We start from the raw sequence: 72,089 nt of genomic DNA on the forward strand, positions 1-72,089 counted from the left end.
TACACCTTTAAAAAAAATAAAAACTCTGCCCTCACGCACGCTGGTTTGGTGCTTGTTCATTGGGCAACAAAGTTACCAAAAATAATACAGCAATTACAATATACAATATACTATTTTAACAATGTACCTGATAGAAACAGCACAAAATTGCACGGCTCACCATCCAACTCTGCACTCCTGGTTTGGTGCTTGTTCACTGGATGGGTGTGGATGATTGATTGTCCACAACGCAAGAAGAGTACTGTTACACTCACACTCCAGTACAGTAGGAGGCGGTGTAAGCATCCCACGATTGCGATACGCCAATACAAATTTGAGGAAGAAGAAGAAGAACGAATCGTTCATGAACTTCACGTCACTAAAGCTCGCAGGATCAGGGTGCTTTGCGAGACTAGCGCCCCACAGAGCAGCGGAAGAATTTAGTGTGAGAGTCGTCAGTCTAGCAGTTGGCAGCTGATAGCCAGCTTCCATTTACACAAAAGCAACTCCAGCGATTGTCCTGCAAGCTACGACCGGCGTAAGTGTTGAGTTATTACTTGCTAGCTAGATAGCTACTACAATTTAACTTGAGTTGTTATGCAAATAGATACATATCAGACAACCAGTCAGCAACGAGTGCTCTTGTTACCGTTAGCTAGCCAGCTAACGTTAGCTGCATTGGTTTGTTAAAACCTCATTACCGTTCTCTTGGCAGCAGGATATTGTTCTGGCAGGATGATCGCGGATATTTATTCAAAATAAGAGTCCCCATACAAAGACATGCTAAACTTTGGCAATATCGTTTTTCACCACTCTAGTGCAATACAACTGTTTTCACAGCGTTGCAACAAAAGCGGCAATCAGAAGTTGAAACAATAACAAAGCCTAGTCCCCACATTTTTTTTTTTTTTTTACTGAAACAGTGAAGGGATGGGTCTGGAGAAGTGTTCCACATTCAACTTAATTGACCGAGCTATGGATGCAAGGACTGACCATCCATGTTATCAACATTATAGTTTTAAGCATGTTTTTAAGCTAAATTATTGGAACATATGGGTAACTTTTATTTTTTATATTGTATTATTTATACCAGCATTTCTGTAGAAAGTGTACACCAGTACTACTATGTTGAAAGCTATTATGTAAGGCTATATGTTGCCTAGTTAAATAAAAGTCATATGTAAATAAATACACTTTTAATAAAATACAAATATATATGTAATTGGAACTACTCTAGTCTACAAAACTTTAATTGGTCTATTGTGTTGGGCAAAGGGTTTAATAGAGTGTGCTGGTGACTCCTTGTTCCCCCTCACTCCATTCACTGCAATGCAATACGCTGCATATGAATTACATATCGGTTTATAGAGAAAAAAACGACTGCCGATGTAAAAGTAGGGTTGGGATTACTCGGTAGGGTCTGTAGATATGGTGTTATTTCTTGGGGGACTGAGGTTTACATACCCAGCAGCACTTTCAAATCCACCCATTCCAGTGGTCCAATGAATTAACTGTAGGCCTATAAATTACATATTGGCCTACATAAAAAAAATAACTGCTGTGTAAAAGTGGGGTTGGGAGTACTCTAGGATCTGTAGAATCTATATATAGTGTTATTTCATGGGGCACTGAATAATATGTAGTTCTGCTGACCTTGTATGCCACCCATTACATTGGCCACAATGCAAGTCACTGTATATGCATTACATATTGGGTTAAAGATATATATTTTTTTTTTACAAATTATTTGTGCCAATGTAAAAGTGGAGATGGAAGTGTTTTAGTTGTCGCTTGTGGGCCATCAGGTGAGGTTTTAGGCTGGGGTCCCTGGAGATCTGTCTGACCTTGTCCCCACCACCATTATTAACCTTTCTGGCGCAGGCGTTCCGCTAGCGACCCACCTCGACAACATCCTGTGAAATTGCAGAGCGCCAAATTCAAAATACAGAAATAGTCATAATAAACATTCATAAAAAATGCAAGTGTTATACATTGGCTTAAAGATTAATTTCTTGTTAATCCAGCCACTTTGTTAGATTTTTAAAAAGGCTTTACGGTGAAAGCATACCATGCGATTATCTGAGGACAGCGCCCCGCATACAAAAGCATGAAATACATTTTCCAACCAAACAGTCAGAAATGGCGATAAAATAAATCGCTTACCTTTGAAGATCTTCATCTTTTTGCAATCCCAAAGGTCTGTTACACAATGAATGGGCATTTTGTTTGATAAACTTCTTCTTTATATCCCAAAAATGTCTGTTTATTTGGCGCGTTTGATTCTGAAATACACCGGTTCCAACTCGCCCAACATGCCTACAAAGGATCTAATAATATACCTGTAAACTTGGTCCAAACATTTCAAACAACGTTTCTTATCCAACCGCAGGTACCCTAAAATGTAAATAATCGATACAATTTAAGACGGAATAAACTGTTTCCAATACCGGAGAAAAACAACACGGCGCGCGCTCTCATTCACGCTCACCAAAAGACTAGAGTCCACCTGAGTGACACTTAGAAAGAATACGACTACTTCTTCATTTTTCAAAAATAAAAACATTGAACAATTTCTAAAGAATGTTGACATCTAGTGGAAGCCATAGGAACTGCAATCTGGGACCTAATAATTCAGCTTCCCCATAGAAAAGCATTGGAAAATCCAATGACCATAATTATTATATATTTTTTTCCTGGATGGATTGTCCTTGGGGTTTTGCCTGCCAAATCAGTTCTGTTATACTCACAGACATTAGTTTAACAGTTTTAGAAACTTTAGTGTTTTATATCCAATACAACCATGCATATCCAAACTTCCGAATACATCACAAAACAAACAACATTTATGGTCTGGACGGTGCAGAGAAAATCTTACACTTAAGAGTCCAGCATAAGTATGCGCAGGTGGGCCCATCAGGTGAGGCTTGAGGCGAGGGTACTAATGGGGTCCACTAGAATTGGTAGTCCTGGAGATCTGGCCAGCATTCCTTCCACTCCCAGAAGTCAAAGTTGCACCCATACACCGCAGTTCCTCGAACAAAGTGTCAAAATTGGCATAATCATCACTCAGGTGTTCTTTATCGTGGCACGGTGAGCCCTTCTGTGAGTCACACCCAGCTCCCATGTTTGACATTCATACTCCAATGCTAGCTGCTCCTGGTACTTTAGATCTTTTTGGGAAGTCAAGGACACCGACCTATAATTACAAGTGGCATTGCAGGGTTTTAGTCATTTGCAAGACATTGTCTTGGAAATTGTTTGTCATGTTTTGACGCAACTAGTAATGGTAATTAAGGATTTACCCGAGTCCACTTCAACAGAGCAGCACAGAGAAGTTCTCTAAATGCCTTTCCTGCGTTATAAGGTTGTTGCCAGGAGCTAATAGACAGACAATGTCCGGGATAAGGCTTTGTGGGGTACAGCATTGAAGCTCTAGCACCAGGAGTGGAAGCCAAAAGCCAGGCCAGCATGACTTGTGCGACCCTTGCGATTTGGCATCGGCATAATGCCATCCACTAAGGCACCAAGGTGGGAACCACCAGCACAAACTGAAAGAAAAGGACGCACATTATATTTAGAGATGAATGCTAAGTTTTTGTGACACTAATTATTTTATGCAAATTAAACCACTTCTCACCTCATTAATCGAGATCTGTCTCTGCAAGACCGTCTTGTAATGCTTGCTGGGGTTGATTGTTGATTTTCCCCCCCATCCCCTGGTGCATGTTTTGGTTTTTGCCCTAGCACTATACAGCTGATTCAAATAATCAATGCTCGATGATGTTGGTTATTTGAATCATAAATTCCTTCTTGCATTCTTCAACACTGATTAAATTGTAATATATTTTCAATGAGTTGGCCATCTTGCAATATTTTATTTTAAAGTTTTCCTCATTACCATAGGAAAGTGACATCTTCGTTAGTTTTGCTAGCAAAAAAATTGTTAAGACCTCCTAGCTAGCCAAATACAGTATTTATGGGTGTGATGAACCTGTGGTGGGGTTTAAAAACACAAAAAAACTATTATAATAAATATTTCCTTTTTTTATCTCCTTCATGAGTTCATTTGAATTATCTTGGTGTGTTAGCTACTAATTAGTTATACTACTAGCCATGTTATGTTTATTAACATTAATGGGTTATTTATTTTGCAAAATCAAACATTTGTTGTTATGCTACCGTTCGCTAACTGCACATAAACTAGCTAGCTACCGCATTCTTCAACTTCTGCTCTCTCTGCTTTCAAGATGACGAGGTGATTGCAGCTAATTGGTCACTGCAACTGGTCATCAACTTGGACTGGATGCTGTGTAGGCATATGCGTTATTGTTGTAACGTGCTCAGCAGTAGGAGGTGGAGAGGGTTTGCAGTCTCGTGCCACAGTCAGGTATGGACACCTGGACACCGAATCCTCGAGCAAAACCGTTCATCCCTCGCCAGCAACGGAGCCTCTATCTCACCTGGAAGTACAAATTAACTAACAAGCGAGCTCTCCGCCGAGGCTGCCAGGTGAACCCAGATACATGTTGTTTTGCCAGTTCAGCTACCATTCACTGTCACTTTTGGTTACCCTACATTTGAGGTATTTTTGAGAAATCAACTTGACTTTTTTTCCTCTGTGCAGGCTGGAGCGGTTCTATTTCTGCTGGTCACAGTCATTGTAAATATCAAATTAATCTTAGACACAAGAAGAGTAGCCAATGAGGAAGAGGCAGTGCAGGAGTATGGTGAGTTCTTGTCAATTCTTCCATTTGTTTCACACTTTTCCATTTTCGATGTCAAAAGCTGTTTCTCACTTACTATAGCCAAACAAAGTTGTTGATCTATGGAATTCGTACTGCTGAGCAATGTTACGTCAACTTATGAAGCAACTTTCCACAATTCAAAATGGCTGAACTTTCCCATGCTCGTTTTAAAGACGACGCCCTGCCCAACATGGAGACCCCGCGGAAGACGGCGAGCGGTAGGAAGGTCCTGGACATTGAGGTGTACTCCAGCCGCTCCAAAGTCTATGTGGCAGTGGACGGCACCACTGTGAGTACTTGTAGGCATTTCACTATAAGCCTACCCTTTTCACACTACTGAGCCAAACTCAGCTGAACTCCACTGGCCAAGGTACGTATCCTCCGTAGTTTCTGGAAAAGACAATGAATTTGAATGAAGAAAGGTCTGAGCCAGTGCAATCTGGCTCTAGTGTGAATCTGGCTTATTGTTGATGTGTGTCCTATAAACTGGGTTTCATAGTGTGATTTTTGATGTAACTATTGATATTGAAAGGTGCTTGTCGTCTGTGTGTCCCTCTCCAGGTGTTGGAGGATGAAATGCGGGAGCAGGGCCGAGGCATTCACGTGATAGTCCTCAACCAGGCTACAGTGAGTAAGCGTTTCTGACTCTTCATCTAGAGACACACTGAAACTGTTTTTTTCCCTCTGCACTTTTGAGCAGTGTTTCAATTTAGCCTTTTGTTTTTCAAGCATTCATGAACCGCAACATGTCGACGACATAGTGAGATGAAACTACTAGTCTTGGTAGTAGGCAATTCCATGGTAAGAGTGATCCTGAGACTCAGGTTTTTCACTTTAAAATGTCAAACAAAAAACAATTATTGCAAAGTTAAACAAACCACACAACTGTATGCACAAGGTCTACTTTGAACAATTCCCACGTTTTGCTGAAACACGTTTACTTGAGGAACAGTTAAGATACAAAGTTTGTTACGAGAATGGTTTTGGCTGTTTGTGCCGTCATTCAGTTACCAAACTTTTCATTTGCACTGTTCTCCAAGTAAATGTGTTTTTGTCAAATGTTCAGTGGAAATGGTTAAAAGTAGTGCTTGTGCATAGAGTTGTATGGTTTAACTTTGCAGTCATTGTTTTATAGTTTAACATTTTAAAGTGAAAAATCTTGTCTCAGTTTGTTACTGTGGAATCGCCCTATTGCTAAACCAACCTCTCCTCTCTAGACAACGTCTATTTGTTGGTCTGCAGCATAAATGTCACTTTGTTGTGTGTGTGTGCAGGGCCATGTGATGGCCAAGAGGATATTTGACACCTACTCTCCCCATGAGGACGAGGCCATGATCCTCTTCCTCAACATGGTGACGCGTGGCAGGGTCCTCATTTTCACCATCAAGGTGAGTCACTCACTAACTCCCTTCCGGTTTTGCGTATGTATATACTATAGTATAAGCTAGTTCTTGATGCACTAGTAGTGACTTGCATCAAAGCTATTGTATTTGCATGCAATACACTTGAAGCGCTCAATGGGCTAATGTAGAGTAAGGCTAATAATTTAGCCTGACGATGCAGTGTTTTGTGCCTGTCTGTTTGTGTTGTATTGTTTACCTTTAGGATGAGGGGACGTTCCACCTGAAAGAGTCTGCTAAAAACCTGCTGAAGGGGCTTGGGAGCCAGGCGGGCCTCAACCTCAGCTGGAGAGACATGTGGACCTTGGTTGTGAAGAAAGGAGGTATAGGAACAGATGTTCACACACACACAGATCCATTTTCACACAAATTACAGTTACTGCTAGGGGTGTGAACGTTTAAATGGAATTGGGATCTTTACGTTAAGAAAAATCCCTAACCAAATACTTGTTTTTCCACCACAAAATGTAAATCAGTGCAGTTATCACAAAACATATTATTTTCCGTGTTATAGCCTAACTTGATTACCGGCTATAAAGGCCTGGGGAAAGTTGTAATTTAAATAAAACCAGAGAGGAAGAAGCGAACATAAGGCTACTTTTGGTGAATTTGCAAGGCATACCTTGACATTGCAAGGAATAGAGTAATTATTTCTGCCTGCCCCCTCCTCCCTCTCCCACGTGCTGGCTGGCCTGCGCTTTCTCTTCAAATAATAATGTGAGTGTGTTCAGTCTTTGGTCTGTTGCATGTGGAATATCCTAAGCTATTCATTGATGATAAGCCCTGCTTTACTGAAGTTGCGTGAAATTGCAGCATATTGCATTGCGAAATACAGCTTTTTTTTAATGTATTGAAGATGGGCCTAGTGCACGGTCCTGACTCTGCCTGGTGGATGACCTGCCTGTACTGTGCCCCTCCCCTCTCTCTCCGTCCCTCGCTAGTTCCCTATAAAAAATGCCAGCGTTTGATTAGTTGCCGTACTAACTCCTAGCGGAATCTAATATTGATATTTAGAAATGGGAGTCGACACCGGGAGTATCGACTCCACCGCTACTTCATTGTCTTTAAGTTGGAAAAATGCCAGAGAAAGGCAAGCTACCGCAGTGATTTCCTGTATGGCAATACTTTAAGTAAATGCAAACTTTGTGAGGTGGAATTGAGGTACAGTAATGGTATTTAAAAAAATAAAAATAATAATTGAACCTTTTATTTAACTTATTTACAGTGATGTCCTACCAGGGAACAGTGTGTTAACTGCCTTGTTCAGGGGCAGAACGACCGATGTTTACCTTGTCAGCTTGGGGTTTTGATCCAGCAACCTTTCAGTTACTTGCCCAACGTTCTAACCTCTTGGCTATCTGTACAGGTGCAATGCTTATCCATCTGAAAGGGATGTACTGTGAGACCCAAACCGCTGCTGGCAGCAGCGCAGCTGCATTGTGAAACGTTATGACATTTTTCTTATCGTTTTATCCTAGATTTTGTCCATTTGTGTGTCTTGCGGTGTGGGTGTGTTGACGATGAGCTGCTTGGGATGTTTGTTTTCAGGTCAGTTGTATGGTGAGAAACACTCCAAGTCCCCAGCCCTGTCCACCTGGGGAGATCCTGTTCTGCTGAAGACTGAGGTGCAGCTCACTGCTTCTGAAGGTACCTACCTAGCCTCCCATCTCCCCTTCTCCCTCCTCACCTTGCTCCACGCTCAGCAATGACCAATCATCCTTTATCTGCAGCTATTGAGAAATGATCTTAAATATACAGTCGCTAGTGAAAGTCTACACAACCCTTGTGCAGTCTTCACATTTTGCTGCCTTAAAAATCTTAAAAGGGATTACATTCGAATTTTGTTCTACTGATCTTCACACCCTACTCCACACTTTCAAAGTGAAAGCAAAATAATAATAATAACATTTTCCATATGAATAATCAAGATGTGTTGATTGCATATGTCTTCTCTCCCTATAGTTCATAATTGGTGGAAGCTTCTTTTAAAATCGGAATAATTTTGAGTAAGAGTCTACCAGTATAACAATTGTTTTTGTAAAAAATGGCTCAAGCTCAGTAAATATGGTTGGGAATCTTTGATGGACAGCAATATTCAAACCTTGTCTCTAATCTTCAAGCAGATTTAAGTCAGGGCTGAGACTGGACCATTCAGGAACGTCTCACCAGCTATTGGAAAGCCATTGTGGTCTGTCTTTGGCATTAAAATGTGTGTAATTGTCTCTTTGACAAATACAACTATTCTTGAGTTAGGTTTTTAAATCAAATTGTATTTGTCACGCTTTGTAAACAGGTGTAGACTAACAGTGAAATACTTATTAGTGGGCCCTTCCCAACAATGCTGAGAAAAATAGAAAAATAATAACCCGACAAATATACAATGAGTAACGATAACTTGGCTATATACATGGGGTACCAGTACCGAGTCGATGTACGAGGTAATTGAGGTAGAGTAGTATTCACACTCCTTGGCTTTTTCCTCATTTTGTTGTTACAAAGTGGGATTAAAATGGGTTTAATTGTAATTTTTTGTCAACGATCTACACAAAATACAGCAAAGCAGACTGAACCAGGTTTTCCTCTTGGATTTTGCCTGTGCTTAGCTCCATTTAGGTTTATTTTATCCTGAAAAACTCCCCAGTCCTTAATGATTACAAGCATACCCATAGTATGATACAGCCATCACCATGCTTGCAAATATGGAGAGTGCTACTCTGTAATGTTTTGGATTTTCCCCAAACATAACACTTTGTATTCAGGACAAAAAGTGAATTGCTTTGCCACATGTTTTGCGGTATTACTTTAGTGCCGCGTTGAAAACAGGATGCATGTTTTGGAATATTTTTATTCTGTACAGGCTTCCTTTTCTCTCTGTCAATTAGGTTAGTGTTGTGGAGTAACTACAATGTTGCTGATCCATCCTCAGTTTTTTTCCTACCACAGCAACTAAACTATGCAACTGTTTCAACCCTCTAGTCTAAGAGCTGGGGGGAATTGTTTTAAGATGCTCATACCAAGGATAATATATCTATTTGACTTAAAATTGTAGGCATTAACACCCCCCCCTCCCCACTTTAAAAAAACAACATTAAATTGATCAGTAATACAGTGTAGACATTGTTAATGTTGTTAATGGCTATTGTAGCTGGAAATGTCAGATTTAAAATAAAATGTTTTTTTTTAATGGAATATCTATGTAGGCATACAGAGGCCATCATCAGCAACCGTAATCAATTCTCACTTCATTGTGCTCCTTGCGAGACAAAGCCCAGAGAGGAGGCTCTCAGTTTGCGGCTGAACAGTTTGTTTGTGTGTTTAACTCTGCCTCTAATCACGCTGGATAATTCAGAATCCATTGAAGAGCTTGAACGGTTCATTGACGAGAGATACTTACGAACCAGCGACATGTTTCTTTGAGTTTCGGAGGATTCAATCATTGTTAAGGACAACCAACGCAATCAATAAAACAAAACAAAACCAGGTTGGCCAATAGGTATCAACGATGGAACCAAACCATCCCCTAGTAAGAGGGCGCGTGTGGCGAGTGGGGAGAGGTTTACTGATATGGATGTGGACTGGTTAAAATCCATCAATGAAAGGATTGCCAAACTTGATATCTTGGATATATTACGAGAGGACATCAATGCATTATGTGCTAGTCTAGAATTCAGCCAACGTCAGATTGATGATCTAAGGAAAGAGAACACGGCGCTGAAAGGTTCTGTAGACTCTATTCATGGAAAGGTGGAGGTGGTGCAAAGGGAGAACAAACAACTTAAAGAAACCTTGCCTGATGTACAATGTCGATCAATGCGGAACAATCTAATATTTTCAGGGATACCGGAGAATGACAACAGCAGAGGCTGTGAGGACACAGTCCGAGACTTTATGTCAACTCAACTGAAACTGCCCACTGATGTTGTGCGTAATGTCACTTTCTCCAGAGTCCATAGAATAGGCAAGGCCCCTGGAAATAGGCCACGGGCTATTATTACATGTTTTGACAAATTTAAGTAAAAGGATATGACGAAGAACATGGGCAGAGAACTCAGAGACACTGATTTTTGGAATGAATGATCACTTCCCCACTGAGATCAAAGGAGAAAAAAACTATATCCCATGAAGGAAAAGCGTTGCCTGAATCAATGAGTCTCCATGGTGATGGATAAACTTTATATCAACGGCAATTGTATCGGGACTCTGGAGTAACTCCCTGGCTATTTTAATTTAATGTTCAAATTTGAGTTTGTGTGTTGTGTATCATGACAACTTCAACTATAACGGATACATGCTCTATGGATCTCCACTTGACAAGGAAAGGGTTGCATATAGCTCAGGTTAATGTATGTAGCCTTCCTAACAAAATACATAAGGTTTTTAACTTGGTCATATTTTGGCTTTGAACAAAACACATTTAGATGCATCTGTAAATGATGGGCAAATTAACATTCATGCATATGGTCTACTGAGAAGAGACAGGAATAGGAATGGTGGGGGTGTAGCACTGTACATTCAGAATCATATACCTTTTTAAGTGAAGGGATGACCTTCATGTATGTCAAGTAGAGGCACTATGGGCCCAAGTACATCTGTCTCACCAGGCACCCATATTGGTAGGATGTGTGTATATGACACCTTAGAGCTAGGAGGTCTATCTGGATAACTTATGTACTGGGTTTCACCAAGCCACAGATAGCAACAGAGATGTATTTATCTTGGGTGATTTTAATATACATGTTGGAAGGATCACAATAATTTGAATGGAACAAAATTAATGAGATATACCAAGAACTGTGGTTTGAAACAAATGGTTAATGATACTACTAGATCATCAATTAAGTTGGGTCATCGCTCAGACACATGCATTGATCTGATTTTCTGTAATATACCATTGCAATGCTTAAAAGCCAGATCAATGCCAGTGGGCTGGACAGACCATAATATTGTGACCATAACCTTGAACACCAAGGTTCCAAAGAAACCCCCCAAGGATTGTGGTCAAGATAAATATTTAATCATGAGCTATTTCTAAAAGATTTGGCTGCTGATTTATCGAGAGGATGATCTAAATCACGCTACACAATGTTTTATTGATTTGCTCACTGAGGTAATGGACCATCATGCCCCTATATGAAAGAGTACAGTTTGCTCGTCCATCTCCATGGATTGATGATGAACTGGGTGAGGCTTTTTCTCAAAGAAATATGGAAAAAGTCTTATCAGTAAAAATTAGAAATTGATGAACAGAATTATAGAACATTACGTAATTATGCAGTTAAATTACAACGCTTTTATTGATTGTAAAAATGATTCTAAAAAGGTATGGAACACAGTTAAGGGCTTACTTGGTACATCTATCTCATCATGCCCATCTGGAGGTTGACGGGAGAATAATAACAAAACCAGTTGATATTGCCAATCATTTTGCAGATTATTTTACAAAGGAAATGTATTTACTGAGCAACAATGTAAACATACATTCTTCCAAACAAGCTATTGTCCAATGGATTGATGATCATATTATGAGCAACGACCTGCTCTTTTAGTCTGCAAACGGTGTCGGTGGAGGAGGTGTTAAACCTTTTGAAGTCATTAACCTGTAGATTTATCATCAGGTATGGTCTTATGGACAATGTTTTGCTTCGCTGTGCTGCTCCCCAGATTGCTGTTCCACTGAGATACATATTTAATTGATCACTGGAAAAGGGGATGTTTGCAAATGTATGGAAGCATGCGAAACTGTGTCCTATTCCCGAAAGACTGCAAAGAACCCATTACTCCTGCCAATAGTCGACCAAGTAGTCTACTCCCTACACTCAGTAAAATATTGGAGTGTATTGTGCGTAGACAAATACGGGAGTACATGGAAAAGAATGATCTGATTACAGCCAATCAGCATGCTTATCGCAAAAAACATTCCACTACCACTGCATTGGTTGACATGACTGACCAGTGGCTCAATGCTATGGATAATGGCAAGTTTGTGGGTGTACTATTTTTAGATTTCAGTGCAGCATTTGATTTAGTGGATCATGAAATAATTTTGACAAAATTAATGCATTATGGTTTTAAGGAGGTAGCATTGAATTGGGTACAGTCATATCTAACTGACAGGAAACAGTCCACCTATATCAATGGTTCATTTTCTTCCCCTCATGTGTTAAACTGTGGAATACCGCAGGGCAGCTGCCTTGGGCCACTTTTTAAAATATATACCAACAACATTCCCTATGCCTTAGCTGAAACTCAAGCTACTATATTTGCAGATACTACAATTTATGCAGCAAGATAATCGGTTCAACAGGTACAGCAAGTTTTACAAGGAGATTTGGAGAATATTAGGGAGTGGGTTTGCCAAAACAAACTTGTTTTAAACACCAAGAAAGCCAAAGTTATGTTGGTCTGTTCCACTAGGAAAAGGCCAAAACAGTTTGGGATACAATTAAGTACAAATTGAAGAAGTGGCAGAAACCAAACTATTGGAAGTGCAGCTAGACAACTGCTTATCATGGTCGTCTAAAATAACTAATCTATGTAAAAAAATATATATATATATATATATTAAAACAGCATGCATAATCAGAAGGATAGCTAAATATTTACCAGGAAAAATTATTCAGCAAATAACACAAGCATTATTGAGAGTCAGGTGAACTACTGTTCTGTGGTCTGGGGAAATGCATCACCAAGTGAAGTTAGGAGGCTGCAGAATGCACAGAACAAAGCAGCAAGGATTGTTTTAAGGTGGCGATATGGTTCTTCTGTTGCAGTCATGCGTAATGTTCTTGGTTGGTCATCAATCGATAAGATAATTGAAAAAAACATGCTTATTTTATTTCATAATATACATCATTTACGGACAAGTTCTATTCACAGCCGTATTCAGTTGCTAAGAGGCAGACATTCTGTAAATACTAGGAATATATTGTCCAGACAGAAAAGAGAAATAGGCAAAAGAACATTTCGACTGAGAGCAATAAAGAAATTGAATACGTTATCCAGACAGAAAAGAGAAATAGGCAAAAGAACATTTCGACTGAGAGCAATAAAGAAATTGAATAAATTCACTGAGCAAACCAGAAACCTTTCAATATATAAATTTAAACATTATTTTAAAACAATTTAAATATAATGCATAGAAATGTTGTGGGACTATAGTAGATGAAGAATCAATATTTTTTACATTGAGTGTTTATTGCGTCATTATGTTAGTATATTATGTATGTTTGTAATAGTGTGTTATATGGAAATTTGATTTGTCCAAATGGGGACTAAAAAGAGATCAAAATCAAACCATCACTCCTGTGTTCCAATAGCATGTTGTTAGCTAATCCAAGTTTATCATTTTAAAAGGCTAATTGATCATTAGAAAACCCTTTTGCAATTGTTAGCACAGCTGAAGACTGTCGTTCTGATTAAAGAAGCAATAAAACTGTCCTTTAGACTAGTTGAGTATCTGGAGCATTAGTATTTGTGGGTTCGATTACAGACTCAAAATGGCCAGAAACAAATACTTTCTTCTGAAACTTGTCAGTCTATTCTTGTTCTGAGAAATGAAGGCTATTCCATGCGATAAATTGCCAAGAAATTGAAGATCTCGTACAACGCTCCCTTCACAGAACAGTGCAAACTGGCTCTAACCAGAATAGAAAGAGGAGTGGGAGGACCCGGTGCACAACTGAGCAAGAGGACAAGTACATTGTTGTGAGGCGTCTGTTTCTCAAATTTGACAAGTCTTCAACTGGCGGCAGCTTTTAAATAGTACCCGCAAACACCAGTCTCAACGTCAACAGTGAAGAGGTGACTCCCGGATGCTGGCCTTCTAGGCAGAGTTCCGGTGTCTGTGTTCTTTTGCCCATCTTAATCTTTTCTTTTTATTGGCCAGTCTGAGATATGGCTTTTTCTTTGATTTGATTTAGAAGGACAATATTGTCATGATTGTGTTATTTATCAGCAGCAAATAATTTGACCACGTGCCTTGCGGATTTGATATCATTCTGTTTTACGTTATGAAAATAAGCTGTTAATGGACTGTTTTATTTACTATAACTCTCTTGCTAATCACATTCATTGTAAGGGACACACAAACACACTACGTGTTGCAGTAGGCCTTTTAGAATATTGCAAAACATATCCATGACTATCCAAGTTGATGAGCAGGAAGCAAACGATGCCAGTCAGCCTGCGCAGCCGGCCCATCGAAACTACACCTAAATCACATGAGGTTGGTGGCACCGTAATTGGGGAGGACGTGGTAATGGCTGGAGCGGAATAGGGGGAATGATATTAAATACAGCAAACACATGGTTTCCATGTATTGATGCCATTCCATTTTTTTGCTCCATTCCAGCCATTATTATGAGCCATCCTCCCATCAGCAGCCTCCACTGACCTAAACTATACCGAAACAAATTTCACACATAAATGGTTGGCCTATAGACGAGATTAAATTGACAATCTGATGAGTGACAATATTATCAGTTGTCAAATTGTACATGAAGAGAGAGGTGCGTCTTGTAATTGACAGATGCAGGGAAAGGAGCATAACTTTTTCAAATCACATGCAGGTAAAACATTTTGATTTCTATATAGTATCAGAAAGAAACTGCAGAATTTGCTCTGACACTTACCTTTGTCATATCACAAAATTCTAGAGGTGCAGCTCCATTTCCAAATGTAACTTTTTCCAAGAATATCCGTGCTGACAATGTGTTCAGCACATGACCACTCGTGCGGCAGCATTGCTCTGACTACGAAGCAAAAACTATTAACTTAATCAAATATGCTATTTTGTCTTCAATGGATGAATGGGTGATAGAAACCAGAACTGATAATGGTGCATGTGACTTCAATGAACTGAATGATGAGGTTGATTGAATTTGATTCTGTTAAGTTCATGTATTAAGTATCCCTATTATTACGGGGCTATCACTCTGTCAAGAGTGCGCCTGCGTGGGATGTTTGGTTGTTGATGGACCTAGCCTTGAGTGGAATGGCTACATTGTAGTGTGTTCATACAGTATAGTAAACTTTGTTAAAATGGAACCTTGTCGTTGTGTCATTTCGAGTTAACAGATTGATCTGAATGTTGAGGGTGAAGACGATGATTGAAATTAGAACAGTCGTGTAATGATGAAGAATTGTGGGCGGTCTACTTTATTTGATTATGAAAGCCTGGAAATGGTGTATATTTAGAACAGGGGTGGGCAAACCTTTTGGCTCGAGGGCCACATTGGGATTAAGAAATTCAATGGAGGGGTGCATTTTTGGTGGGATTTAATTGTTTGTTAAAATCAATTTGCGGGGGACTCCTGAGTTACACAGCGGTCTATGGCACCGCATCACTACAGACACGGGTTCGATCCCAGGCTGTGTCACAGCTGGCTGTGCCCAGTAGACTCATGAGGCGGCGCACAATTGGCCCAGCGTCGTCCGGGTTTGGTAGGCCAAGATTTCCTTGGCCCATCGTGCTTTAGCAACTCCTGTGGCGGGCCGGGCGCATGCATGCTGGCACGGTCGCCAGGTGTACAGTGTTTCCTCCGAACATTGGTGCGGCTGGCTTCCGGGTTAAGCAGGCATTGTCAAGAAGCAGTGCGGCTTGGCTGGGTCGTGTTTCTTAGGACGCATGGCTCTCGACCTTCGCCTCTCCCGAGTCCGTACAGGAGTTGCAGCGATGGCACAAGACTGTAACTACCAATTGGATACCCTTTTTTTCGTCCAATTTCCCCCCCTGATTTAGAACCTAATTTCTTTTCACTTTATCATACATGCTAGTAATGTGGCGTGAATGCAGTGTTGTTGATCCTCTGTATCTTTAAGTATTGTGGTGGCAGCATCATATTATGGGTATTCTTGTCACCAGCAAGGGACTGGGAAGTTTGTCAGGATCAAAATAAATATGAGGAACAAAGCCGAGTTAGTAAAGTTAGAGGAAAACCTGATGTAGTCTTCTGGAAAAATGACACTATCCCAGGGTTAGGTTTTCAGTTGGACAATGACAAATGTTAATACCAAAGCCACACCAGAATGGCTTTCCAAGAGGTGGTGAGTGTTCCAGAAAGGTGCATTCTCAGTCCTGGTTTAATCTGCTTGAAAATCAGTTTTTTTTATTTTTAATATTGCTGCCCAGAAGAAAAAGAAACGCACACCTATTAAGACGGGGTGGGGTGCTGGCTAGCGGAATAGAAACTTGAAAATAAAAGAGCCGCACACTCTAGGAGCTCAGATGCAAAAATGTAATACCAACGTTTCGACAGCCAAGCTGTCTTCATCAGGATATAATCACAAACACTGCGGGATGACTTGTTTATATAGTGTCAAAAGACACAGGTGTCTGTAATCATGGCCAAGAGTGGCCTAATATCATTGGTTAATAATCAAATATTAAAATGTCATACAAAGAACAGCATACAAACAAATGGATAGCATACGATCATAGATTAATTTGACTACACAAGTTTACAAACAATTACAATGGCAAAGTCACAATCACAAGAATGGCTTAAGATCAAAGTCTACGTTGAGACCGAAGGGCGCAAGGGTCTTTAAATTAAAGATCCAGGCAGCCTCTCGTTTTAACAATAAATTATCAAGGTCACCCCCTCTCCTAGGGAGGGCGACATGTTCGATGCCAATATAACGCAGAGACGAAATCGAGTAGCCTGCCTCCAAGAAGTGGGCCGCAATTGGATAAGTAAAGTTTTTACACCTAATGGTGCTACGATGCTCTGAGATACGTACTTTTAATTTGCACTTTGTTTTACCTACATAATTTTTACCACAAGGTTATAAGATAAATAACTGCCTTAGTGGAGCACGTAATAACACCTTTTATTGGGATCGATTTCCCTGTTTGTGGGTGTTTGAAGGACCTACATTTATAAGTGCCATTGCATTGAGAACAGCCATTACATTTGTAATTTCCATCCAGTAGTGGCGCAAATAGACGTTGTTCAGGAATATCTTGGTGGTAAATCAGAGTTTACCAATTGGTCTCTGAGATTTCTGCACCGCGAGAATGTGTCTTTTTGCGAGACTGACCTTGAAAAAGCTCATAATATTGCTGTCCGTCAATGATTCCCAACCAAGTTTACTGAGCTTGAGCAATTTTGAGAAAAACAATTGATTTGTGTTTCTCTAAGAGTTGTGCCAGGTTGGTAGTCTTATTCAAAGTGATTTACAGCTGTGATGGCTGCCAAAGGCACTTCCACAAAGTATTAACTTGGGTGTTGAAGGCAAATGCAATCAATACATCTTCATTTTTTATGAAGATTCATTTTCAATATTTTGTCTTTTACTTTGAAAGTGTGGACTAGGTTGTGTAGATCGGTTAAAAAAAATATATAATTTGAGGCAGAAAAATCAGATAACTGCAAGGGGTGTGTATACTTTCATTATGCATTGTCAGGTGGTTTTATGCTCCTGCACCATGTCAACCACCATCTCAACTCCTTCTACCTGTCATGTGCGTTTTTCTACTGAATGCCACACTCGAAGTTCCCTTGTGGGGGGAAAAAAAGAAAAAAGAAACGTGTCAGTTAATTGTAATTGGGTATCATTCTCCTCTCTCTCCCCCTGCAGATGCAGAGTGCCATTGGGCTGACACAGAGCTGAACAGGAGGAGGAAACTCTTCTGCAGTAAGGTGGAGGGCTACGGCAGCATCTGTAGCTGCAAGGACCCGGCCCCCATTGAGTTCAACCCAGACCCAGTAAGGCCCACGTCCCCAATTTTTTTTTTTTTATTTGACCTTTATTGGCACCCTATTCCCGATTTTAGTGCACTACTTTTTCAAATATTTTTTATAAGGGCCCGTCTGGATGATTGAACTCAAGCTGTCCCCACTCCCCCTCCTTTCTCTAGCTCCCCAACAACAATGTGTTCAATGTTCCTGTGGCGGTCATCGCTGGGAACAGACCTAACTATCTGTACAGGTATGACTGTGATTCTGATGGGAAGGGACGGGGTCTGGAAGTAGGGTTACGACCAGCTCTTTCTTCTCCATGTTAGGATGCTGAGGTCTCTGCTCTCGGCCCAGGGGGTCAACCCACAGATGGTCACAGTCTTCATCGATGGATACTATGAGGTACGGAGTTCCTTCTCTTTATCTTCACCCTCCTCCTTAACCATCTTCTCAACTGTATGGTATTTCATTTATTGCGCTTAAAGCTGTATGTGTGTGCTTGCGTGCATGTGTGTGTTCGTACAGGAGCCCATGGATGTGGTGGAGCTGTTTGGACTGAAGGGGGTTCAACACACTCCCATCAGCATCAAGAATGCCAGAGTATCACAGGTGAGATGTCTGTCAGCCAACTCACTCATCACACTCAGAGCAGCCTACATCACAGACCAGCTGAAACGGAGTCAATCACACAGTCATTAGTCAACTTGAAGTCACTTATTTTGTCAAACACCAACAAATGAGACAAAGGCAATGTTGTGTTTTAATGCACACCAGTGTTTTGGCATCCATCACCCACTCCTTACCACCTCTATACATCTGTCTGCTCTCTCCTTTCAGCACTACAAAGCCAGTCTCACTGCAACCTTCAACCTACACCCAGTGAGTATTTTCACCTTTCTGTCCACCAAATCCAGATAAGTTATTATGGTTGTGGTTGATTTCTGCCATTGTGGTCGATTTGTGATTGATTTGCAGGATGCCGACTTTGCCATAGTCCTGGAGGAAGACCTAGATATCTCCATAGATTTCTTCAGGTAAGATCTCTGTAGTTTTAGATAGAATGGATTTGGATTTCACATGACTGGGAATACAGATATGCATCTGTTGGTCACAGATACCTTTTAAAAAAAAAAAGAAAAAAAAGTAGGGACGAGGATCAGAAAACCATAGAGTTTGATCGGGCTGTTGATTGTGGAATGTTGTCCCACTCCTCTTCGACTGCTGTGCGAAGTTGCTGGATATTGGTGGGAACTGGATCACAGTGTTGTTCATGTCGCTTCAGAGCGTCCCATACTCAATGGGTGACATGTCTGGTGAGTATGCAGGTTGTGGAAGAAATGGAACATTTTCAGCTTGCAGGAATTGTGTACAGATCCTTGCGACATGGGGGCGTACATTATCATGCTGAAACATGAGGCGGTGGCGGTGGATGAGTGGCACGACAATGGGCCTCAGGATTTCATCACGGTATCTCTGTGCATTCAAATTTCCATCTATAAAATGCAATTGTGTTCGTTGTTTGTAGTTTATGCCTGCCCATACCATAAACCCATAGCAACATGAGTCACTCTGTTCAAAACGTTGACATCAGCAAACCCCTCGCCTACACGATGCCATCTGCCCTGTACAGTTGAAACCGGAATTCATCCGTGAAGAACACACTTCTCCAGTGTGCCACTGGCCATCGGAGGTGAGTATTTACCCACTGAAGTCAGTTACAACGCCACGGTCAAGACCCTGGGTAGGACGATGAGCACGCAGATGACCTTTCCTGAGACGGTTTCTGAGTTTGTGCAGCGGTTCTTCAGTTGTGAAAACCCACAGTTTTATCAGCTGTCCGGGTGGCTGGTCTCAGACAATCCCGCAGCTGAAGAAGCCAGATGTGGAGTTCCTGGGCTGGCTTGGTTACACATGGTCTGCGGTTGTGGGGCCAGTTGGACGTACTGCCAAATTCTCTAAAATGACATTGGAGGCAGCTTATGGTATAGAAATTAGCATTCATGATGCAGTCAGCATGCCAATGCACGCTCCCTCAACTTGACATCTGTGGCATTGTTGTGTGACAACTGCACAGGTGCACCTGTGTAATCGTGCTGTTAAATGACTTTCTCGATATGCCACATCTGTCATGTGGATGGATTATCTTGGCAAAGGAGAAATGCTCACTAACAAGGATGGATGTAAGCTCATTTTTGCACAGCATTTGAGAGGGCAGCTTTTTGTGTGTATGGAACATTTCTGGGATCTTTTATAGCAGCTCATGAAACATGGGACCAACACTTTACATGTGTATATACAGTGCATTCGGAAAGTATTCAGACCCCTTCCCTACTCCACATTCTGTTATGTTACAGCATTAGTTTAAAATTGATCAAAAAAATTCCCTCATCAATCTACACACAATACCTGATAATGAAGTGAAAACAGGTTTTATTTTATTTTGGTAAATTTATTTTAAAAAAGATACTTAAGTATTCAGACTTTGCTATTGAGCTCCAGTGGATCCTGTTTCCATTGATTATCCTTGATGTTTCTACAACTTGTGGTAAATTCAATTGATTGGACATGATTTGGAAAGGCACACACCTGTCTATATAAGGTCCTACAGTTGATAGTGCATGTCAGAGCAAAAACCAAGCCATGAAGTTGAAGGAATTGTCTGTTGAGCTCTGAGACGGCAGGATTGTGTCAAGGCACAGATCTGGGGAAGGGTACCAAAACATTTCTGCAGCTTTGAAGGTCCCCAAGAACACAGTGGCCTCCATCATTCTTAAATAGAATAAGTTTGGAACCACCAAGACTCTTCCTAGAACCCTAACCCAGCCAAACTGAGCAATCAGGGGAGAAGGGCCATGGTCAGGGAGTTGACCAAGAACCAGATGGACACTCTGACAGAGCTCCAGAGTTCCTCTGTGGAGATGGGAGAACCTTCCAGTAGGACAACCATCTCTGCAGCACTCCACTTATCAGGCCTTTATGGTAGAGTGGCCAGACGGAAGCCACTCCTCTGTAAAAGGCACATGACCGCCCACTTAGACTTTGCCAAAAGGCTCCTAAAGGACTCTGACCACGAGAAACAAGATTCTCTGGTCGGATGAAACCAAGATTGAACTCTTTGGCCTGAATGCCAAGTGTCACGTCTGCAGGAAACCTGTCACCACCATGGTGGTGGCAGCATCATACTGTGGGTTTGTTTTTCAGCGGCAGGAACTGGGAGACGAGACAGGACCAAGGGAAAGATGAACGGGGCAAAGTACAAAGCGATCATTGACTAAAACCTGTTCCAGAGGGCTCAGTACCTCCGACTGAGGTGAAGGTTCACCTTCCAACAGGACAACGACCCTAAGCACACAGTCAAAACAACACAGGAGTGGCTTCAGGTCAAGTCTCAATGTCCTTGAGTGGTCCAGCCAGAACCCGGACTTGAACCTGAACGAACATCTCTGGAGAGACCCGAAAATAGCTGTGCAACCTGACAGAGATTGAGAGGATCTGCAGAGAAGAATGGGAGAAACTCCCCAAATACAGGTGTGCCAAGCTTTTAGCGTCATACCAAGAAGCCTCAAGCAGTAATCGCTGCCAAAGGAGTTTCATCAAGTACTGAGTAAAGGTTCTGAATACTTATGTAAATGTGATATTTCAGTTCAAAATTGTATCAATATTTTAACATTTCAACAAACCTGTTTTTGCTTTGTCGTAATGGGGTATTGTGTAGAATGAGGGGGAAAACTACATCCATTTTTTAATGAGGCTGTAATGCAACAAAATGTGATACGTTACAGCCTTAATAACCGTTACAGCCTTAATAACCCATAATGACAAAGCAAAAACAGGTTCAAAAATGTTTGCAAATGTATAAAGAATACAAGTAAGTGATATGCCATTTACATAAGTATTCAGACCTGCTTTCGACACCTTTTAGAGTCATTTCCCACAACGAATTGAGGCTGTTCTGAGGGGTGAGGTGCAACTCAATATTAGGAAGGTGTTCTTAATGTGTAGTACACTCAGGTGAGAGAGAGCGAGACTTCAATCTCAGCGCAAAGATCATTGGAAGGTTGTCAGTGAGTTTAATGTAGCTGAGTATGTGCTTTAGAATGAATATGACCATTATTGACCAAAAGGGGGCAGTAGATCCACATGCTTCCTGCTTTACTAAATCTCTCTTCTTTGTGTGCCCCAAGCCTTAAATGTATTAACTGTTGAACATGTGCCACTTCTCCAGCTCTGTCCTCCGTTAACTAATGAGAAATGGCTTACAAACATTTGGGGTATGGGGCCAACTGACTTCAATGCTTGTTTAACCTCGCAAACATTCTCTTCGGAAGAACTGGTAGAGATGGTTCAACTGTCACATACTGGAATGGAATGTATTTGTGGTAGGGAATCATAGACTTGGATCAACTTTATTCATCCCCAGCATGAAGACATCTATGCGACTCTTGTCCCTCAACCAATGTGACAGATCATTGCAGGCGGAATCGACGCGACATCTGAAATAAGACAATGGTTGGTGACATGTTATGGTTGTTGTTCCTGTCCAGTTTCCTGAGCCAGACCGTCCATCTGCTCAACGAGGACGACAGCTTATACTGCATCTCGGCCTGGAACGACCAGGTCAGTGTCCTCCTCTCGATACTTTCCACACTTTAAACGTTTTCCTTTCGTTGCTGTAGCTCAGTTGGCACAGCATGGCTAGTGGGTTAGGGGGCCCCCCACCTCAACATTTGTGGCTCGTCTTGATGACGGACAGAGAAATGTACGTTTTTAAAGTAAATTTGCTGCACTTCTACACATTTTCACCATACAGAGAATTTTTTTTTAAAATGCCCACGAGTAGAATTTCACTTTTTTTCAGCTGAAAGACGATGCCAATAGCTTACCAATGATGTTGCACAACAATTTAAGTCATTGTTTTAGTATGATATACTGTATTTGGAGTTGAAATGGGAAATCCCGAAGTGATATTTACCGTGCCAATGCCGTGTGTTTCCCCTATATGATGTGCTAATACTTTTCAGTCTCTTTCTTTTCAGAGCTGGGTTTTATTTGAATGTTACCACCCACCAGCATGGCATTGTTTATTAATCAGAAACACCTGCAAAGTTCTTTCTCGAGTCGCGACTGAGCTGAGCAATATAATAGATAACGTTTGGCTTGAGCCAAACCGCTTTTCCCAAAGCCTGCACTTGGCTGCCTGAGATGGAGAGCAAATTAAACTGATGTTTTTGCATCTCCATTTTTTTTACCAGGAAATTATCAGAATCCATTGGTTCATTTGTCAAGTTTCACTTAATTTTGAGCTAGTCTGTATAAAAATATTAACTCAGCAAAAAAAGAAACGTCCCTTTTTCAGGACCCTGTCTTTTTAAAGATAATTCATAAAAATCCAAATAACTTCACAGATCTTTATTGTAAAGGGTTTAAACTCTGTTTACCATGCTTGTTCAATGAACCATAAGCAATTAATGAACATGCACCTGTGGAACGGTCATTAAGACACTAGCAGCTTAGACGGTAGGCAATTAAGGTCACAGTTATGAAAACTTAGGACACTAAAAAGGCCTTTCTACGGACTCTGAAAAACACCAAGTGTCCCTGCTCATCTGCGTGAATGTGCCTTAGGCATGCTGCAAGGAGGCATGAGGACTGCAGATGTGGCCAGGGCAATAAATTGCAATGTCCGTACTGTGAGACGCCTAAGACAGAGCTATAGGGAGACAGGATGGATAGCTGATCATCCTCGCAGTGGCAGACCACGTGTAACAACACCTGCACAGGATCGGTACATCTGAACATCACACCTGCGGGACAGGTACAGGATGGCAACAACAACTGCCCGAGTTACACCAGGGAACGCATAATCCCTCCATCAGTGCTCAGACTGTCCACAATAGTCTGAGAGAGGCTGGACTGAGGGCTTGTAGGTCTGTTGTAAGGCAGGTCCTCACCAGACATCACCGGCAACAACGTCGCCTATGGGCACAAACACACCGCCGCTGGACCAGACAGGACTGGCAAAAAGTGCTCTTCACTGGCGAGTCGCGGTTTTGTCTCACCAGGGGTGATGGTTGGATTCATGTTTATCGTCGAGGGAATGAGCATTACACCGAGGCCTGTACTCTGGAGCGGTGTGTCACAGCATAATTGGACTGAGCTTGTTGTCATTGCAGGCAATCTCAACGCTGTGCGTTTACAGGGAAGACATCCTCCTCCCTCATGTGATACCCTTCCTGCAGGCTCATCCTGACATGACTCTCCAGCATGACAATGCCACCAGCCATACTGCTCGTTCTGTGCGTGATTTCCTGCAAGACAGGAATGTCAGTGTTCTAGCATGGCCAGCGAATATCCCGGATCTCAGTCCCATTGAGCACATCTGGGACCTGTTGGATCGGAGGGCGAAGTTCCCAGAAATGTCTGGGAACTTGCAGGTGCCTTGGTGGAAGAGTGTGGTAACATCTCACATCAAGAACAGGCAAATGTGGTGCAGTCCATGAGGAGGAGATGCACTGCAGTACTTAATGCAGCTGGCGGCTACACTAGATACTGACTGTTAATTTAAATTTTTACCCCCCCCAACCCACCCCTTTGTTCAGGGACACATTATTCATTATTTCTGTCACATGTCTGTGGGACTTGTTCAGTTAGTCTGTTGTTGAATCTTGTTATGTTCATACAAATATTTACTCGGTTAATTTTGCTGAAAATAAGCGCAGTTGACAGTGAGAGAACGTTTCTATTTTTGCTGAGTTTATATACACTAAGTATAGCATCTTTTAAATTTTTATTTATTTAAGAACACCATTTCTTTCCTTGTCATAGACTGACCAGGTGCGCAACTCAATATTAGGAAGGTGTTCTTAATGTTTTGTACACTTAGTGTATATGACCATTTTATAAATGGTAAACTTGCATGTATTGTATTTTGGAACTCCGCTCCCCCCACCACCCCAAGATGAATGGTTTTGACCACGCTTCACTGCTTTAGATTGGTGCAGCTAGAAATCACAAGTGTTTATCCCGTATTATAAACTGGGTGGTTTTACATATAATTTGCGGCGTGCATCATGAGAAAAGCCATTGTAGCCTATGATTTGACTTCCCCTAGCTGTGAGAACCATGACATGAGCACAGGCTGACTTATCACTGCTATAGCGCAGCTGAATAGCCTGCCAGCAGCCTACCGAAGGTGGCACCGTGTCCATTACAATGTAGAACAACGCGACACTAGTCCAAATCGTTCAATAATTAGACTATCCATGTTACTTTTTCTATTTCTATGGTGGATTCAGAGCTGCAATTTATGAAATATGCCAGGACTTTGGCTATAACAATATATGGCAAAGTCAAAGATACTGGTTTCCCCTATCCATCTGGTGAACATTTCCCTAATTGCTTATGACAAATCCAGCTCCAGAACCAACTGTAGCCAGCTGGCTAATCTTATGAATAAGGTGAAGCAACAACAGATAACATTAGCTGAATAAGGTTAGCATGCTAGCTAAATACACTGACAGCTGTCAGGCCCCTACTTGTGATTTCTCCACACCGCGTGGAAATCAACAGAACATTCCCACCCCCAATTCGTGAATATGTATTAGCAGGCTGCGTCATTCTTCGGGAGGTGTAGAAATAGGGGTGGAATTGCCCACTGGTAAGGGCCTTTTTAAAGTTACAATTCTACATATTTTGCCATGACTTGTGCCACGTTAATATGATATCTGAATGAGAATGACTAACAAAATCAATGGGGGGCCCACGGAGGACAGGGCCCCATTCTGCTGGCGGCGAGCCGAACCAACGAGTGTGCTGACATACTCCCTTAATAGACCTTCGCTTGAAAAAAGAGAAAAAAATATACATTTCCTCAAATTAGTCAGACTCAATCTAAAATAACTCAAGAAATATGTCATTAATTTTTATGTTTTTGCAGAGGATCTTCGTTGCGTATTTTTACATCTGACTAAGCTGTTTAGTGCAGTATTTCTCAATTAAAACATTTGCATGAAAATGAGTCAATGAATGACAACAAAGAATTTATTGAAGAATTACTACTCTTGGCCAATCACTGACGAAGGGGCGTAGACTTCGGCTCCGCACTTCGGCTTTCCTCTAGAAAAAATGTCTTGTGCCCGAACAGCCTTAACCCACACCAAAGTCCAAAAGGAACCAAAAACGTCACGAGATGTCATAATATATGCACAAACTCTTCCGAACTGTTTTGGCTGGGAAGCATGCAGACACCGCTTATTTCGCTTATGCCTTGAGCTGGCCCTGCACGCATGACACTAAGTTGCTTTGGATAAAAGCGTCTGGGAATTGGCATATATTACTGTAATGTGTGGAAATTGTGTTTTATGTAGTTTTTAATATCTGCTATGCAGGGTTATGAGCACACCGCAGAGGACCCAGCTCTCCTCTACAGAGTGGAGAGTATGCCAGGCCTGGGCTGGGTGCTGAAGAAGAGTCTCTACAAAGACGAACTGGAGCCCAAGTGGCCCACGCCTGAGAAGGTACTAGCACACGTGTGTGCGTGCAGTGTTTCCGAAACTGATAGTTAATATTTTCTCTGTGTGATAATGACAACGCGTGTGTGTGTGTGTGTGTAGCTGTGGGACTGGGACATGTGGATGCGTATGCCAGAACAGAGGAAAGGCAGAGAGTGTATCATCCCTGACGTGTCCCGCTCCTACCACTTTGGCATCATCGGACTCAACATGAACGGCTACTTCCACGTAAGGCCCTCTTCTTCACTACTAGAATACTATAGTATAGCCTTTCGTGCCATCTGCTCAGGCTGGTATCCATTTTAAAGTGAACTTGATGATGAATCAGGATACTGACATTTTCTCAGTGGGTTTTCATAAGCTGGTTATGGGTTTGACCTGTCTTGATTTTGAGTGTTTCTTCCTAATTTATCCTCTCTAGGAAGTGTATTTCAAGAAGCACAGGCTCAACACGGTACCTAATGTCCAGCTGAAGAATGTTGACGGCTTGAAGAAAGATGCCTACGAGCTGGAGATTCAGAACTTACTTAAGTGAGTGAGCATGTATCAGATATAGTCCACAAATTAAGCTGTGTGCGCATGTGTGGGTTTTAAAAATATATATTTCCACCGAGATTTGCTTTCAAATGGATAGTCGTTGCCTCAATAACTAAGTCTATGGGAACAGCTAGCATGTCTGCGCTGACGCTAGTAGCAAAGTACACAGCAAAGTACCCTTGTCACTACTGCTGAAAAAAATCTTGGGGAAAACTTTTCGGTGACTAACGTGTGTTATTCTGTGTTGTGCTCAGGGAGGCTGATGTACTGGACCACAGTAAGAACCCATGTGAGGACTTGTTCATCCCTGATACAGAGGGGAAGACCTATGTCATGTACATCAAGATGGAGCTGGAGACTGACACATCCACCTGGACTGAGCTTGCCAAGGTAGAGGGGGAGGGGAATTAAGGGGGGATGGGAGATATAGAGACAAGCTCTTCAATATACAGTGCCTTCGGAAAGTATTCAGATGAGATGTTTCTACTTGATTGGAGTCCACCTGTGGTCAATTCAATTGATTAGATATGATTTGGAAAGGCACACACCTGTGTATATATAAGGTCCTACAGTTTGCAATCCAAGCCTCTTCCTTGGGCTGGCCACCTTGCCAAACTGAGCAATCAGGGGAGAAGGGCCTTGGTCAGGGAGGTGACCAAGAACCAGATGGACACTCTGACAGAGCTCCAGAGTTCCTCTGTGGAGATGGGTGAAACTTCCAGAAGGACAACCATCTCTGTAGCACTTCACCAATCAGGCCTTTATGGTAGAGTGGCCAGACTGAAGCCACTCCTCAGTAAAAGGTACATGACCGCTCACTTGGAGTTTGCCAAAAGGCTCCTAAAAGACTTTTAGACCATGAGAACCAAGTTTCTCTGGTCTGATGAAACCAAGATTGAACTATTTGGCCTGAATGCGAAGCCTCACGTCTGGAGGAAACCTAGCAACATTTCTACAGTGAAGCATGGTGGTGGCAGCATCATTCTGTGGGGATGTTTCATCGTTCGGCAGGGACTGGGAGACTAGTCAGGATCGAGGGAAGATGAACGGCGCAAAATAGAGAGATATCCTTGATGAAAACCTGCTCCAGATTGCAACAGGACAACGACCTTAAGCACATGGCCAAAACAATGCAGTAGTGTCTTTGAGAGCACGGATTTCAACCTGATCGAACATCTCTGGAGAGACCTGAAAATAGCTGACAGCTTGAGGATCTGCAGAGAAGAATGTGAGAAACTCCTCAAATACAGTTGTGCCAAGCTTGTAGCGTACTACCCAGGAACACTTGAGGCTCTAATCTGTGCCAAAGGTGCTTCAACAAAGTACTGAGTAAAGGGTCTGAAAATGTATGTGATATTTCAGTTTGTCTTCAAACCTGTTTTTGCTTTGTCATTATGGGGTATTGTGTGTATATATTGATGACGAAAATAAAAATGTAATCCATTTCAGAATGAGGCTGTAACGTAACAACAACAAAAAAAGTCAAGGTTATTCACCTTAAACTGAATCTGTATCTTGCTGATTTGTTGTCACATGAGAACTTTTTTTTTTTTTGCCTTGTCTTTCTCTAAAGAGTGTTTTGTGGACTAACGTGTGTGCTGTCCTCCTCAGTGTCTCCATGTGTGGGATCTGGATGTGAGAGGGTACCACAACGGCATGTGGAGGCTCTTCAGGAAGAGGAACCATGTCCTGGTTGTGGCCGTTCCTATCTCGCCATATTCGTAAGTTATTATAGTGCGTCACTGTGGTTATGGTTAAGGCCCCTCGGCACATTTTATTGAACATTTTATTTAACTCGACAAGTCAGTTAAGAACAAATTGCAGTACTTCATAATAGAATGACAATGTATACTCAACTAAACTTTTTTTTTTTTAACCAGAACAGAATCCCAATCCAACTTATTTCCACCGTAAATATCTATATTTTTTCCTCTGTCTTAACTTTGGTCAGTGTGAAGAAGCCAGTGAACGTTACACCCATCCACCTAGAGCCTCCGCCCAAAGAAGAGGGAGCCCCCATGGAGCAGCGTTAGCCCAACACCACCACACACCCTTTCACAATGCGCTCGACTGGTATTATGGTCATTCTTGCAGAGGCTTGGGGCGTCAGAGAGCCATTTTCTTTACACTACAACACTCAGAGGGAGGTATGTGGTGTAGAAGTGATCCACACTGCCTGAGGTAGCTTGAGAATCTTGATTCCTGAGGTCAGATTTGGCGCCAGATCCGTTTCTTTACACTAAAAATAGTCTCTTTTGAAACCGGTTTCAAAATAGTGTAAAAGGTGGAGTAGCCCAACACCACCACACACACACTCTCTCTAGCCTGGCCTTAACGCCTGCACCCTTACCCTACTACCAACACCACCCTCCTGGCCTTACCACAGACAGCAAGTCTTCTTGGAAGTGGTGTTTTTATGGTGGTGGTCAGACACTGACTGGACTGCACCACTGATCATCATTGGTCTTTCACTGTGTGGAGGTTCACTAGAAGAAGGTTTTTGACGAAGTGGGAGATTGACCGTATTAGGCTGTGCCACAGGATTCCGTCCAAATAGTTACGTATATATAGCTATGCCCCTTACTGACACTCCACCTGTGAATTCTCGGAGAAGAGGAGAGGGGACAGAGGCTGGACCAGGAACGGAGTACAAAAGGGATCTGTTAACATTTACTGCATCTTTGATGCGTCTCCTTTACGACGGTTGGATGATGTGTGGAAGAAACAAACTGGATGAAAAGGAGAGGGAGGATAATTGACACTCATATCTCACCCCCAGCTTTGTGGGGACACACCCGCATAAATAAGTGGCTTCCGATGAAACTTGCCCAACCAGAAAATATTGTATTTTTATTTTATTTCTAAGTGCTTTGTCAATCCTGTATACATTAACTTATGTTTATTTATTTCACTTGCCAGTACATCAACCAACAAGTGGTTGAAATGTTTTATTTTTAATCTGATTTTTATTAATATCAAATTTTTACTTTTTTATTATTTTTTTAATTTTTAGGCCTAACGTTTACAGATCTGATATACTAATGTACAGTTGAAGTCAGAAGTTTACATACACCTTAGCCAAATACATTTAAACTCAGTTTTTCACAATTCCTGACATTTAATCAGAGTAAAAATTCCCTGTCGTTTCAGGTAGCCTTCCACAAGCTTCCCACAATAAGTTGGGTGAATTTTGGCCCATTCCTCCTGACAGAGCTGGTGTAACTGAGTCAGGTTTGTTGGCCTCCTTGCTCACACATGCTTTTTCAGTTCTGCCCACAAAATTCTATGGGATAGAGGTCAGGGCTTTATGATGGCCACTCCAATACCTTGACTTTGATGTTCTTAAGCCATTTCGCCATAACTTTGGAAGTATGCTTGGGGTCATTGTCCATTTGGAAGACCCATTTGTGACCAAGCTTTAACTTCCTGACTGATGTGTTGAGATGTTGCTTCAATATATCCACAATTTTCCTACCTCATGATGCCATCTATTTTGTGAAGTGCACCAGTCCCTCCTGCAGCAAAGCACCCCCACAACATGATGCTACCACCCACGTGATTCACGGTTGGGATGGTGTTCTTCGGCTTGCAAGCCTCCCTCTTTGTCCTCCAAACATAACGATGGTCATTATGGCCAAGCAGTTCTATTTTTTTTTCATCAGACCAGAGGACATTTCTCCAAAAAGTACGATCTTTGTCCCCATGTACCGTTGCAAACTGCAGTCTGGCTTTTTTATGGCGGTTTTGGAGCACTGGCTTCTTCCTTGCTGAGCAGCCTTTCAAGTTATGTCGATATAGGACTTGTTTTTCTGTGGATATAGATACTTTTGTACCTGTTTCCTCCAGCATCTTCACAAGGCCCTTTGCTGTTGTTCTGGGATTGATTTGCACTTTTCGCACCAAAGTACGTTCATCTCTAGGAGACAACGCGTCTCCTTCCTAAGCGGTATGACAGCGTTGTGGCCCCATGGTGTTTATACTTGCGTACTATTGTTTGTACAGATGAACGTGGTACCTTCAGGCGTTTGGAAATTGCTCTCAAGGATGAACCAGACTTGTGGAGGTCTACATTTTTTTGGGGGGTCTTTGCTGATATCTTTTGATTTTCCCATGTTGTCAAGCAAAGAGGCACTGAGTTTGAAGGTATGCCTTGAAATACATCCACAGGTACACCTCCAATTGACTCAAATTATGTCAATTAGCCTATCAGATGCTTCTAAAGCCATGACATAATTTTCTGGAATTTCCAACCTGTTTAAAGGCACAGTCAACTTAGTGTTTGTAAACTTCTGATCCACTGGAATTGTGACACAATCTGAACGGTGGAAATAATCTGTCTGTAAACAATTGTTGGAAAAATGACTTGTCATGCACAAAGTAGATGTCCTAACCGACTTGCCAAAACTATAGTTAACAATACATTTGTGAAGTGGTTAAAAAACGAGTTTTAATGGCTCCAATCTAAGTGTATGTAAACTTCTGACTTCAACTGTACATATATAGATACATCTATCTATCTGAATAAGAAGGCTCCGCTTATTTTTTATTTGTTTCATTAACCTGTGTTTAAAGTGCTAGTCTTTGCAGATTATGGCACCCTATTTCCCCATATACTGCACTACTTTTGACCAGAGCCCTGTGGGCCCCGGACAAAAGTCGTACACTCTTCAGGATGCCATTTGCCACGTAAAGAACAGTGGTTAACATCAACCCGTGAACACTAAAGTCTGTTGTCTGTCTGTTTCTGCACATATGATGGTCTCTGCACAGTGTGGTTGAGAGACATTTCAAGATACTACTGTTGGAGGCTTTCTGAAATACTATCACTTTTTTGAAATGTTGGATATGTTATCAATATCTACTGTAGGGTTGAATGGTGATGAAATTGTTTGTAAAAGTAGGTATATTGTATCAGTTTTTTTGCAGAGGTTTTTTGTGTGTGTGTGCTGCAGTGCATTTCATCAGTACCATGCCGATATCCTGCAGCTAAAACAATGGTTTTCATTTCAGTCACAATAACCACTTGTTATTTTTGCTGTGTGTGTGTGTGTGTGTGTGTGTGTCGTTGTCTAGCTCTACAGTCCTCTAATTTCAAAGAGAAATCTATTATAATGGAGGTTTGTCTGTTTGATAATGGTCCATAAACATTTTTTTGCAGTTTGACTTACATGTGAAGTATTAGTCTCTCAATGAAATGAATAAATATGTTTTTTAAATTCTGGTGTCAGTTTTTCTTGCAGTGTTTGTATTGTTGATTTGGTGGAGTTGCGGTGAAAGAATGCTTAGGTGTGTGATTAACATAAGCATGTGAATTTATAGCAGGCATAACATTGATTTATTACTTTGGAATATTTGTAATTTTCTCATTCTGGGTGAGGTTGTTTTCTCTTATTCTGTCTCCATTACGGTGTGGAAAGTAATACAACCAAGACTAAAAAAAAAACTGAGCACACACTTTTTGTAATCAAAACTTTCTCCATCTATAAATCAGGATATGTTGTTTTGCACTGATTTAATACCTGAGTGTATCTTTCATATGTAGGAACATACTGTTAAAAAAATAATAACAAAGGCAACCTATCAGACATGGCACTACAATTACAATAGGTTGTATGTTCAACAAAACATCTCAGCAGACGCTTTTGGCCAGGTAACAACACGTGTACATGGACCCCTCCATGGCTGTCACCAAGGAGAGGGGAATAGTTTTCAGGAGATTAGATTACAGCATTAATGACATGGCTTTAATTACATGTAACAGCCTCTGTTTCCAACACCAGCTGTCATTATGGCCACAATGTTTTCCTGACAACATGACCAGACCCACGTATGACTGAACCATAACAGGACAAAGTCCTTAGTCCTCCCCTATTCAAAATATCCTATAGGATTAGTGATTTTCCAATAGGATATTATGTCACCTCTATCAGAATCCTATTGGACTACTTTTTTCCCTACTGTAAATCAAAAGGCATACATCTTGTAGTGTTTTGTCACCCCATTCAGAATCCTATTAGTCATTTTTTTCTTCTTAATTGAACCCAATACATTATAGTGTGTCATAAGTTCCAGCACAATACAACAACATTAATTACATTTTTGTTGATCGGAAAACAACAGTTTAATATGAATTATTCACCTTTAAGACTGACGATGTCACTGCTAGCGTATTCATTTAACAGTTAAGAACAAATTCTTACTCACAATGACAGCCTATTTGGGAACAGTTGGTTAATTGCCTTGTTCAGGGGCAGAACGACTGATTTTTACCTTGTCATCTGGGGATTTGATCCTGCAATCGTTCGGTTACTGGCCCAACGCTCTAACCACTAGGTTGCTACCAGCCGCTCCCGTGTTAATTAACTATCAACCGCTCGCCACCTATTACCAGAAATCATGAAAAGCTAATCAAAATAATCAATCACATGTTTGAACTCAATCAGCAGTTTTCACCTCATTAAGTAGAATACCATTGAAAATAATTGTTGAAAGTTCCATTTACATTACTAAAAAATGTGTTTAAAACGATGCTGTCGCTGCTTCCCGTTGACAATAACTTTTGATAAAAAGCCGAATGTCAAAACACTGTTTTGAAGCGGCCAAATCAATAAACAGTTTGTGATATATTAAAAACCTAAACAAATGTGCCGCACTAGTAATCATATTACTTGTATTTTTATTAAACAAGCACCTTATAAACTGCATGTGCACCAAAAACCCTGTTTTGACAAGTGGCAATTAATCAATCATATTGATTATGGGCGGAAATCAGGTTGTATGCGCTGTTGAAACTAACACAACTCAAAAACCACATGTAAACTGGAAATATTGTTTGCATCACTCGTTAGAGGAAAACCTGCTGAAGAAAACCAACTACATTTTGGAGTGATGCATTTTCACTTAGGAGGTCACCAAAACAGAAAGAGAAATGCAGCACTTATTTGTTAATCACTCAGAGATATCACACTCAATAGAATGAGAGGGGGGAGTCATGTTCAAACTAACCTTACTTAAAAAATCCACACACAATCTGGGAATAATATGTGCAGTACCAGTCAAAAGTTTGGACACACCTACTCATTCAAGGGTTTTTCTTTATTTTTACTATTTTCTACATTGTAGAATAATAGTGAAGACATCAAAACTATGAAATGACACATATGGAATCATGTAGTAACCAAAAAAAGTTTTAAACAAATCAGAATATATTTGAGATTCTTCAAAGTAGCCACCCTTTGCCTTGATGACAGCTTTGCACATTTTTGGCATTCTCTCAACCAGCTTAATGAGGTAGTCACCTGGAATGCTTTTCCAACAGTCTTGAAGGAGTTCCCTAATATGCTGAGCACTTGTTGGCTGCTTTTCCACTCTGCGGTCAAACTCATCCCAAACCATCTCAATTGGGTTGAGGTCGGGTGATTGTGGAAGCCAGGTCATCTGATACAGCACTCCATCGCTCTCCTTCTTGGTCAAATAGCCCTTACACAGCCTGAAGGTGTGTTGGGTCATTATCCTGTTGAAAAACAAAATGATAGTCCCACTAAGCCTAAATCAGATGGGATGGCGTATCGCTTCAGAATGCTGTGGTAGACATGCTGGTAAAGTGTGCCTTGAATTTTAAAAAAATCACAGACTGTCACCAGCGAAGCACCCTCACACCACCTCCTCCGTGCTTCACGGTGGGAACCACACATGCAGAAATAATCCGTTCACTTACTCTGCATCTCACAAAGACATGGCTTGATGTTTTTTTGCGACTGCGACAAAGTTCTTGAATTTTTCCGGATTGACTGTCCTTCATGTCTTAAAGTACTGATGGACTGTCATTTCTCTTTGCTTATTTGAGCTGTTCTTGCCATAATATGGACTTGGTCTTTTACCAAATAGGGCTATATTCTGTATACCACCCCTACCTTGTCACAGTACAACTGATTAGCTCAAACACATTAAGAAGGAAAGAAATTCCACAAATGAACTTTTAACAACGCACAACTGTTAATTGAAATGCATTCCAGGTGACTACTTGTCTTATGTCAGTTAGGATCAACACTTTATTTTAAGAATGTGAAATGTCAGAATAAGAGTAGAGAGAATGATTTATTTCAGCTTATATTTCTTTCATTACATTCCCAGTGGGTCAGAAGTTTACATACACTCAATTAGTATTTGGTAGCATTGCCTTTAAATTGTTTAACTTGGGTCAAACATTTTAGGTAGCCTTCCACAAGCTTCCCACAATAAGTTGGGTGAATTTTGGCCCATTCCTCATGACAGAGCTGGAGTAACTGAGTCAGGGTTGTAGGCCTCCTTGCTCGAACACGCTTTTTCAATTCTGCCCACAAATTTTCTACAGGGTTGAGGTCAGGGCTTTGTGATGGCCACTCCAATACCTTGACTTTGTTGTCCTTAAGCCAATTTGCCACAATTTTGGAAGTATGCTTGGGGTCATTGTCCATTTGGAAGACCCATTTGCGACCAAGCTTTAACTTCCTGACTGATGTCTTGAGATGTTGCTTTAATATATCCACAGAATTTTCCTTCCTCATGATGCCATCTATTTTGTGAAGTGCACCAGTCTCTCCTGCAGCAAAGCACCCCACAAAATGATGCTGCCACCCCCGTGTTTCACGATTGGGATGGTGTTCTTCGGCTTGCAAGCCTCCCCCTTTTTCTCCAAACAAAACAATGGTCATTATGGCCAAACAGTTCTATTTTTGTTTCATCAGACCAGAGGACATTTCTCCTAAAAGTACGATCTTTGTCCCCCTGTGCAGTTGCAAACCATAGTCTGGCTTTTTTATGGTGGTTTTGGAGCAGTGGCTTCTTCCTTGCTGAGCGGCCTTTCAGGTTATGTCGATATAGGACTCAATTTACTGTGGACATAGATACTTTGTACCTGTTTCCTCCATCATTTTCACAAGGTCCTTTGCTGTTGTTCTGGGATTGATTTGCACTTTTCACACCAAAGTACGTTCATCTCTAGGATACAAAGCTTTATTACATTCCCATGGTGTTTATACTTGCGTACTATTGTTTGTACAAATGAACTTGGTACCTTCAGGCATTTGGAAATTGCTCCCAAGGATGAACCAGACTTATAGAGGTCTACAATTTTGTTTCTGAGATCTTGGCTGATTTCTTTTGATTTTCCCATGATGTCAAGCAAAGAGGCACTGAGTTTGAAGATATGCCTTGAAATACGTCCACAGGTACACCCCCAATTGACTCAAATGATGTCAATTAGTCTATCAGAAGCTTCTAAAGGCATGACATCATTTTCTGGAATTTTCCAAGCTGTTTAAAAGCACAGTCAACTTAGTGTATGTAAACTTATGACCCACTGGAATTGTGATACAGTGAATTATAAGTGAAATAATCAGTCTGTAAACAATTGTTGGAAAAATTACTTGTGTCATGCACAAAGTAGATGTCCAACCGAGTTGCCAAAACTATTGTTTGTTAGAAAGCAATTTGTGGAGTGATTGAAAAACGAGTTTTAATGACTCCAACCTAAGTGTATGTAAACTTCCGACTTCAACTGAATTTGCATTTTCCTTTAGATAAATGTAAGGTTTTTGAGGACGTGAGTGAAGAAGGTGTAACAAATATAGGTTTTTGCTTTGTATTTTCTATCCCTTTTATTCATGGGGAAAACAATGGCACAAAAAACAGGTACATCTGGACTATTGTTTGGTATCCCTCTGTGGGTGTCTCACCCTATTACGTTTATGGGATGCATCCCAAATGGCATCCTATTCCCTATATAGTACACTACTTTTGACCATAACTTTATGAGCCCTTGTCAAAAGTAGTGTACTATATAGGGGATATTGAACTATTGGCAACCATAGTCTCACCTGAACAGCACTGAGCCGTGCCTGATCCTGGCTACAGGGGCAGTGTCTAGTCGGCAGCAGTTGGGTGGGTAGCTGCCTCACTCTATTCGGAGTAGTACGAGTCAGTAACGTCTGTGTAGTTGGTGAAGCAACAGCAGTTCATCTTCAAGGACAGGGAGAGAAAGAGAGAAAATCAGAGATACTCTGTAATGTTGTAGCATTTTCTCAGCAATCCCTTGAGTGACATGCTAACAACAATGACTGGGGAATTGAAAAGTGTTTTAGATGGATGGGTATACTAGCTAGTGTTCACCACAATGACGGCATTCTTACATGAGTAGTTATTGATTTAGCGCTCAATAAAAAGCAACATGACATTGACGGTTATGTAACAAACAGCTTGTCTTTGGCACTCTGTGTAGGGCAGAGGTATCAAACTTATCCGGCCCGCGGGTGGTTTGTACTTTAAAATGACTGAAACTGTGTAGAAATAATGTACCTGCAGTGCCCTCAAAGTATTCACATCGCTTTACTTTTTACACATTAGGTTATGTTACAAAGTGGGATTCAAATGTATTTAATTGTCAATTTTTTGTCAACGATACACACACAATACTCTGTCATGTCAAAGTGGAAGAAAAATTATATATTTTGTTTATATATGAAAAATAAAACACTAATAAACACTATATATACACAAGTATGTGGACACTCCTTCAAATGAGTGGATTCGGCTATTTCAGCCACAGCCATTGCTGACAGGTGTATAAAATCGAGCACACAGCCATGCAATCTCCATAGACAAACATTGGCAGAAGAATGGCCTTACTGTAGAGCTCAGTGACTTTCATAGGATGCCACCTTTCCAACAAGTCAGTTCAGTCAACTGTAAGTGCTGTTGTTGTGAAGTGGAAACGTCTAGGAGCAACAACTGCTCAGCCACAAAGTAGTAAGGCACACAAGCTCACAGAACAGGACCGGCGAGTGCTGATTCATGTAGCGTTGCAACACTTACTACCGAGCTCCAAACTGCCTCTGGAAGCAACGTCAGCACAAGAACTGTTCGTCTGGAGCTTCATGAATTGGGTTTCCATGGCCGGACAGCCACGCACAAGCGTAAGATTACCATGAGCAATGCCAAGCGTTGGCTAGAGTGGTGTAAAGCTCGCTGCCATTGGACTCGGGAGCAGTGGAAACGTGTTCTCTGGAGTGATGACTCACGCTTCACCATCTGGCAGTCTGATGGACAAATCTGGGTTGGTAGATGCCAGGAAAATGCTACCCGCACAAATGCCAACTGTAAAGTTTGGTGGAGGAGGAATACTGGTCCGGGGCTGTTTTTCATGGTTCTGCCTAGGCCCCTTAGTTTCAGTGAAGAGAAATCTTAACGCTACAGCATATTTTATTTTCATTTTATTTTACTCGGCAAGTCAGTTAAGAACAAATTCTTATTTTCAATGACGGCCTAGGAACAGTGGGTTAACTGCCTGTTCAGGGGCAGAAAGACAGATTTTGTACCTTGTCAGCTCGGGGATTTGAAGTTGCAACCTTTCGGTTACTAGTCCAATGCTCTAACCACTAGGCTATCTTGCCGCCCCTAGATGGTTCTGTGCTTTCACAGGGGGAGGCTCTTTCCTGTTTCAGCATGACAATACCACCGTGCACAAAGCGAGGTCCATACAGAAATGGTTTGTCGAGATCGGTGTGGAAGAACTTGACAGGCCTGCATAGAGCCCTGACCTCAACCCCATCAAACACCTTTGGGATGAATTGGAACGGCGACTGAGCCAGGCCTAATCGCCCAACATCAGTGCCTGACCTCACTATTGCTCTTGTGGCTGAATGGAAGCAAGTCCCGCAGGAATGTTCCAACGCCTAGTGGAAAGCCTTCTCAGAAGAGTAAAGGCTGTTATTGCAGCAAGGGGGGGATCAACTCCATATTAATGCCATGATTTTGGAATGAGATGTTCGACGAGCAGGTGTCCACATACTTTTGGTCATTTAGTGTATCTTGATTAGATAAGTGTTCAACCCTCTGAGTCAATATATGTTAGAATCACATTTGGCAGCGATTACAGCTGTGAGTCTAGGAGCTATGCATACCTGGATTGTACAACATTTGATTTTTAAAATTCTCTGTCAAGTTGGTTGTTGATCATTGCTAGACAGCCAGACCATTTTCAGGTTTTGCCATAGATTGTCAATCCAATTTAAGTCAAAACTGTAGCTAGGCCACTCAGGAACACTACATGTTGTCTTGGTAAGCAACTCCAGTGTATTTGGTCTTGTGTTTTAGGTTATTGTCCTGCTAAAAGGTGAATTTTTCTCCCAGTGTCTGTTGGGAGCAGACTGAACCAGGTTTTCCTATAGGATTTTGCCTGTGTTTACCTCTATTACATTTATTTTTTATCCTAAATAACTCCTTAGTCCTCCTTGCCTAGATGACAAGCATACCCATAACATGATGCAGCCAACACTATGCTTGAAAATTTGAAGAGTGGTACTCAGGGATGTGTCGTGTTGGATTGGACCCAAACATAACGCTTTGTACTTCAGGACAAAAAGATAATTTATTTGCCACATTTTTTGCAGTATTACTTTAGTGCCTTATTGCAAACAGGATGCACGTTTGTTTTCTGTACAAGCTTCCTTCTTTTCCCTTTTCCCTGTCATTTAGGTTGGTATTGTGGAGTAACTACAATGTTGTTGATCCTCCTTCAGTTTTCTCCTATCATAGCCATTAAACTCTGTAACTGTTTTAAAGTCACCATTGGCCTCATGGTGAAATCTCTGAGCAGTTTCCATCCTTTCCGGCAACTGAGTTAGGAAGGACACCTGTATCTTTGTATTGACTGGGTGTATTGATACACCATCCAAAGCGTGATTGTTAACTTGACCATGGTCACAGGCATATTCAGTGTCTGCTATTTTCATTGTCACCCATCTTCCAATAAGTGCCCTTCTTTGCAAAGCATTGGAAAACCTCCTTGGTCTTTTTGGGTTGAATCTGTGCTTGAAGTTTACTTCTTGACTGATGGATCTAAAAGATGTGTGTGTGGTACAGTCCACAATCATCTTAACCACTATTATTGCACACAGAGTGAGTCCATGCAACTTATTATGCGACTTGTTAAGCACAGTTTTACCGTTGTACTTATTTAGGCTTGACATAAAAAAAGGCGTTGATTACTTATTGACTCAAGACATTTCAGCTTCTTATTTTCTATTAATTTGTTAAAAACAATTTAAAACAACATTCCACTTTGGTATTATGGGGAATTGCGTGTAGATCACTGACATAAAATCTTAATTGAACTAATTTTACATTCTGGCTGTAACACAACAAAATGTGGAAAAAGGCAAGGTGTGTGAATACTTTCTGAAGGCACTGTACAATTTCTTGACTGTGTCCAGCTCGCTAATAATCACCAAAATGAAAGCTAGACAGGGATCATTGAAAATTCCAAAAAAGATAGATAGAGGACTATTGTTTGTAAATGCTGACAGCGAGGAAATATAACCAATTATCACTGCGGCCCTCCGAACCTGTCACACTCTGACCATGATTTGCATTGTTTGTTTCTATGTTTTTTTTGGTCAGGGTGTGATAGGAGTGGGCATTCTATGTTGTATATCTAGTTTGTCTACTTCTATGTGTTTTGGCCTGATATGGTTCTCAATCAGTGGCAGGTGTTTGTCGTTGTCTCTGATTGGGAACCATATTTAGGCAGCCTGTTTTGTATTGTGGTTCGTGGGTTATTGTCTATGTTATGTTGCTTGTTAGCAGAGTGTTTCTTTAGCAGTCACGTTCGTCTTGTTAGTTAGTTAGTTCGTTTGTTCGTTTTAGTGTACTTCGTGTTTTTTCCGTCTTTTCATTAAAAGATGTATTCACATCACGCTACGCTTTGGTCTCCTCACTACGACGATCGTGACAGAATAACCCACCAACAATGGACCAAGCAGCGTGGTAACGGCCAGCACCAGCAGCGGAAAAGAACGCAGTACTCATGGACTTGGGAGGAGATTCTGGATGGCGAAGGACCCTGGGCACAGCCAGGGGAATATCGCCACCCCAAAGCAGAGATGGAGGCAGTGAAAGCAGAGAGGAGGATGCAGCACGGCAGCGTGGCTGGAAGCCTGAGAGGCAGCCCCAAAAATTCCTTGGGGGAGGCACACAGGGAGTGTGGCAAAGCCAGGTAGGAGACCTGCGCCAACTTCCTGTGCTTACCGGAGTGAGAGAGGAACCGGGCAGGCACCGTGTTATGCGGTGAAGCGCACTGTGTCCCCGGTGCATGTGCATAGCCCGGTGTGGTACATTCCAGCTCCTCGTATCGGCCGGGCTAAAGTGGGCATCGAGCCAGGTGCCATGAAGCCGGCTTTACGCATCTGGTCTCCAGTGCGTCTCCTCGGGCCGGCATACATGGCACCAGCCTTACGCATGGTGTCCCCGGTTCGCCAGCACAGCCCAGTACAGGCTATTCCACCTCGCCGCACTGGCCTGGCTACGGGGAGCATTCAACCAAGTAAGGTTGGGCAGGCTCGGTGCTCAAGATCTCCAGTGCGCCTTCACGGTCCGGTCTATCCGGTGCCACCTCCACGCACCAGCCCTCCGGTGGCAGCCCCCCGCACCAGGCTGTCTCTCCGTCTCATCCCTACAGGTGCTCACGCCTGTCCAGCGCTGCAAGGGGCCTTCCTCCTGCCCAGCGCCGCCAGAGTCTCCCGTCTGTCCTGAGCCGCCAGAGTCTCCCGTCTGTCCTGAGCCGCCAGAGTCTCCCGTCTGTCCTGAGCTGCCAGAGTCTCCCGTCTGTCCTGAGCCGCCAGAGTCTCCCGTCTGTCCTGAGCCGCTAGAGTCTCCCGTCTGTCCTGAGCTGCCAGAGTCTCCCGTCTGTCCTGAGCCGCCAGTCTCCCGTCTGTCCTGAGCCCCAGTCTGTCTCCCATCTGTCCTGAGCCGCCAGGGTCTCCCGTCTGTCCTGAGCCGCCAGGGTCTCCCGTCTGTCCTGAGCCGCCAGGGTCTCCCGTCTGTCCTGAGCCGCCAGGGACTCCCGTCTGTCCTGAGCCGCCAGAGTCTCCCGCCCGCCTGAGCCGGCCTGGTTTAGGCTATACATTTTCCTCTGTGCTTTCTTGCCATTTGGCTGCTTATAGATGCTTGTCATGGTTGTTGAAAATTACATACTATTCTGAACAAAAATATGCAATATGTAACAATTTCAACGATTTTACTGAGTTACAGTTCATATAAGGAAATCAGTCAATTGAAATACATTCATTAGGCCCTAATCTATGGATTTCACATGATTGGGCAGGGACGCAGCCTGGGACGGCATAGGCCCACCCACTTGGCAGCAAGGCCCAACCACTGGGGAACCAGGCCCAGCCAATCAGAATTGGTTTTTCTCCACAAAAGGGCTTTATTACAGACAGAAATACTCCTGTTTCAACTGCTGTCCGGGTGGCTGGTCTCAAATTATTCCACAAGTGAAGAAGCTGGATGTGGAGGTCTTGGGCTGGCGTGGTTACATGTGGTCTGCAGTTGTGAGGGATTAATTCAATGGCATTGAGGAGTATACCACTTCTGTCACCGGCTTCATCAATAAGTGCATTGACCGACATCCCCCCCACAGTGACCGTACGTACATAACCCAACCAGAAGATACGGATTACAGGCAACATTCGGACCAAGCTAAAAGCTAGAGCTGACACTTTCAAGGAGTGGGACACTAATCCGGAAGCTTATAAACTTATAATAAATCCCGCTATGCCCTCGGATGAAGCATCAAACAGGCAAAGTGTCAATACGGGACTAAGATTGAATCCTATTACACTGGCACTGACACTCATCGGATGTGGCAGGGCTTGCAAACTATTACGGACTACAAAGGGAAATCCAGCCGCGAACTGCCCAGTAACAAGAGCCTACCAGATGAGCTAAATGCCTTTCATGCTCGCTTCGAGGCAAGCAACACTGAAGCATGCATGAGAGCCCCAGCTGTTCCTGACGGATTACCAGGACGTGTTCTCAGAGCATGCGAGGACCAACTGGCAAGTGTCTTGCCCCATTACCACTGTCACCTCGTGCCCTTAAAGGGGCAGCTGAACATTTGGTCTTGTCTGATACGTTTGGCTCAAATGAAATTAAATGTCCCACCTAGCTATCTTAATAACGTGTAAGTCTGCTAAATGACTAAAATGTCAAATGTAAAGCATGGTCATCTGTTTTTTTGTGTGTATTTGTATGAACAGTGCTTTTTCCACATTTTGCTATGTTTCAACCTTGTTCTAAAATGTATTAAGGTCTCACCAGGTCTCCAGTACACCTTCACAACCCGGTGTGTCCTGTTCCTTGCACTCACCCGGAGGTGCGTGGCCCGGTACCACTAGTGCCAGCTCTCCGCACCAGGCTTCCTGTGCGTGTCCTCGGCCCAGTACCACCAGTGCCAGCACCACGCATCAGGCCTACAGTGCGTCCCGCCTGTTCAGCGCTGCCAGAGCCTTCCTCTCCAGCGTTGCCGGAGCTTCCCGTCTGCCCAGCACCATCAGTGCCGTCAGTCTGCCCAGCGCAGCCAGTCTGCCCAGCGCCGCCAGTCTGCCCAGCGCAGCCAGTCTGCCCAGCGCGGCCAGTCTGCCCAGCGCCGCCAGTCTGCACAGCGCAGCCAGTCTGCCCAGCGCTGCCAGTGCAGCCAGTCTGCCCAGCGCAGCCAGTCTGCCCAGCGCCGCCAGTCTGCCCAGCGCCGCCAGCGCCGCCAGTCTGCCCAGCGCCGCCAGCGCCGCCAGTCTGCCCAGCGCCGCCAGTCTGCTCAGCGCCGCCAGTCTGCCCAGCGCCAGTGCCGCCAGTCTGCCCAGGGCCGCCAGTCTGCCCAGCGCCGCCAGTGCCGCCCTGCTCAGCGCAGCAAATGCTGCGCAGTCTGCCCAGCGCCGCAAATGCCGCCAGTCTGCCCAGCGCCGCAAATGCCGCCAGTCTGCCCAGCGCCGCCAGTCTGCCCAGTGCCGCCAGTGCCGCCAGTCTGCCCAGCGCAGCCAGTCTGCCCAGCGCCGCCAGTGCCGCCAGTCTGCTCAGCGCCGCCAGTCTGCCCAGCGCCGCCAGTCTGCCCAGCGCCGCCAGTCTGCCCAGCGCCGCCAGTCTGCCCAGCGCCGCAAATGCCGCCAGTCTGCCCAGCGCCGCAAATGCCGCCAGTCTGCCCAGCGCCGCAAGTGCCGCCAGTCTGCCCAGCGCCGCCAGTCTGCCCAGTGCCGCCAGTGCCGCCAGTCTGCCCAGCGCAGCCAGTCTGCCCAGCGCTGCCAGAGCCTTTCGCCTCTCCAGCGCTGCCGGAGTCTCCCGCCTATCTAGCACTGCCAGAGCCTTCCTCATCTCCAGCGCTGTCGGAGTCTTCCGCTTGTTCAGCGCTGCAGGAGCCTTTCTCCTCTCCTGCACTGCCAGAGTCTCCCGCCTGTTCAGCGCTGCCAGAGCCTTCCTCCTCTACAGTGCTGCTGGAGTCTCCTGCGTGTTCAGCGCAGCCAGAGCTGCCAGCCTATATGAAGCAGCCAGAGCTGCCAGCCTGCATGAAGCAGCCAGAGCTGTCAGTCTGCATGGAGCAGCCAGAGCTGCCAGTCTGCATGGAGCAGCCAGAGCTGCCAGTTTGCATGGAGCAGCCAGAGCTGTCAGTCTGCATGAAGCAGCCAGAGCTGCCAGTCTGCATGGAGCAGCCAGAGCTGTCAGTCTGCAAGGAGCTGCCAGTCTGCAAGGAGCTGCCAGTCTGCAAGGAGCTGCCAGTCTGTAAGAAGCCGCCAGAGCTGTCAGCCTATATGGAGCAGCCAGAGCCGCCAGTCAGTGTGGAACAGCCAGAGCTGCCAGTCAGCATGGAGCAGCCAGATCCGTCAGTCTGCCAGGATCCGCCAGTCAGCCAGACTCTTCCAGATCTGCCAGTCAGCCAGACTCTTCCAGATCTGCCAGTCAACCAGACTCTTCCAGATCTGCTAGTCAGCCAGACTCTTCCAGATCTGCCAGTCAACCAGACTCTTCCAGATCCGCCAGTCAACCAGACTCTTCCAGATCCGCCAGTCAACCACACTCTTCCAGATCCGCCAGTCAACCAGACTCTTCCAGATCCGCCAGTCAACCAGACTCTTCCAGATCCGCCAGTCAACCAGACTCTTCCAGATCCGCCAGTCAACCAGACTCTTCCAGATCCGCCAGTCAACCAGACTCTTCCAGATCCGCCAGTCAACCAGACTCTTCCAGATCCGCCAGTCAACCAGATCTTCCAGATCCACCAGTCAGCCGGATCTGCCAGAACTGCCAGTCGGCCAGGATCTGCCAGTCAGCCGGGATCTGCCAGTCAGCCAGGATCCGCCAGTCAGCCAGGATCTGCCAGATCTGCCAGTCAGCCAGGATCCGCCAGTCAGCCAGGATCCGCCAGTCAGCCAGGATCTGCCGAAACCACCAGCCAGCCAGGATCTGGTAGATCCATCAACCTGCCTGAGCTTCCCCTCAGTCCCGAGCTTCCCCTCAGTCCCGAGCTTCCCCTCAGTCCCGAGCTTCCCCTCAGTCCTGAGCTTCCCCTCAGTCCCGAGCTTCCCCTCAGTCCCGAGCTGCCTCAGTCCCGAGCTGCCCCTCAGTCCCGATCTGCTCCTCAGTCCAGTGGGGTTCTGGGTGAGGACTACTAGGCCATGGTCGGCGACGAGGGTGGACTATCCAGGGACGCGAGGAGGAGGGACTAAGACATTGATTGAGTGGGGTCCACGTCCCGCGCCGGAGCCGCCACCATGGACAGACGCCCACCCGGACCCTCCCTATTGTTTTGAGGTGCGTCCAGGAGTCCGCACCTTAGGGGGGGGTTCTGTCACGCCCTGGTCAAAGTATATGGTGTTTGTCTTTATTTATTTGGTCAGGCCAGGGTGTGGCATGGGTTTTTGTATGTGGTGTGTATGTATTGGGATTGTAGCTTAGTGGGGTGTTCTAGTTAAGTCTATGGCTGTCTGAAGTGGTTCTCAATCAGAGGCAGGTGTTTATCGTTGTCTCTGATTGGGAACCATATTTAGGCAGCCATATTCTTTGAGTGTTTCGTGGGTGATTGTCCTTAGTGTCGTTGTTCCTGTCTTTGTTAGTTTTCACAAGTATAGGTTGTTTCGGTTTTCGTTACGTTCATTACGTTCTTTGTTTTTGTAGTGTTTGTATTGATTCGTGTTTTACATTTGTTTATTAAACATGGATCGCAATCTACACGCCGCATTTTGGTCCGACTCTCCTTCACCACAAGAGAACCGTTACACTCATTCTGAACCTTGTTGACTTCATATCTGCACAAACCCTAGTCTCCATGATGAATCAGCGATACACAAATTGGCTTAATTATTTATTTACTAACTAACTAAAGAATCACACAGAATTACATAAACACACACACAGGATAGATATACATTGGTTACTTACATGATGCAATGAAAAGTCCCTAGTGGACTAACCCGATATGATGGCTTGTGAAAGGGAGGAGGGAAGAGCGGGAGGAGGAGCGACAAAGGAATTCAACTATCGTACATACAGTTGAATAATACACTCATCGTAAATATGGATATTTAGTATGCCAACAACAACTCATTCGGATTTAGAAATGCAAGGTACATATTTACGCTTGTATGTCTTTGTCGTCTCGCTCTGTTGAAAACGCCCAATCAGTCTGTGGAGTCAGTCGACAGAAAGTCTCTGGTTGTATAAGTCTCTGGTCGTCGTAGCTTCTTGGTCTCGGAGAGTCTGGTAGAACGGTTCTTCCAGAGGTGTATCACGCAGTGTTCAATGGGCCTTATTCTTCACTCTGTTTGTTTAGAATAGATACCCTAGAGATACCGATAGTGGTGAAAGAAAATTGTTCTATGTCTCTCGTCTTCAGTCGAGTTTCCTAGGCTAACAGTGCATAAGCAGCTGGAGAGGGTCTTTGTGTTGGGGATATTGTCTCAATGTCCAATCTTTTGATTACAGTGATGCAAAGTCTCTCTCTGTTGTAACAAAGGTATTTTTTACTTCCATTACTGCAGAGTGGGAGAGAGAGTTCCTGCAAGGTATTTACGACCATCATAAAACTGGCCAACCCCCCCCTCCTCTTTGGTGGGAGGGAGGGGGCTCTCTTTGATCCTCACCCAGGAGGGAAAGTGATGACACCTGTTGTTTATGAAGCATGTGACAAATACAATTTGATGGACTTGAATTGTGTGCAAGTGAAAACACTATTGATGGTAAGGCACAATACAGGAGCCCTATAATAAAATGAGTCAAAGCCATGTCATTATTACAGGTTAGAATGCGTTGACTAGTATATGGCAAACTCAGCAGGTATGGGTCAAAATATCAGTCATGAGGACTCCTCAAGGACTTGGATGGTTCAGGCTCACCATTCTCTAAGAACGATGGTACCTGTCTGTCTTTCTTTTGGATATACTGTGGGTAGCTGTGAGTTCACTCTGATCAGGGCAGTTAGATTTAGGTAAACATACCTCTGTCATGGCATTGTTCCAGATCTCGGTGACATATTGCCATACTGATTCTTCAAGGCAGGGGTGGCCCATGCTTTCAGGATTCCCTCGGCCTGGAGACAAGACACACACACACAAATACCTGTAGTGCACATACACACACTGCAGCACATAGGGCCACTAAACTCCTACTGTCAAGGACCGCAACACACACACACAATTCACGCCACCGAACAAACCCACAATATATAGGCTGCTTTTATTGGCTTGGAGGGAAGATATCAGGCAGTCACCTATGCATCAATAATGAAATACATTTCTATCTGAACCCAACAAAGCACCTGGGAAATAAAGAGCCGTAGCCTGAACCTCAGAAAATTAAATGGGCCATTTTTTCCATTTTCTCTTTTGTGCTTGTAAGTGGGCACATTTACATATATATTGATGCTTCTGGTCGTTCAGTCATGACATTTTTCCCCCACTGTGTTTTATACCATATCTATTTCATGCAGAGAGAGCACATCTATAAAATACAAAGGGATAGGTTCATGCCAGGGCTATTATTGTAGAGAGAGTGGATTCCTGCTTGTCATCAGCAAGGACTAGGGATTTTTTTTTTAAACTCAGGGTTGTGAATACTTAAGAAAATTATATTTTTATAGTTTTCATTTCTAAAAACATGTTTTCACTTTGTCATTATGGTGTATTGTGTGTCGATGGGTGAAAACAATATTTAATCCATTTTGAATTCAGGTTGTAACAACAAAATGTGGAATTAGTCAAGGAAATTGAATACTTTCTGAAGTCAGGGGGTTTTCTTTAATGGAAACCAGATAGAGTGTGGTGTTTCTCAAGGCAGCTGTCTTGGTCCTCTACAGTTCTCTATTTTTACGAATGACCTACCACTAGCATTGAATAAAGCCTGTGTGTCTATGGGCTCCGATGACTCATGATGATACATGTAAGCTACCATAGCAAGTTAAATAACTGCAACCCTTAACAAAGCACTGCAGTCAGTTTTAGAATGGGTGGCTAGTAATAAGCTAGTCCTAAATATATTTAAAAACTTAGCATTGTATTTGGGACAAATGATTAGTTAACCTCTCTGGGATAATAACTGCAATCTCAACAGTGTTACCCAGTTCCTAGATGGCCGTACTTCTTCATTGCACAAAGGAATAACCTCAACCAAATTCCAAAGACTGGTGACATCCAGTGGAAGTGGTAGGAACTAAAAACAAGTGCCTAAGAAATATCGTTTCCCAATGAGACTCACTGAACAGACAGAGACCTAAAAAAAAAAATCTGAACGGTTAGTCCTCGGGGTTTTGCCTGCTGCATAAGTTATCTTATACTCACAGACATGATTCAAACAGTTTTAGAAACTTCAGAGTGTTTTCTATTCAAATCTACTAATAATATGCATATATTATATTCTTGGAATGAGTAGCAGGAAGTTGAAATTGAGCACGCTATTTATCCAAAAGTGAAAATGCTGCCCCCTATACCTTAAGAAGTTAAACCTCCTCTAAATCTAGTAATCTAGTAATTAATAATGTGGTTGAGGAGAAGACTAAACTGCTTGGTGTAACACTAGTGTAAGTGCTGCAAAGAGGGTCATAGGCTAATTTCAGTTGGCCCAGAACAGGGCAGAACGTCTGCCCTTAAATGTATATGGAGGGCTAATATCAACACCATGCATATCAATCTCTCCTGGTTCAAAATAGAGGAAAGATTGACTGCATCACTACTGGTCTTTGCGAAAGGTATTGATGTGTTAAAAGTATGAACTGTCAGTTCAATCAGTTAACGCACAGCTCAGAAATTCATACATACCCCACAAGACGTGCCTCCAGAGGGCTCTTCACAGTCCTCAAGTCCAGAACAGAGGCTAGGAAACATGCAGTACTATACAGTATACAGCCATGAGTACATGGAACTCTCTTCCACCTCAGGTAACTCAAGCTAGCAGTAAAAAGGGATTTAAAAAACAGATAAAAACAACACCTCACAACACAAACTTTGGAGACACACTTTAAAAAACAAACACTACACACCCACACACCATTCTTAATAATACAATGTAGTATTGTAATGCAATAATGTAAATTGCGATAATGCACAATGATTTGTATGATATAATGTTTTATCTCTTTTTGGACCCCAGGTAACCAGCACACTTCTGTATGTTGTAAAAGCATTACATGGTTGCTGCCCTTATCATTGCATAGTGCAGAAAATACAAGAGAGTTCAGGGGCCTTGCTTTAACAAAGTTAACCATTTTCACTGTAGTGTCCAAAACGTCTTTCAAGCTGTCAGGCATTCCCTTGGCAGCAAGAGCCTCTTGGTGGATGCTGCAGTGTACCCAAGTGGTGTTGGGAGCAACTGCTTGCACAAGCTTTACCATTCCACTATGTCTGCCTGTCAAGGCTTTTGCACCATCAGTACAGATAGCAACATGAGCAGCAGCTACATTTGGCTACATACAGACTGTTAGTGGAAATCCTGTGAGAGAGTAACGGTTAATGTGATTGGATGTTAATTATTTGACTAGGTTACCTGTATTTGACATTGTGGTGTTATTTTGCTGAACACTAGATGGTTTCATATTATTTTGGGCAGTGAAACGAGGCTACTCAGGTGAGAATGTATAGCCTCATTGGAAAATATAAATGGACTGTTTTAAAAAAATTTTTTTTTGTGAATCACATTTTTATTTGGCGTATGTTACGTTCCCCAGTTTCTGTGTTGTGGTTTGTTATGTGTGTATTTCAGGATGGCTTCCTGAAATCCCCCAAGCAGCTGATCGACTCCATGGCTAATTGGAGCGGACCCCACCCCCTCGTCAAGTTACAGCTGTATCCCATTAGACTCCTTCTGAAGCTATATAAAAGCCAGTGTTCTGTTGTTCAGTAGAGAGATGATTGCTGAGAGAGGAGGCTGATGACTGTGGGTTATATACTGTGGGTTATATACTGTGGGTTATATACTGTGTTGGTTGTTCTCAGAGGGAGAGGATGCCACGACTTTGTTTTCCAGGTTACATTTTTGGATGACCACCAGGACCTCAGCTGCAATTTCCTCTGCTGTTTTTCCTTTCAATTCAACAAAATCAAGCAGTTTTGTTTCCACAGATGTGCTGCCATCATAGATCTTACAATATCTGACTAGTATTGGCAGCAGCTTTACATGTCCATGATTGGACGCATCAATGGACAGGGACACAAATTCAACCTGGTCTAGGTCCTGTGTTACCTAAGTAGTTGCCCATGGTGCTAACACGTTACTCACATTGTGTCCTAGCACTTGTAAACTTTGGCTCATAAAGCTTCCGTGTGAGTTGTGCTGTGCAGTCCATAGATCTGTAACTATGATTGTGTCGCATAGTGTGGTATGCAAAGACACCCTCCTGCACAGCTAAATCATATTCTTCTTGGGAAGGCTTTACCTTCTTGAAGAATGTGGTGACAGAGGGCATACCAACACGGCCAATGAGACAGGCTTTATGCTTTTTCGCCTGTTGATGTTCTACCACTGCCGTTCTTCCCCCGCTGCCAATTGAAAAAGAGGAATTACGAAGGGTGCAGTTAACCATTCTATCGTCTTGACCTGAGCGTATAAATGGAAATTCTCTCATGTTGTCATTAAAATGGCATTTCCATTTCTTGGAAAGAGCCATTGTACCTCCTCTGTCTGCTCTTCTTCACTCTCTTTGTGTCATTCTTCTTACTCTCAAGTTTTTCTTCTCCTCCAATCTTTCTCCTCTTTTCTTCACTTGTCTTCCTACTCTTTCTTCCTTTCATTCTCTGTACCTTTCCACCTCACTCTTCCATACTCTCCTTGCTTCACTCTTTACTCCTTTAATTTTTCCTTCTCCTTCCTCCAATCTTTAATGATAAATAGTACACTATTAGATCCAATACTTTGGTTAACAGATTCCCATTGCTTGCCTCATTTTTTTTATTTTTTATCTCAAACATTATTTGGAATAATAAATTGGCAGGCTCTGTAATCATATCTTCACCTTTCCTCTATCTCTTTCACTCTTCTTCCTATCCAGTCTTCCTCTCCACTCTAACAGAAAACATTATGCTAATGTTATCCAGGAAAATGTCGAAATATATTTTCACACCACGTATAATGCCAAACCATTAAAATTGTAATATACAAATACATATTCTCAGAATTATGCATTAATTTAATATAATATTTTCAAAATAGCCCCTCCACTGCATGTTTACACGTGAACGTTTTTTAACCTAGCTACCATGAAAGTAGCTAGTTAACCTAGCTAGATAACGTTAACTTAGTCAACATAGCTAATGTTAGCTAGCATAACCTATTTAAAACCTTATAAAGCAGATCATCTATCTATATAATAAATTGTGACATAATATCATTAGCTAGTATCTCAAACAATTGTAACTTACCTGGCTTGAAAAGACGTTAGTGGTGATGTGGATGAGTTTTCGGCTGAGTTTTCCACAGCAGTTTTCTCTAAAACTAGCGCGAGCAAGTAGTCAGTAGAAGAGATAATGAAGCTGCTATAGCGAGCAGCCCCCTCTGCTGGACAAAACAAGCACAACTTGATTGAGACGTCAACCGGTAGGCTTTGCTGCCCGGTCTTTCTTGCCACGTAAAATATTATTTCACTTTGCAGTCTGTTTTTAACGCACAGTTAAAAACGGGGACATTTCCGGGAACAGCTCCAGCATGGGACAGGCCACCAAAAACGGGGACTGTCCCCGGTAAACGGGGACGTCTGGTCACCCTATGTTAGGGGCCATGCCAAATTTCTTGAGGGAGAGGCTATTTTCCTGTCACCACTCCGCCAGGGCTCTCACCTCCTCCCTGTAGGCTGTCTCGTCATTGTTGGTAATCAAACCTACCACTGTCATGTCGTCAGCAAACTTTAATCGGTGCGTCAGGAAGCCTAGAACCCAGTTGCACAGGGAGGAATTCAGACCCAGTGCCCTGAGCTTAGTGACAAGCTTGGATGGCACTATGGTGTTGAAAGCAGAGCTGTAGTTAATGAACAGCATTCTCATATAGGGTTTCCTCTTGTCCAGGCGGGATAGGGCGGTGTGCTGTGCAACGGCAATTGCATCGTCCATTGATCTGTCTAGGGTGTCTGAGGTTGAATATGTCCATGAACACTCCAGCCAACTGGTCTGCGCATGCACTGAGGACGCGGTTTGGGATGCCGTCTGGGCTGGCAGCCTTGCAACGGTTAACACATTTGAATTTTTAAAATCTTTTACAACCAAATCTCTATTGTTGACATAAATTACATGTTATAGAAGGAACCAAACACATTTTCTGTGATTTCACTTTTGATATACTAACCCAAACAGCAAATCACTTCCTCATTGTCGTTGTGCAGTACGGGGGCCCTCGAAAAACATGAACAAAGGCTCCAATAACATATATGTCATTTTAGAAACAGCAAAGCTCTCAGTATAGTGATACAGGTCTTTAGATGTTGTACACATTAAATTGTGTCATCCCCAAATTTATCCGCACCGATAATTTAATGCGCCGGCATACTTGTACTTCCTCGTTCCCAATTCCTAGGGGAGAGTGCTACCGGCACAGGTATAGCTAGCCAACGTTACGTTGTCAGTCACTCACAAGATCAGGAAACACTCAGGCCACAACAAGTGTAGAAATATTGATGTTACTCATATTGATGTTGCACAGGAAACAGAAACCAGTTGCTACTTACTTTATTCATGTGCTGGTTGACAACATGCCTAGTAAAGTTTGCTTAACTATATATCTCTGTCTGTCGTGACTACAACACAAAGCATATTGAAACAACAAGGATACACTGAAACAGTAGACCGAAGTAGTTTATAGTTGTTAGGTCATTCGCTGAATATGAATGAAAATCCCAACATGAGGCAATGCAATGAGAAAACATAGTCCGCTAACATTTCACAGACTTCCTTTGGATGACCCAGATCTACTTAGGCTTTGGCTAGTTGTTCTGCATAGACGTCGAATCTATGAGCATTTTTGCAGAGAGCATTTTTCTCACGATGACTTCTGTAAACCACCACGAAGAGGAAAAGTAATTGGCACAAGAACACATTTGAAGAAAACAGCATTACCAACCACAGTAGGATGTCGCCGGACCGGTCTATGACCTGCAGGAAGTGAAATTGAGGTAAGAGATTGGCTATCATGTTAGCTGGCTAGCTAGTTAATAAGATAACATCATAGATGAAAGAGAAAACACAGAGTCTGTCGTTAGCTAGATGACGTTAGCTAAAAGTTTGCTTACGTCATGTAGAATGTGCATCTCGCAAATCGCATCCTGAAATGGTTATGTTCAGGTCTTGTGAAAGCGAAACATATTTTGTGTAATTGTCACACAAGCTCCATGGAACTTTATTTCAAATGTGAAAATGCCCCTAAATTGAACAACATGAGCCAGAGGTAGGCTGACAGTGGAATAAGGATAGCCACTGTATTGTATAGTTCTATTATTGGGTAGGCTACTGTGTGGAGTGCATGATAGTGTGGGACCCTGGCTAGGGTGGATCCAGTTGTTTTTCATGTAGATTTTTATCTATGTTGTGCAGGCTGATGTTGGTGGCAGCACAGAAATGAGTGGATATTGCTTCTCTCCAGTCCACAGCAGGCAAACCCACACACAACATGTTCAACCTCAGGGATCTACCTTGCTTTACACTTTACCACCTGGGCAATGGTAATTCAGTCCTTTCTTACTGGTTATCAGAAATAATCATATGAACACAGCTAATCAAAACTGTTATCTCTGTTTTCTTTTTTATATAAGACTAACTTGGCATTGTTGTCTTGTTGCTTATATTTTTCTGTCACAGGACACCTCAAGTTAATTAACCACTACTCCAAGTCAACCAGAACCAATCCATGAAGTTGCATCAAATGTAGTGTTGCAAAGGGTCGGAAATGGGCATTTTTCAGAAAACTTTCCATGAGAATTTAAGCCTGGGAATTTGGGGAATTTTTCTTAAATTCATCAAAAACAAAAGTTAGCTTATGAACCTTTTATGTGGGATACACATTAAGCAATTCTAGATCTTGTGGCATATTTTGGTTAAACTATCCCCAATTCAATGGAATTGCAACCCTCTGCATGCACAGTGAATTCTTCCATCACATGTACAGCGGTTTCTCAAGATCTTGCACACTAATGAGATGCTATTGAGCCCACACTATTACACTGTCTGAGCCAAGGACTACATATTTCTGGTAAGTTTGGATTACAATACTGGGTGGGGTGAATATATTATATATGACATACATGATATTTTGTTAACTAGTCAATAATAGCCTACAGCAAAGTGTGTTTAAATAATTTCTAACTTGTTAACAATTTCTGCTTGTTAGTTTTTGCTACCATGTGGGTTTTTAGCTTGCTTGAGCCTGCTAACTGAGGAGTGTTATTTCACCTGTTTCCATACATGTTTAATTTTAAAACAGTTGTCTTACAAAGGAGTTGTTTAATCTAACTGCTTTCCTATTCATCTCTACATGGAATTGTATTTGTTTGTTTTTTTACTCATTATTTCTAATCTTTACAAGAAAATGCCACAGACACTATCTGATGTGTGGAGACATTTCACTGCAGCTAATGTAGAAGGAAAAGCTGTGTACTTTTGCTAATACTGTGCCAAATCATATGTGAAGAATGCAACAAGTGCATAAAGTTCCCTCAGAGCTCACAACAAGCAACCTCTGACAAAAGTCCCTCTATTTCTATTCGAGGTGAAAATGATGAATCAGACACTTTATCGATAGCAACATCTCATGGTCCTCCTGGACTCAGAAGGTTTTTTTGACTCAATGGAGGAACGTAGTCAGAGAAATGCTGATGAATGTCTTGCTCGAGCTGTGTATGCAACTGGTTCACCTCTGATGCTCACAGGCAATGTGTATTGGAAGAGATTTCTGAATGTTCTTCGCCCAGCATGCACCCCAAGTATGCTGGCAAGAGCATCCTGTCTGGTGCAGAGATCAATAAGGCCTATGGCATCATCAATACCGTGTCTCGCCACCTTGGCCTGGATGAGGGCAAGGTTCTTGGCAGTCTGGCGAAGTACACTTCCAAGCAAGGGCTTTGGGATGGAGATGCAATATGGAAGTCGTGCCAACATATCTCATCAGCCACATGGTGGAAGAGACATTGTGGATCTGAGCCTTTTCCCCCTGTTGCCTCCATCATCCTCCAAATCCCACCAACATCAGCCGCCTCTGAGTGCAACTGGTCCTTGTTTGGGAACACACACACCAAAGCACGCAACAGGGTGACCAATACAAGGGTTGAAAAATTGGGGGCCATCTGTGCAAATTTGAGGCTTTTTGAGCCTGACAACGAGCCATCCTCAGCAAGGTTGGAAAGTGACAGTGAAGATGAGGCCTGATGTTGAAGAGGTCCAGGGAGAAGACATGGAAGCCTGAGAGGAAGACAACCAAAGCTTTAGTTTCAAGACTATCATTTTATGTATGTACAGTGGGGAGAACAAGTATTTGACACACTGCCAATTTTGCAGGTTTTCCTACTTACAAAGCATGTAGAGGTCTGTAATTGTTATCATAGGTACACTTCAACTGTGAGAGACAGAATCTAAAACAAAAATCCAGAAAATCACATTGTATGATTTTTAAGTAATTAATTTGCATTTTATTACATGACATAAGTATTTGATACATCAGAAAAGCAGAACTTAATATTTGGTACAGAAACCTTTGTTTGCAATTACAGAGATCATATGTTTCCTGTAGTTCTTGACCAGGTTTGCACACACTGCAGCAGGGATTTTGGCCGACTCCTCCATACAGACCTTCTCCAGATCCTTCAGGTTTCGGGGCTGTCGCTGAGCAATACTGACTTTCAGCTCCCTCCAAAGATTTTCTATTGGGTTCAGGTCTGGAGACTGGCTAGGCCACTCCAGGACCTTGAGATGCTTCTTATGGAGCCACTCCTTAGTTGCCCTGGCTGTGTGTTTCGGGTTGTTGTCATGCTGGAAGACCCAGCCACGACCCATCTTCAATGCTCTTACTGAGGGAAGGAGGTTGTTGGCCAAGATCTCGCGATACATGGCCCCATCCATCCTGCCCTCAATACGGTGCAGTCGTCTTGTCCCCTTTGCAGAAAAGCATCCCCAAAGAATGATGTTTCCACCTCCATGCTTCACAATTGGGATGGTGTTATTGGGGTTGTACTCATCCTTCTTCTTCCTCCGAACACAGCGAGTGGAGTTTAGACCAAAAAGCTCTATTTTTGTCTCATCAGACCACATGACCTTCTCCCATTTCTCCTCTGGATCATCCAGATGGTCATTGGCAAACTTCAGACGGGCCTGGACATGCGCTGTCATGCAATAAAATTCAAATAAATTACTTAAAAATCATACAATGTGATTTTCTGGATTTTTGTTTTAGATTGGGGACCTATGACCTGCAAAATCGGCAGTGTATCAAATACTTGTTCTCCCCACTGTATGTATGTTAAATGTTTTTGGGAGATGCGATTGATCATTGGTGATCATTCAACATTCCCTTTCTTTTGTTGTTCAGTGAAATCATCCCATGTGAAGAGTCAACTCATTTAATTAAAGTTAAATTTGTAACTAAATAGATTTTTTTTATTTCTATGTGAAGGATTTAATCATTTGTAATTGTCTACTTATGATAAGGTGTATAAGGTTGATGTTTCTGTCTCCATATGATATGGTAAATAAATCCAATGCAAAAACATCTACATTTAAATGGCATTAATATTAATTTGCATACATTTCCATTAATTCTCACAGAAAGTGTACAACATTGTCCTCTTACAAGCATTTATTTTTCCACGTGTATTAGATTGCGTCGAATTTGTATACCTTACATCTCACACCCTAACATGTGGGTAGATTAACATGGTCTACTTATCTGGCATTCTACATCATGACTGCCGAGGCATAACACAGCATAGTTACCTGCAATAATAATAGATGCATATTGTACTGAAATGATTACATAGGCAGTTCAGTAAAAACCTCACCAGTCATAACATATCACAATTTCTTATTCATCTCGTCTTCGACACAGGCGTGTAGAAGAAGTTGCTGGCCCTGTCCAAGAAGAAAGAGAACCATGAAGTTGTTCCCTGGCTAAGGTCCATTGGGAACCATTTGTGGTGGTTGTGCTCAGCATGCAATAAAGACCCAGAGTTGAGAAATTAAAACCTGTACATCAAAACAGAAGTTTTGGGGCATAAGCAACTGTTTATTTTCCCGGGTAATCAATGTGTTTTGCCTAATTCAGACTGCAAAGCCATTTATCAAGTTAGACACTATACAGCCAGTCACTGTTAATCAGGGGCCATGTCTTTGAAGGGTTTTGTTCAGTTTTGTTCAGGGATTGTTGATAGGATCAAGCCATCCCCGTCTATACACTGACATGGAATGATATACGAGACAAGGCTAACTTTTATTTTCAGGATTTAAAACGCCTGCTGCTCAACCATATCTGTGGAGTCCACCGCTGCATAGAAGATGGAGAGGAGCAGACTTGCAAGCACCCAAGTCTAACTGCAGATCAACAGAGGAGAAAAAAAGGGGCTACAACAAGATTCACCTGCAAACAAGGCTCTCTCCTCTGTGGTGTTTGACAGAAACCCTCAGAAAGTCCTCAATCAAATGGCCCTCTTCAAGCACACCGGTGTGTTCTCTCTGCACACAGTGGAAATGAAGGAATGTTTAGCCAAAGACAGAGAAACACAAACTTTGCTCCAAGCTCACCCCCTTCCTAACGAGCATGTGAATAAAACACACACATTGAGAAAGTGATGAGGTAGTGAGTCACTGTTTAGGGTAAGTTTATCAAAAACAAGTGAAATCACAAAAGGTGTCTGGACCCTTCTATAACATGCCATTTACATCAAAAATAGAGATTTGGTTGTAAAAAATAAAACTACTCCTTTAAGTTTGTCTGGGAGTGAGATGTTGGTGTTCGCAACGTGGCTGGTTTTTCCTTTATAATCCGTGATTGTCCCTTCCACATTCATCTCGCATCTGAGCCATTGAATTGAGACTCCACTTTATCCCTGCAATGTATTTTAGCCTCTTTGGCTTACAGAGGTCAAAGCTGGTCTGTTTGTACTCGTCCATGTTCCCAATCACCTTAGTAGTTAATTGGGGGGGGTTGCACTTTCAGTATGGCTGCCATCTATCCACAGTTTGGATAAGGGTTTTGGTATAACATACAGGTTGCCTTTCTCTCACCTCCCTCTCATGCCCTCACTCTCATTCACTCTCTCTAAGTCCCTCCCTTCCACTCACTCTGTCCCTGTTTTTCCCATTTCGATTAATAAGCCGTTGGCGTACAGTCACAAAATACTAATTTGAAGGGGAGGAAGGGTGTGTGAGTGTGTGCATGTGTATGTGTGTTCAAGGAGCGAGTAGCCCGAGGGGACGTGGAGACATGGTACAATTAAAAGTGCCCCAAGAAGCAGGAAGAGGAGCTCAGATCAGAGGGGTTATTACCAGCTAGATAATTCATCACTGTCACACTGCCTGCCCATGCCTCGCTACACTGCATTCCCTCGAACACACATACTGTACACATGCAAGCGCACACACTCAACCACACACACGTGTACACACACGCGCAGCGCAGGGGCGCAACTTTGGTTTTAGAAGTGGGGGGGATATAACTTGGCAGAGGGTCTAGGGTTCATCCCAGTTTTGGGAGCATCTAAAGCTAATTTCCTGCATTTCTACACAATCTAATGTGACACACGGCCCTTCTAGCTGTCTCTATTTAGAACAATAAAAAGTAAGCAAAAATACCCACACTCATCAAGCTACAGTGACTTGCGAAAGTATTCACCCCCCTTGGCATTTTACCTATTTTGCTGCCTTACAACCTGGAATTAAAATTGATTTGTATCATTTGATTTACACAACATGCTTACCATTTTGAAGATGCACATTTTTTTGTTTGTTGGTGAAACAAACAAGAAATAAGACAAAAAAAAAATGAAAACGTGAGCGCGCATAAGTATTCACCCCCCCAAAGTCAAAACTTTGTAGAGCCACCTTTTGCAGCAATTACAGCTGCAAGTCTCTTGGGGTATGTCTCTATAAGCTTGGCACATCTAGCCACTGGGATTGACCAGTGACCAGTTTCCCAGTACCTGTTGATGAAGAACATCCCCACAGCATGATGCTGCTACCACCATGCTTCACTGTGGGGATCGTGTTCTCGGGATGATGGTGTTGAGTTTGCGCCAGGCATAACGTTTTCCTTGATGGCCGCAAAGCTCAATTCAGTCTTTAGTCTCATCTGACCAGAATACGTTCTTCCAAATGTTTGGGGAGTCTCCCACATGCCTTTTGGTGAGTACCAAATGTGTTTGCTTATTTCTTTCTTTAAGCAATGTTTTTTTGTGGCCACTCTCCCGTACAGCCCAGCTCTGTGGAGTGTACAGCTTAAAGTGGTCCTATGGACAGATACTCCAATCTCCGCTGTGGAGCTTTGCAGCTCCTTCAGGGATATCTTTGGTCTCTTTTTTGCCTCTCTGATTAATGCCCTCCTTGCCTGGTCCATGAGTTTTGGTGAGCAGCCCTCTCTTGGCAGGTTTGTGGTGCCATATTCTTTCCATTTTTTAATAATGGATTTAATGGTGCTCCGTGGGATGTTAAAAGTTTCAGATTTTTTTTATAACCCAACCCTGATCTGTACTTCTCCACAACTTTGTCCCTGACCTGTTAGGTGAGCTCCTTGGTCTCCATGGTGCCACTTGCTTGGTGGTGCCCCTTGCTTAGTGGTATTGCAGACTCTGGGGCCTTTCAGAACAACATACTGAGATCATGTGACACATAGATTACACAGGTGGACTTTATTTAACTAATTATGTGACTTCTGAAGGTAATTGGTTGCACCAGATCTTATTTAGGGGCTTCATAGCAAAGGGGGTGAATACATATGCACACACCAATTTTCCATTTGTTATTTTATATATATTTTTTAAACAAGTTATTTTTTAAATTTCACTTCACAAATTTGCACTATTTTGTGTATGTCCATTACATGAAATCCAAATATAAATCAATTTAAATTACAGGTAGTAATGCAACAAAATAGGAAAAACGCCAAGGGAGATGAAATTTGTTTGCAAGGCACTGTAGGCAAGAGATTATTTATAAATAATTCTACGTGATTGATTAGACTGAACTAGATCTATGATAATTCAATAATCAATATTGTGTTGCACCTTTAACCAATAGTCTAACAAATGAACAACTCCTACAAATAAAGTACAAACACAACTTCTGATTGTCTTTAATAATGTCACGCCCTGGCCATAGTGAGGCTTTTATTTTTCTATTTTGGTTAGGCCAGGGTGCGACTAGGGTGGGCATTCTAGTTTCTTTATTTCTATGTTTTGTATTTCTACGTTTTGGCTGGGTATGGTTCTCAATCAGGGACAGCTGTCTATCGTTGTCTCTGATTGGGAATCATACTTAGGCAGCCTTCTTTCCCTGTTGTATTTGTGGGTAGTTGTCTTTGTTAGGGGCACTAGAGCCTTTGTAAGCTTCACGGTCGTTTTTGTTATTTCTTGTTTTGTTGGCGACATCCAAATAAAAAGGAAAATGTACGCTCACCACGCTGCACTTTGGTACACTTCTTAGGACGCCCGTGACAGAACTACCCACCACAAAAGGACCAAGCAGCGTGGAAAAAAGGAGGACTGGACATGGGATGACATCCTGGACAGCAAAGAATCCTGGACATGGGAGGAGATATTGGCCGGAAGGGATCGCCTTCCATGGGAACAGGTGGAAGCAGCCAGGAAGGCAGCGGCAGCTGGTAAAGGGGCCCATTGTTACGAGGGAACACGGCTAGCAAAGAAGCCCAAGAGGCAGTCCCAAACATGTTTTTGTGGGGGGTACACAGGGAGATTGGCGGAGTCAGGTTATAGACCTGAGCCAACGTGCTGGTCAGTCACCGTGTTATGCTGTGTTATGCCGTGTTATGCTGTGGAGCGCACGGTGTCTCCAGTGCGTGTTCACAGCCTGGTGCGCTACATCCCAGCTCCCCGCATCTGCTGGGCTAGGGTGAGCATCCAGCCAGGAAGGTTGGTGCCGGCTCAGCGCGCCTGGTCTTCAGTGCGTCTCTTCGGCCCAGGATATTCTGCGCCGGCTCTGCGCACTGTGTCTCCAGCCAGGACGGGTTGTGCAGCCAGGATGGGTTGTGCAGGCTCTACGCTCGAGACCTCCAGTGCGCCTCCACGTCCCAGAAAGAAGCCTCCAGTGATGATCCATGGCAAGAAGCCTCCAGTGATGATCCATGGCACGAAGCCGCCAACGACGGCCTCCAGTCCGGAGCCTCTAGCGACGGCCTCCAGTCCGGGGCCTCCAGCGACGGCCTCCAATCCGGGGCCTCCAGCGACGGCCTCCAGTCCGGGTTCTCCAGCGACGGTCTCCAGTCCGGGTTCTCCAGCGACGGCCTCCAGTCCGGGTTCTCCAGCGACGGCCTCCAGTCCGGGTTCTCCAGCGACGGCCTCCAGTCCGGGTTCTCCAGCGACAGCCTCCAGTCCGGGTTCTCCAGCGACGGCCTCCAGTCCGGGTTCTCCAGCGACGGCCTCCAGCGACGGCCTCCAGTCCGGGGCCCGCAGCGAGGGTGCCCAGTCCGGGGCCCGCAGCGAGGGTGCCCAGTCCGGGGCACACAACGAGGGTGCCCAGTCCGGGCCCCGCAACGAGGGTGCACAGTCCGGGGCCCGCATGAGGGTGCCCAGTCTGGGGCCCACAACGAAGGTGCCCAGTCCGGGGCCCGCAACGAGGGTTCCCAGTCCGGGGCCCGCAACCAGGGTGCACAGTCCGGGACCCGCAACGAGGGTCCCCAGTCCGGGGTCGACGGCAAGGGTCCTCGCACCAGAGGCGCCACCAACGAGGGGGAGCCAGAGGCGGAGGGGGGTCTAGGTCCTGCACCAGAGCCGCCGCTGTAAAGGAAGCCCACTCGGACCCTCCCCTTTAGAGTCAGGTTTTGGCCGGAGTCCTCACCTTTGGGGGTTACTGTCACGCCCTGTTTTGTATTTCTATGTTTTGGCCGGGTATGGTTCTCAATCAGGGACAGCTGTCTATTTTGTTGGCGACAGCCAAATTAAAAGGAAAATGTATGCTCACCACGCTGCACTTTGGTCCACTTCTTACGACGCCCGTGACAATTAAGACATAATCTATATCCAATTTCTGCCAGACCGCCCAGCCAGCCCGAGTCGACTGTATGTCGGACCCCTACCAGTCTAGTCAATAACTTTCTCCCCAACACAACTTCCTTCCCATCTTTTTTTATGTCTTTTATGTCTCAAAACAAAAGTTTAATAAAAATATACCGACACATTAACACACAGAAACAGTACATCCTCCATATAAATCATATCATAGGCCTAATAGTACAGTACGCACCATGGGACCACGCAGCCGCCACACCGCTCAGGAAGGAGACGCGTTCTGTCTCCTAGAGATGAACGTACTTTGGTACGTAAAGTGCAAATCAATTCCAGAACAACAGCAAAGGACCTTGTGAAGATGCTGGAGGAAACAGGTACAAAAGTATCTATATCCACAGTAAAACGAGTCCTATATCGACATAACCCGAAAGTTCGCTCAGCAAGGAAAAAGCCACTGCTCCAAAACCACCATAAAAAAGCCAGACAACGGATTGCAACTGCACATGGGGAAAAATATTGTACTTTTAGGAGAAATGTCCTCTGGTCTTATGAAACAAAAATAGGACTGTTTGGCCATGATGACCACCGTTATGTTTGGAGGAACAAGGGGAATGCTTGCAAGCCGAAGAACACCACCTCAACCATGAAGCACGGGGTGGCAGCATCATGTTGTGGGGTTGCTTTGCTTGCAGGAGGGACTGGTACACTTCACAAATAGATGGCATCATGAGGAAGGATATATTGAAGCAACATCTCAAGACATCAGTGAGGAAGTTAAAGCTTGGTTGCAAATGGGTCCTCCAAATGGACAATGACCCCAAGCATACTTGCAAAGTTGTGGCAAAATGGCGTAAGGATAACAAAGTCAATGCATTGGGGTTGCCATCACAAAGTCCTGACCTCAATCCTATAGAAGATTTATGGGCAGAACTGAACATGCGTGTGCGAGCAAGGAGACCTACAACCCTGACTCAGTTACACCAGGTGTGTCAGGAGGAATGGGCCAAAATTCACCCAACTTATTGTGAGAAGCTTGTGGAAGGCTACCCACAACGTTTGACCCAAGTTAAACAATTTAAAGGCATTGCAACCAAATACTACTTTAGTGTATGTAAACCTTTGACCCACTAGGAATGTGATGAAAGAAATAAAAGCTGAAATAAATCATTCTCCGTACTATTATTCTGACATTTCACATTCTTAAAATAAAGTGGTGATCCTAACTGACCTAAGACAGGAAATTCTTACCCGGATTAAATGTCAGGATTTGTGACAAACTGAGTTTAAATGTATTTGGCTTAGGTGTATGGAAACTTCCGACTTCAACTGTACATACACACACACGTACACACACGTTTGTGCACACAAGGACACACGCCCACTCAGTGGACCAGACAACGCCCTGACCAACACAGGTTAGGAGGGGATAAATTACCGTGTACCTATCAACATAACACTGCAGGAGACATGCACTATGCACAGAGGAGAGTTGTGGAGGAGAGTTTTGGAATGATAGTATTTGCCAATGCTTGTTATTGATCTAAAGATACTTGTAAGGGTTGTGAACTGGTGGCAGTGAAGTAAGATGCAGGAGAGCAGAAATAGGTAATACCTGGAGCAGTTTAATTTCAAAACCAATGGCAATAAAACAAAAACCTACATGGGTACAAAACCCGACGCACACCAGTAACATAATGCACAAGCACTTACAAACAAACAATTCCACACAAGGACATGGGGGGAACAGAGGGTTAAATACACAACACCTAATGAGGGAAATGGAAACCAGGTGTGTAGGAAAACAAGACAAACAAATGGAAAATGAAAAGTGGATCGATGATGGCTAGAAGACCAGTGACGCAGACCGCCGAGTGCTGCCCGAACAAGGAGAGGAACTGACTTCAGTCTTGACAGTACCCCCCTTGACGCGTGGCTCCTGCAACGCGCCGACACCGACCTCGAGGACGACCCGGGGGGCGAGGTGCAGGGCGATCCGGACGGAGACGGTGGAACTCCCGCAGCATAAAAGGGTCCTCCACCGGAACCCAGCATCTACCCCTCCCAGTCCACGAGGTACTAAAGGCCCCTAGCCCGATGCCTCGAATCCAGTATGGATAGAACGGAGTACAATGTCCAGAGGGGGCGGAGGAACCTCCCGCACCTCAGACTCCTGGAGCGTGCCAGTCACCACACGGCCTGAGGAGAGACACCTGGAACAAGGAGTTAATACAGTAATTGGGGGGAAGCTGTAACCTGTAACTCACCTCGTTCAGTCTCCTCAGGACTTTAAATGGCCCCAGAAACTGCAGACCCAGCCTCCGGTATGGCAGGCGGAGGGGCAGGTTTCGGCTCGAGAGCCAGACACAGTCCCCCGGTGACACTGAGGTGACAGTCTGCGCCGACTTTCTGGCGCAGCACGGCGCTCTGAAAGTGAACATGGGCGGCTTCCCATGTTTCCTCTGCACGCCAGAACCACCGCAGGAGCCTCCGTCTGACTCTGATGAAAAGGAGCCATAACCGGCTGATACCCCAGTACACACTGGAAGGGGGAGAGGTTAGTGGAGGAGTGGGGGAGCGAGTTCTGGGCCATCTCTGCCCAGGGCACGAACGCTGCCCACTCCCCCGGCAGGTCCTGGCAATAAGACCTCAGAAACCTACCCACATCCTGGTTTACTCTCTCCACCTGCCAAGGCTGATTGAGACCCCCAGACGATCCATGAACACCCTCCAGACCCTCGAAGTAAACTGGGGACCCCGATCAGACACTATGTCCCCAGGGACCCCGTAGTGCAGGAAGACGTGATTAAACAAGGCCTCCGCAGTGTGTAGGGCTGTAGGGAGACCGGGACAGAGAAACGATCCACAACAACCAGGATCATGGTGTTTCCCTGTGATGGGGGGAGATCGGTCAGGAAATCGATCGACAGGTGTGACCATGGCCGCTGTGGAACAGGTAAGGGGTGTAGCTAACCTCTGGGCAGGTGCCTAGGAGCCTTACACTGGGCGCACACCGAGCAGGAGGAAACATAAACCCTCACGTCCTTAGTCAACATGGGCCACCAGTACTTCCCACTCAGACAGCGCACAGTCCGACCGATGCCTGGTTGACCAGAGGGTGACGCGTGGGCCCAATATATCAGCCGGTTACGGACAGCAGACGGAACGTACAGACGCCCAGCAGGACACTGGAGGGGAGCGGGCTCTGCACGCAATGCCTGCTCAATGTCCGCGTCCAGCTCCCACACTACCGGCGCCACCAGGCAGGAGGCCGGGAGTATGGGGGTGGGATCCATGGGCCGCTCCTCTGTGTCATACAGCCGGGACAGTGCATTTGCCTTCACGTTCTGGGAACCTGGTCGGTAAGAAAGGATGAAAACAAAACGGGTGAAAAACATGGCCCACCTTGCCTGGCGAGGGTTCAGTCTCCTCGCCGCCCGGATGTACTCCAGATTTTGGTGGTCAGTCCAGATGGGAAAAGGGTGTTTAGCCCTTCAAGCCAATGTCTCCACACCTTCAAAACCTTGACGACAGCCAACAGCTCCCAGTCCCCCACGTCATAGTTTCGCTCCACTGGCCTGAGCTTCCTCGCTGAGAGAGCATGGCTCCTATCCCAGCCTCGAACGCGTCCACCTCCACTATGAATGCCAAAGAGGGATCCAGATGGGCCAGCACGGGAGCCGAGGTAAACAGAGCCCTCAGGTGACCAAAATCCCTGTCCGCCTCAGCCAATCACTGCAAACGTACCGGTCCCCCCTTCAGCAGTGAGGTAATGGGAGCTGCTACTTGCCCAAAACCCCAGATAAATCTCCAGTAGTAATTGGCAAGGGTGGGTATGCTTGTTTTGAATTGTCTAGGGTTTTGTATGTCTAGGGGTGTTTGTAAGTCTAGGTCTATGTAGGTTTATGGTGGCCTGAATTGTTTCCCAATCAGAGGCAGCTGTTTATCGTTGTCTCTGATTGGGGACCATATTTAGGTAGCCCTAGAAACCGCTGCATCTCCTTTACCGTGGTGGGAGTCAGCCAATTATGCACGGCTGAGATGCGGTCACTCTCCATCTCCACCCTGGAGGTGGAAATGCTGTACCCTAGGAAGGAGACGGACTGTTGGAAGAACAGGCTTTTCTCAGCCTTGGCGTACAGGTCAAGCAACGGACCCCAGTCCGGGGTCTCCAGCGATGGACCCCAGTCCGGGGTCTCCAGCGACGGTCCCCAGCGACTGTCCCCAGTCCGGGGTCTCCAGCGACGGTCCCCAGTCCGGGGTCTCCAGTGACGGTCCCCAGTCCGGGGCCTCCAGCATCGGACCCCAGTCCAGGGTCTCCAGCGAACGTTCTGACGTGTACAGTACAGGACCTTCAATTTATAGCGACACACATACTTCCACACCAACCATCAAATCCGCCCGCCAATAGAGCCTAGGTGGAGTACGTGAGAATAGTGTCTTCCTACTCTCCCCTAAGATAGGGAGAGACCTGGGACTGGGAAGTGTCCCAGCCAAGGTCTCCCCGGATCTGGCTCAGACAGATAGTCTGTTCTCAAAACACTAGCCACATTGTTCCCAAACATTGATTCTGACTAAAACCACACACAGTATTAAAATATAATCATCGAATGAGTCTAACACTTACACACATGTATTATAATAATCTAATGATTTAAATTAATTTCATACAATCACATGGTATCAGACCTATGGTTTCAGGACTGTAACATTCAAATCATTTATTAAAACACATTTCCTTATCAGGGGTCTCCAGCGATGGTCCCCAGCCCGGGGTCTCTAGCGAGGGTCTCCGGTCCGGGGCCGGCGATGATACGCAGTCCAGAGCCTCCGACGTTGATCCGCGGTCCAGATTTACAAACGCGGAGGGATCAGTGTAAAGAGGTGGGGCGGCGTCCAGAACCAGAGCCGCCACCGAGGATAGATACCCACCCGGACACTCCCCTAGAAGTTTGCGGTCGGGAGTCCGCACCTTTGGAGGGGAGGGGGGGAGGGTACTGTCACGCCCTGATCGTACTTATCTATGTTTTCTGTATTATTTTGGTTAGGTCAGGGTGTGACGAGTTGGTTCCCAATCAGAGGCAGCTGTTTATCGTTGGAGACTGAAAAGATTTGGCATGGGATTTGGCATGGGTCCTCAGATCCTCAAAAGGTTTTACAGCTTTACTATCGAGAGCATCATGACGGGTTGCATCACTGCCTGTTATGGCAATTGCTCGGCCACCCGACTGCAAGGCACTACAGAGGGCAATGCGTACGGCCCAGTACATCACCGGGGCCAAGCTTCCTGCCATACAGGACCTCTATACCAGGCGGTGTCAGAGGATGACCCTAAAAATTGGCAATGACTCCAGCCACCAACGTCATAGACTGTTCTCTCTGCTACTGCACGGCAAGCGGTAACGGAGCACCAAGTCTAGGTCCAAGAGGTTTCTAAACAGCTTCTAACCCCAAGCCATAAGACTCCTGAACAGCTAATCAAATGGCTACCCAGACTATTTGCATTGCCCCACCCCCCTTCTATGCTGCTGCTATTCTCTGTTATTATCTATGCATAGTCACTTTAATAACTCTACCTACATGTACATATTACCTCAACACCGGTGCCCCTGCACATTGACTGTACCGGTACCCCCTGTATATAGCCCCGCTATTGTTATTTACTACTGCTCTTTCATTATTTGTTATTCTTATCTCTTACTTTTTTAAAGGTATTTTCTTAAAACAGCATTGTTGGTTAAGGGTTTCTAAGTAAGCATTTTCACTGTAAGGTTTGTAAAATTTGATTTGAGTGAGTCCATGCAACTTATTGTATAGTCATATATTGTATGGATATACATGTACCATATGTATTACTACCCATACAAATTCCATTCATAATTGCAATGATATTGTGTCTTATCAAAAGCTGGGGATGGGCAGACTGTTATATACATTATTGAAATGGCAGTGTTCTTTGTCTAGGTAATAGATAAAAGGGATTAATGCAAAAAAAACAGCACATTAGATTGACTATAAACATATAAAATTTCCCCTTAAGTAACAAAGAGAATCCATAATTCCCACCTAGGATCTATTCTAACCAACTCAGTGGCCTTGTGGTTAATGTGTCTTCCCTGAGATTGACGGTAAAATGGGACCCAATGGGTATCTGCTCTCTACTCAGCATTAAGGAGAAAGATTGGGGGTAAAACCCTGTGATAGACTAGTATGCTGTCCAGTGGGTGTACTTGGACACCAAGCTGCCACACGCTACAGAAACTGGAGATATGGCTCCTGGCTGCTCCTATGAGCCGTCCCGGCCCGCACAAGCCAGGGCTCGAGCAAGGCTACTTACTAGGATCTCTTCTGCCCCTAGACAAAAGGCCGTGTGCACACACAGAGTTTGGGGTTGACTGACACATGGGGATTGGAGTGGAGCGGAACACGTACGGTGCCAGCCATATACACCCCATGTAACCAATCCTCTCGAGTGGAATACAAACAAAACAAATGAGGTTCCATTGCCCAGGCTGTCTCAAACCACTCATCACCTCCTCGACAAATGGATCTGCATTTGATTAGCTCTCCTTGCTTTCAGGGACTGGGATGCATTCTTTGATTGGAAATATTTTAATTTTTTTATTTTCTTTATTCGAAGGCAGTCTTCTCTAACCTCCTTTTACATACCTCATTTGAAATTGTTGTAATTATTATACATTGCACTAAACGGAAAGGGAGAAAGAGAGGGAGGGGGACCTATATATGTAAATAGGCTGATTTGCATATAAAATGCTTTAACTTCAATTTTTCAGAGTAATAACTTGCTCAAAGTGAGAGGCGTCGCACACAGCCCCAGGCAATCGGGGAGTCATTAAAGGGCCGAATGTACTGAAGTGGACATAAAGCCCAGTAATTCAATGATGGCCAGACTATGAAGGAAAATGTACATGGAGATAAATTTGAGAAGGGAAATGAAAGGTGGAGTGAGAGAGGGTTAGAGGGGGAGGGGGTGGGGGTGGGGAGGGAGAGAACGAGAGAAAGAGAGAGAGACCGATATAGGGAGAGATGTACAGTACACAAAATGAAAGAGAAATGCAGAGAGGAAGCATAGAGCGGGAGGCATGTTAGTGTGAGGCAGAAAGAAAGGGAAACTTACAAATGAAGAATGAGTAAGGGCCAAAACTCTGGCTGCCACTTCAGCGATTTAAAATAATCAGGATGACTTAGAAGAACGGAGGGGAACAAGACAAAGAAAAAAAGAATTGGCTTTAGACTAGACTCCAACAACAACACAACCATAATACAACCACAACACAAACACAAGACAACCACTATACAACTCCTACACTGCTCAGAGACCAGTAATCTGCCTTTGTCCTGTCACGTTATTGTAAAGGCCCTTCGATAAAGGACAGCTAGCCATTGATTTGACAAAGGAGAATGGGGGAACAGAGAAGTGATTAAATGTGCACACAAACACAGCAGATAATCAAATCAAAACAAATGTTATTAGCCACATGTGCCAAATACTTATGAGCCCCGAACCAACAATGCAGTAAAAAAAGGAAAGAAAACGAATAAGAATAAGAAATAAAAGTAACAAGTAATTAAAGAGCAGCAGTAAAATAACAATAGCGAGACTATATACCGGGGGGTACAGATACAGGTTCAATGTGCGGGGGCACTGGTTAGTTGAGGTAATTGAGGTAATATGTACATGTAGGTAGAGTTATTAAAGTGACTATGCATAGATGATAACAACAGAGAGTAGCAGCGGTATAAAATATGGGGGGGAGGGGGCAATGCAAATGGTCTGGGTTGCCATTTGACTAGATGTTCAGGAGTCTTATGGCTTGGGGGTAGAAGCTGTTTAGAAGCCTCTTGGACCTAGACTTGGCGCTCCGGTATCGCTTGCTGTGCGGTAGCAGAGAGAAGAGTCTATGACTAGGGTGGCTGGAGTCTTTGACAATTGTTAGGGCCTTCCTCTGACACCACCTGGTATAGAGGTTCTGGATGGCAGGAAGTTTGGCCCCAGTGTACTGGGCTGTACTCACTACCCTCTGTAGTGCCTTGTTTTTGGAGGCCGAGCAGTTGTCATAACAGGCAGTGATGCAACCAGGATGCTCTCGATGCTGCAGCTGTAGAACCTTCTGAGGACCCAAATTTCAGTCTCCTGGGGGGGAATAGGTTTAGTTGTGCCCTCTTCACGACTGTCTTGGTGTGCTTGGACCATGTTAGTTTGCTGGTGATGTGGACACCAAGGAACTTGAAGCTCTCAACCTGCTCCACTACAGCCCCGTTGATAAGAATGGGGGCATGCTTGTTCCTCTTTTTCCTGTAGTCCACAATCATCTCCTTTGTCTGGATCCCTTTGAGGGAGAGATTGTTGTCCTTGCACCACACGGCCAGGTCTCTGACCTCCTCACTATAGGCTCTCGTCATTGTCCGTGATCAGGCCTACCACTGTTGTGTCATCGCTAGACTTAATGATGGTGTTGGAGTCGTGCCTGGCCGTGCAGTCATGAGTGAACAGGGAGTACAGGAGGGAACTTTACATAGTCACTGGGGATGACGTCACCGATGCACTTATTGATGGAGCCAATGACTGATGTGGTGTACTCCTCAATGCCATCGGAGGAATCCCGGAACATATGCCATTATTTGCTAGCAAACAGTCTAGTAGCTTAGCATCTGCTTTATCTGACCACTTTTTAATTGATCGAGTCACTGGTACTTTCTGCTGGTGCTGGTGCTTTTTGCTGGTAAGCAGGAATCAGAATAAAGTTATGGTAAAATTTGCCAAATGGAGTGTGAGGGAGAGCTTTCTATGCGTCTCTGTGTGTGGAGTAAAGATGGTCCAGAGTTTTTTCACTCTGGTTGCACATTTAACAGGCTGATAGAAATTTGGTAAGACAGATTTAAGTTTCCCTGCATTAAAGTCCCCGGCCACTAGGTGCACCGCCTCTGGGTGAGCATTTTTCTGTTTGCTTATGGTGGAATACAGCTCATTGAGTGCGGTCTTAGAGCCAACATCAATCTGTGGTGGTATGTAGACAGCTACAAAAAATACAGATGAAAACTTTCTAGGTAGATAGTGTGGTCTATAGCTTATCATGAGATACTCTACCTCAGGCGAGCAAAACCTTGAGACTTCCTTAGATATCGTGCACCAGCTGTTATTTACAAAAATACATAGTCCGCCGCCCCTTGTCTTACCAGACGCCACTGTTCTATCCTGCCGATACAGGGTATAACCCACCAGCTGTATGTTGATAATGTTGTTGTTCAGCCACGACTCCGTGAAGCATAAGATATTACAGTTTTGAATGTCTCGTTGGTAGTTTAATATTCCGCGTACGTCATTGATTTTATTTAAATTAAATAAAATACAATCGAATCAAATAAAACTTTATTTGCCACATGCGCCGAATACAAGTGTGGACTTTACCGTGAAATGCTTACTTACATCCCTTAACCAACAGTGCAGTTCAAGAAGAAGAAAATAGTTTGTGCTAGCAGAATGGAAGGCAGTGGGGGTTTATTCGTTCGCCTGCGAATTCTCTGAAGGCAGCCTGCCCTCCGGCCCCTTTTTCTCCGCCTTCTCTTCACGCATATGACAGGGATATGGGCCTGTTCCCGGGAAAGCCGTATGTAATTCCCATTGGGCTCGTCAAACTTGTTAAAAGGAAATAAAGGATTCTGCCAGTTCGTGATGAGTAATCGCAGTTCTGATGTCAAGAAGTTATTTTTGGTCATAAGAGACGGTA

General features: G+C 43.8%; 1 protein-coding gene across 1 annotated transcript; it reads left to right on the plus strand.

The window, feature by feature from the left end:
• Positions 1 to 361: 361 nt before the first annotated feature.
• On the plus strand, positions 362 to 29,992 carry LOC112250861 (protein O-linked-mannose beta-1,2-N-acetylglucosaminyltransferase 1). The gene is made up of 21 exons (XM_024421355.2): positions 362 to 517; positions 4,227 to 4,488; positions 4,604 to 4,706; positions 4,898 to 5,013; positions 5,286 to 5,351; positions 5,999 to 6,112; positions 6,330 to 6,447; positions 7,673 to 7,771; positions 17,705 to 17,832; positions 17,985 to 18,055; positions 18,132 to 18,207; positions 18,331 to 18,414; positions 18,643 to 18,684; positions 18,781 to 18,839; positions 22,350 to 22,422; positions 26,193 to 26,321; positions 26,418 to 26,543; positions 26,737 to 26,846; positions 27,107 to 27,242; positions 28,464 to 28,573; positions 28,804 to 29,992. The coding sequence occupies exons 2-21, from the start codon at positions 4,369 to 4,371 to the stop codon at positions 28,883 to 28,885; spliced, it is 1,962 nt and encodes a 653-aa protein (XP_024277123.1). The 5' UTR covers positions 362 to 517; positions 4,227 to 4,368; the 3' UTR covers positions 28,886 to 29,992.
• Positions 29,993 to 72,089: the final 42,097 nt, after the last annotated feature.

This window comes from Oncorhynchus tshawytscha, linkage group LG01, assembly GCF_018296145.1.
Source record: "Oncorhynchus tshawytscha isolate Ot180627B linkage group LG01, Otsh_v2.0, whole genome shotgun sequence".
In the NCBI taxonomy this organism is placed as follows: Eukaryota; Metazoa; Chordata; class Actinopteri; order Salmoniformes; family Salmonidae; genus Oncorhynchus; species Oncorhynchus tshawytscha.

What these genes read in the sequence shown, in the direction of transcription:
- LOC112250861 (XM_024421355.2), top strand. Translation starts at nt 4,369, where the DNA reads ATGGACACCTGGACACCGAATCCTCGAGCAAAACCGTTCATCCCTCGC. An exon ending in GCAGCTCACTGCTTCTGAAG is followed by an intron (nt 7,772 to 17,704) that starts GTACCTACCTAG and finishes CTCCCCCTGCAG; the next exon opens with ATGCAGAGTGCCATTGGGCT. An exon ending in TTGAGTTCAACCCAGACCCA is followed by an intron (nt 17,833 to 17,984) that starts GTAAGGCCCACG and finishes TCCTTTCTCTAG; the next exon opens with CTCCCCAACAACAATGTGTT.